This window comes from Pogona vitticeps, chromosome 2 (assembly GCF_051106095.1).
Source record: "Pogona vitticeps strain Pit_001003342236 chromosome 2, PviZW2.1, whole genome shotgun sequence".
Lineage (NCBI taxonomy): Eukaryota > Metazoa > Chordata > Lepidosauria > Squamata > Agamidae > Pogona > Pogona vitticeps.
The window spans coordinates 193,317,605-193,388,790 of NC_135784.1; the positions used below are offsets into that span (position 1 = coordinate 193,317,605).

Consider the following 71,186-nt stretch of genomic DNA (forward strand, 5'->3'; position numbering starts at 1 on the left):
ATTCCAAGATATTCCAAGCAAGCATTCACTTACAGGAGTCATTCCAGACCCTATGATCTGAAGACAAAAGGTTATTTTGACACTGAAGCTGAACTCAACCCAAAATAATATCCACATAAATATACAACTTTAAACACAACCACTTTCAAACTAGTTTTGCAATGATCTTTTCTGTTTTCACAAAGATGATCCCACTTAAGCTGGACTCCACACACACAAAATGTGTAAAAGAAAAACAATAAAAGGACTGAGCACTTCTGAACTCACACAAAGTCACACTTATACCTTTTCTTTTCTTTTTTAAAAAGGTCTTGCATCTTCTAGAGATGGGAAGGCCTGGGGAAAAAAAAACCCAGACAATTGGGGGGAAAGTTTTTCCCCCTATTTTTTTCCAAAGCTGGTTTGAATACTATGTCACAGACATATTATTTATCATTTTAAAATAACACATTCCATGCTCCGTTTCCCCTCCCCCATTTTCCAAAATTGGCGGGTGGGGGGGAACGGAGCATGGAATATGTTCTTTTAAAATGATGAATAATATGTCTGTGACGTAGTATTCAAATTATAGAACATGAAGACCTTAATGAAAGACTTCTGAGACTTTATGTTCTTTCTAGAGATATAACATTTTTATTTTCCAAAGGCAAAGAAGTGTTTTCCCTGTTTTTTTCCCCTGGGAAAAAAATGGAAATTTTCGGAGATTTCGCGTCTCTGTCTTCTACAAGTCAGGGGAATGAGAAACCCTCGGATGGCCTTTTGTTTCGCCCTCCATCTCACACCACCACCACCACCCCCGTGCCACAAAAAAAAGGTCTCCCTCCCGGGCAGCCAGAAAACGAGCTGGAAAGCCGCGCGACGGCGCCTCGGCCGGCCGCAAGTAGGAAGTGGCTCTAATTAAGGGCGGAAGTGATGCCGGAATGGGGGAGGGGGGTAGGTGGGAAAGAATCGGTGCGTTTGGCTGAAACCCAAGATGGCGGCGGGGATGTACCTGGAACACTACCTAGATAGTAAGACCGGGCGCGGGATTTGGGCGGGGTGAGGCTTGAGGAAGCGAGGGCTGCCGGATTTCAGAAGAGAAACGCTGGAAGCCAAGTTTCGCCTCTGTCTGGTGTCGGCGTGGGGCGGTTGAGGAGAGGAGAAGGCGTATTTTCATGCTTAGGCCGTTTCACACGTTCTCCAGCATCAAACCCGAGTTTGACACGGTTGTTCGCATAGCAGAGTCAAACCTGTGCGTTACATCCCCACCTTCCATTTTTTTTAATGTGTGTCCTTCAGACAGAAATATTTATTTCTTTAAAAAACCCTTAAGAGTGTTAAACGAGACATTTCTCCATTAATGGCCATCTAGTTTATCAGACACACACCCTGCATGTCCTTGGAACCAGTATTCTGTGATGAAAATAGAGGTGACTGATAGGAAATTGCTGGATATTGTCTTTAATAAAACTTATTTCTTAAAATGGTAAAACTTTCCGGAGATGCTAAAATGCTTGCAGAACTTTCTGCCTCCTTCATACCTGCAGTTTGGCTTGCGTCTAATTAAAATGTTGCAAAACAATGCAGTGCTGGTGGGCATATGTGGTGGGTTATTTGCCTTTAAAAACAAAATCTTGTGTTTTATTGATGACAGAGGTTGTGTGTGCATTCAAGATAGTAGCAACTGAAACAGGCAGTTTGGGTGAATGCAAGCAATGCTTCAGATGTCACTGTAAAATATAATCAAAGGAAATTCAGATGTATGTCTAGATTAGCCTTTTGGAGGCTATGTTTGATGGAGAACCCAGTTTTTCTGTCATAAAATGTGTGGAGTGGCCCTACCTGTCTTTCATCACACAGCCATTTGAATTTAAATGATGTAAAATTATCACTGCCCTGTTTCTCCAAAAGACCTAACCTGAAAATAGACCCTAGTATGATTTTTCAGGATGCTTATAATATAAACCCTACCCCAAAAATAAGCTCCAGTTAAGTGAAACCCCACCCTCCACCATTGTGGAGCATTGTGCGGCAACCAGAATATGACATGAATGTAAAATAAAACATCCCTTGAAAAATAAGCCCTAATGCATTTTTGGAGAAAAAATTAATATAAGACCCTGTCTTTTTTGGGGGGGAAACATGGTAATTGTTCACAATTCACATTGATTATATAGGAAAATAGTATGAATTAAATTCCTGAAAAGAAAATAGCACAGGTAGGATCCCAGCTTGCCAGTCATTTCTCTCTTGTGGTCTACCTTTTTTCCCCTAGGTATTGAGAATTTGCCATTTGAGCTACAGAGAAATTTTCAGCTTATGCGAGATCTCGACCAGCGAACAGAAGGTGAATTGGAGGAAGTACCAAAAGCAGTGATTTGGTTTATTTGATTGACTGTGTTTTCTTCTTTACATGCTGTGTAAAATAACGTGTCTGGTCTTCATGTTGCTTTCTAATTAGGCTCTGGTGTTGTGGCCTTGAAGTCTGGACCTAACACTTTGCTCTATCTTTTATTTCAGATCTTAAATCAGAAATTGATAAATTAGCCACCGAGTATATCAGCAATGCACGGACACTGTCTTCAGAGGAGAAGCTGGGTCTCCTTAAGCAAATCCAGGAGGCCTATGGAAAATGCAAGGAGTTTGGGGATGACAAAGTGCAGCTGGCTATGCAGACATATGAAATGGTATGAGTGCAAGGAGGGGTCTTTCGGGATGATGAGGTGGTTTCTTATGGGCTGTATTTTCCATTTGCGAAAGAATCTTTAAGTGACATGAAACTCTTACCCTTGGCCTAGCTGTAGTCTTCCTGCTCTGGCAGGCTTTTAAAAATTTATTTATTTCAGTCACTGTGCCTTTGTAGAAACCGTGGGTCCCCCCCCCCCAGCTTGTTGCCTTCAACATCATTGAGGCATCTTAACTCAAATAATTATTTTATTCTCTGTTGTGTTTGTAGGTGGATAAGCACATACGGCGGCTGGATACAGATCTTGCCAGGTTTGAAGCTGACTTAAAAGAGAAACAGATTGAATCAAGTGATTATGACAGCTCGTCTAGTAAAGGCAAAAAGAGTGAGTTCTCATTTCTGTAGCAATGGGAGAGGCTGAAATGGACTAGTGAGGGTTTGAGAGGGCCACCATTTGTCACAATAGGATTTCAGTCTTTAGTGTAGATCAAAAAGAGTTCTTTGGCAAGTTTGTCATCCTGATGAGTGACTGAGCAAATGTTATCAATTGGAGCTCCAGAAGGGAAATGTGGTGTGTGGTTGAAAGAACGCTATAGAGTCTGGATTCAAATTTCTATGTTTGTTTGTTTGTTTGTTTGTTTAATTTATATGCCGCCCACACTACCCAAAGGTCTCTGGGCGGCTTACAACATTTAAAATACAATAAAATTTAGAGCAATTAAAATACAATAAATATATATATATATATCTATATTGCCATCGGGCCTACTTTTTTTTTAACTACTTGGGGGAGAAATTACCCAAGTGTTTAAAAAAATATAGATCACAATTGGTTTTTTAAAAACAGACATTCTTATTTACATTACAAAAATGTCTCTTTTAAGTTGACACCTTCTACAATACCCATGCAGAGCCAGACTTTGCTGTTGACAAGTTGGATACTCAGGCCATGTCTTAAGCCGAGGACCAGCGGTGACTCTGGGTTAGATATCCTGCACACAAGACACTCATTTGGAGTACACACACACACACTCTCACACACACATTTTCCAGTTGTTTAATTTAACTGTTGTGTGGTAAAAGGTGTGGGGGACCTACTGTGCTGTACTGAGGTCAGTCCATGAAAGGTGAAATATACTCTGCATAAGGGTGGTACAGAGTTTTGTGTTCTCTGAATGCTATGGTATCACCATTATTAACTATCTCTAAGTTTCCTATCTATGTATCCAAAAATATTTCACTGTACCTGAAGCCCATTAGAAAGATTCCACAGCAAATATAAAATTTGGTTTTGAAGTAAAGATTTAATAGAAGCATGAAAGTATGTGGTTTGGAATAAATGTGTAATATTTCACATTATCAATTATAGACGTTGAAATTGGCAAGAGAAAAAAATACGTTATAGCTGTTTAAAGAGACCATACAAATAAAATTGCATCTGTGGTAGTGCATACCTATAAATCCCAGTTAATGGGACCAAAACTGATGTATTTGGCACTGGGAAAGCAAAAGAACAGATGGGAAACCTGATAAAGTAATAATAATTAGTGACATATGCATATCCCTGTATTACTAGTATTGTAATACTAGTAATCGTGTTGATATAACTTAAGGACTGGGGAAGCAATTTAAGTAAATAAAACAGAGTAGTAACCTGTAAGATGAAAAGGAATGGAACAGAGACTAATGCAAGATAAAAGAAAGATTAAAAAATAGAGCTTATTTTTAAAAGATATGGTTATGATATATTTTCATTTAATGTAAAAGATTTTAGGAACGCAAGTCAATCAAAGCCAAAATGTAGTTAGAAGATAGTATATAGGACTGTTATAATGGATAGACAGAAAAACAGATAATTTATTATCGGGGGAAAGGGGTTATTACTTCTCCAGACAGTTTTAAATCAACAGTAATTCTAATTGTTTGAGTAAAAAAAAAAATTGACTTTGAGATCAAATAAAGCTTTAATGACCCCAAAGGAATATATATTTTTCTTAAAGAACAGATAAGAAGGAAAGTCGCTCTGGAGGTTGATCTAAACTCACAACAGATTGCTTTTCTGGAAAAAACACTTCCCATATTAGGAAAAAAAAACTGAGCGGAGTATTAATATTTAACTATGTTATGTAATCTTTTTCATGTGGAGTAGTGTATCAATTGTAGAAAAAATAATGAGGCAATAAATATAATAATTAGAACTAACTTAGTAGAACATATGTAAAGAAAAAAGATGGTCCACCTTTAACACAATATTTAATAGAACACAGACATATAGTGAATACTAATCCTATAGAATGAGACTCTGTGTGCTGGTCACATAAATTTGATACCTGTACAGAGGTTGAGTTTATGTTGTCATCAAAGCAAATGGGAACAGGCAATTTTTAAAAATTCGAAAAGTCTTTTTAAAGTCTTGTACCACAGCTGCATAGCTACTGTAACTTAGTGGGAAAAACAATAGACTTCAGTTATATGTCCTTGGAATTTGACTGTTTTATAAGGGTGACCACCCATGGATATATGCAAAGAAACAAAATATATTTTAAAAAACTAATACGGTACCATGTCAGATCTCTCTCTAGATGTGCAACTATTCATTTATTTACAATATTTTTAGCCGCACCATTACCAGTGGCTTCTGGGCAGCGTACAACAATATTAAAACTTAAAAACATTAAAATAGACAATATAAAATATCCTATATTAAAACAATTCTTAAAACATTAATATTAATAAGTCCTGCTGCTCATGTGGCTAACTAGAGCAGTGGTTCTTAACCTTTGTTACTCGGATGCTTTTGAACTGCAACTCCCAGAAACCCCAGTCAGGACAGCTGGTGGTGAAGGCTTCTGGGAGTTGCAGTCCAAAACTCCTGAGTAACCCAAGGTTAAGAACCAGTGAACTAGAGAATACTGTTTAATTAAAATCCTGGCTAAACAGAAAGGTCTTTGCCTGGCGCCAAAAGTTCAAAAGTGTTGGAGCCAGGTGGATCTCTATAGGGAGGGCATTCCAAAGCTGGGGGGCAACAGCCGAGAAGGTCCTATTTCCCCCTCACCTCTTTTAGGGATGGCGCCTTCAGAAGGGCCTCCTGCCCTCATCTTAGAGTATGGGCAGGCTCATATGGAAGAAGGTGGTCCTTTAGGTAACCAGGTCCTAAGCCATTTAGGGCTTTATATGTCAAAGTAAGCACTTTGAATTGGGCCCGAGCAGCAACTGGCAGCCAGTGTAAATTTTTCAGAACCAGCGTAATATGAGTCCGTGCAGCGGTACCACTTACCAGCCGCGCAGCCCGTTTCTGCTGGACCGTCTTCAAAGGCTGCCCCACGTATCGCGCATTGCAGTAGTCCAGTCTGGTTGTTACCAGTGCATGAGTGACTGTTCCAAACTTGAGGCCTCAGACCTTATTGGAGTATAACTCCCCGAAGCCCTGGATATGCTAGCTAGAGCTTCTGGGATTTGTAGTCTGAAAACATCAGGGGCAGTAGCTTGGGAAGCACTGTTGCACCAGTAGTAGTGAGAGCAGAAGCAAGAAGATTCGGATAAGATAAGCAATCCAAATTAAAGAGAATAATGTAGCAAGCCTGTAGAGGGGGATGACCAGTTGATACTATGATATTCAGAAGACATTTGCAACAATGTCTCACTAAAGGTACTTGAGAAAACAGCAACCAGGAGATAGCACAATAGTTACTGCATTGTCTTTTGCCAAGTAACTGAATATAGAAGAGGGTAGGAATAAATGGAAAGTGTCAAGAAGGGACAAAGTACACAACGTGTTCCCTGCATTGGGACCACTGGCAATGTCAGTTGTTCATAAATTATCTTGATTTAGTAAGAGGGAACTGGTAAGATAGGTGAGTAGATAACATTGAAGGCTGGTAGTCTTCTTGAACTCTACATTCTGAGATCTCTTTATAATCTATCAGTGAATGGCTTGTGAAATTTAGTGTAAAGTGATGCATACGAGGGACAAAAAATCCTAAGTATACAGTATATACTTCCCCCCTCTTTTATTATTAATTATTACTATCAAAGCACATAACATCCAGTTCATGAAAAAAAAACATCTCACAGGATGAATTAAAGAATTGCAGAGAAGGTCAATTCATTGTGACTGGTTGAGTAAGTCTTTCCATATTGCATATGGAGCACAAGTGTCATCATCTTTTGAGTTTGCAAAGTTTAGAAATGAGGACCCGGTGTTGTAAAACAGTTTGCCATTGCTGTGTCCTCGTACAGCCTGGACATGAACAGTTAGATTTCCCATAAGTCCTTTATGCTAGATTTTGGCATACCAGTGGGAGAGCGAAATACCTTTCATGCCCTTCCAGTGGGTTGCAAGAACTAATTTTCTGTCACCTAAGCAGAAAATTAATGTCAGCTGTTTATGCAAAACATTTGTGTTTTCCCCTTGAAACTGTGTCAGCAAACTAAGAAAGGGGCCTAACTGGATGTTTTGATTTGTAATTTTCCCCCATCTCGGGGGAAAAAATTGAGTTCAGAAAATTTTGAACTTTGGAACATAATCACCACATGACCCAGACACCCTCTCCAGTACTTGAGATTATTATATTAATTTGATTTAATCTCCTAGGTATCAGATGCCACCTGAGTATTAGTTTGAAACAACATTCCCTTAGCTTGATTGATATAAGTATTGATTTCTTCCATATTGATTCAGAGATGTCATTATGGTTTCCAGATCACTTTCTCAAGTCATTTTAACCCCTCTTTGTATCAAAATACGAACATTTCAGTTGCAATGCTAAACTTACCTTCTTCTCAAGTGCTGGGTTTTATGCAAACTTTAAAGGGAAGAATGTGTCTACACACCTGTCTCTGGATGGTTGGTAGCGCTGTAAACTATGTCACCTGAGCTGTTTGGAACCAAGAATGTTTCACCCCTTCTAGATGGTTCATTATTTGTTCATTGTTTTTGGAGTTTTATTAATAAAAAGATTATGCAACCAATAAAGACCTTTACCTTTCCATTCTTTAAATTGAACACATTTGTCCTTGTCCAAAAAGAGAGAGCAGGTGAGAAGGGATCAACAGAAAGGGGACGGGAATTACCGTATTTTTCGCACCATAAGACACACTTTCCCCCCACAAAACAGGGGGGTGGAAAGTCTGTGCGTCTTATGGAGCGAAGAAAACAGATTATATTTTCCTGTTTTCTTCTCCTAAAAAATTGGTGCGTCTTATGGAAAGGTGCGTCTTATGGAGCGAAAAATACGGTAACCATTTAATCCATTTTAGCCATATTACAAATGTGTTTCTTAAAGAGGGTTGGGAATTTTGGAAACAATTTTTTGATTGGTCTCACGAAACAGGAGTGCCCCCCCCATACTTCATCAACGTTTAAGATGGATTTCTCAGGAGGTAATCAGGTATATATTGTTCCAGCTCCCAAAATGATTCAGATCAGTTGTTTTAGTTGAAATACACTGTGGTAAGTTTTAATACAAGGACTCCCAAAGCCTCTTAATATCATTGATCTGTACTTAGCTGCCTTAGAAGTGCTCAAACATTTGCCCCAGTTGAATCAAATTGTTTAAGTATTCTTTGCCATTGTAAAAATATTTTGTCCTATATATAAATTGGTATAGTTTCCAATGCTTAGTTTTTGGTAGTATAATATGCTTATTTGCTACTGTCCATCCAAACGATGATATTCTTAATTTAGACCAGCTATTGAGGACTTCTTTGACCCCAGTTAGGAGAGGGTGAAAGTTGAGATGGTATTCTACTTGTGTGTACACTTAAGGGGCATCAGAAAAAAGTAGACCTTGGGACCATAGTGTTTTTGTTAACTGTTATGTAGTTTTTTTGTTATCCACTGTGGCCCCAAGATTTGCTTCTTTCTGACCCCATTTAGTGTATTCACAGATAGCAAACCTCCAAGTTATGAGTTGTTAACAATTGAAATAAAATTACTGATATTATGCCTGTATGAATCCATATTAAAATGGCCAATGTTATAATGTTTGAAGGAATTGATGGTGCCATGATCCTATATAGATATCCACCTGCCTTTCCCAAAGATGATATTCTGTATCTAGAAAGTGTACAGAAAAGAGGAAAAGAGTAATCAGGATAATTGGGAGTTAAAGTAACTTCTCTGTGGAGTATTTCAGTGAGTCAAAACACCACCTGCAGATAGAAACATACTACAGGTTTATGAAAATTATGATTTGTAAAAATGAGCATTTTCCCCCGTGTTGTAATTTTTGACTTGCCAAAGCCCAGTGAAACTTTAGAAGTAAGTTCTGAATGGACAAAAAAAGAAGTACCAGACAAAACACAGTATTAATGTTGTGATAGAAGTAGCATGGCATTTAGTATTAGCTGCTGAACAGTAATGTTAGCAAAGAGGAGAGAAACAGGGATGCTGGACTTAGAGCCATAAACAAGCCCAGCAGGCTTCTTTGTCCCAGACCATGTGTAAAACAAACTGTCAGATCAAGGTTCTCTTGCCTGAATTTCTACAGGTTGCAAAAGTCTGGAACACAGATGTGAACTGTTTCTGGCATATTTGGCAGGGGTAGGAAGGATAAATACCTATAGAGCCCCTGATTATTTCCTCTATAGAGGGTTAAAGGGGCTGTACAGTATAATGTACAGGTGTGCTAGTCATCCACACAAGCTCCATAAATCCTGTAGAGAGGTAGTTTACTTGCTACCCTCTTTCTTTCTGTGTTCTGCACGCAGAAGGTCGGGCCCAGAAAGAGAAGAAAGCTGCCCGTGCTCGCTCCAAGGGGAAAAACTCTGACGAGGAAGCACCAAAGACAGCCCAGAAAAAGCTGAAATTGGTCCGCACGTGAGTAATTGGGAAGAAATGGTCACACCCCTAATCTTTGTTGATAGGTATAATCTGATTTTGGCCAAGGTGACATCTTGTTCACCCTCATCTAGTTCCATCCAGCTTATGGTCATTGCTGTGCCAAGAAGATCTGGCAGATTTGGGAGGTCAAGATCCTGGTAGGGAACCTTGCGCCAGGCCGGCAAGGTCGTTCTGTCAAGACAAGATCAAAGTTGGAGGGAAGTGTTTTCAACTGGGATTAGGGATCGCTCTTTGTTGGTGACCCTACTAACTATATTTTCCCCCTTGAAGTAGCACAGAGTACGGGATGCCTTCAGTTACCTTTGGAAATGTGCACCCTTCGGATGTGCTGGATATGCCTGTGGATCCGAATGAGCCCACCTACTGCCTCTGCCACCAGGTCTCCTATGGAGAGATGATTGGTTGCGACAACCCAGATGTAAGAGCCTCTCTCTTTGGAATAACGGGTGGGAATTAGGGAGCTGTGCAAATCATATTGGCCAGGGATTTTTCCTCTTTCTTTCTTTAGACAGCACAAACAGTTGCAGATATGGGAAGGTAGAATGCCTTGTTGAATGCTTGCAGAAATCAGGATGGTAGAACATGAAATTTGGCACTGCTGCCATCCTAGGAAGCAGCAGATGGACACTGTATCAAGCAGCATTCATTAATTGTAGCTCCTATGGCCACTCATCGCATGTTCAAAACTTATTAATCCTTCCTTTGGATTTTACAGCTGCAGGTGTCTTCCCTGAAACACTGAGGCATGTGTTACCTAAAGTGTATGCATAGTTTGTGAATGCAAATGCTATAATGTCTGAAGCTGCTCTAATGCATGCTTGACTGTGAGTTTTAAAGTCTTGTTTCTAGCCCATAATCCTCTGTAACAATATCCCTGCATTGCATCTGTCGGTGAACCTTCAAATTTTGTATCATCCTTAGAACAGGAGCCTAGGGTCTCAGGACTCGATCCTCTTTGTGGCTGCTGCTGTTCTAAGAGTGAAAAGTTAACAGGAAGCATCTGGATCTATTTTCATTGATGTTTCATACTTCTCACAGCCCTCTGCTTCCATCCATCCAAATATTTCCCCATTATTCAAAATTTTAGGCCAGTATTGTGGTCCATACTCATATACACAGAGCTCCAAATGTGGAGGCTGCAGCAATGACTAGACAATATGGTGGTTGTGTTGTTGATTGCATGACCCAGTCACAGGCCCAGCACCTCATTCAATTGTTATAGCAGATATTTCAGAAGGTAAAAAATACGGAGTCAAGGAGGTCTTATAAGGGAGTAAATGTCAGAACTATATTACAAGACTAATAATGATAAACGGCCAATGAAATACTAACTTGATTTTCTCTGCTCTTTTAACCCTTCCCTAGTGTTCCATTGAATGGTTCCATTTTGCTTGTGTGGGATTGACAACAAAGCCAAGAGGGAAATGGTGAGTCACTCTTCAAAGTTCTTGTATATTTCTGTGCCCAGTCCACTGTTCTCTGAAGAACATGAGACACACAATTTTTGATCTTTGTAGAGGAAATTCCTGCTTTGAAGCAGGCATTATTGAGTCATTAGGAAGGAATTGCAAAATGCATAGCTGAAAGACCTCATGTTGTAAGATTTTCTGGCGTAGTGAGGAGCAAGCTGCCCAGTGTCTTGACTGGAGACTGTGTTTTGCCATCACATCAGTAATTGCCAGAAGTGTTGCATTGTACGTTCTCCCCCCCCCCCCCCAGACTTAGTGAAATCCATTTACATACAGAAGAAACCAATGGTGGTGCATTTGGTGATATGAAACAGGTGATACCCTTTCATCCATATAGTTCTATTCTCCACACCTGCTTCTTGGTCAGCTGGAGGTTTGCCGTATTTGAGTTATCAGCTTTTGGCTGTAATAAGCCAGACTTCTTGTATGTACGTGCAGCTGCTTTACTTTTCTCTTTGCATGAGCTCAGGAACCATTTGGGAAGCTACACTAAGCCCTGGCTTGCCATTTATCTCCAAACTGGCAAATCCTGGTTAATGCTTTCTAAATTCTTTAACCCAGGGATAGTAAACTTCCTGAAACCTTGAAGCCACATCGTGGGTGTGATTGACCATTTAGAGCCATTTTTAGTGAAAGGCACACTGATTTAGTTTCATGGGGCCTCCGGTAAGAAGTGCTCAACTGGTCATTCTTGCATTAACAAAAAAAACCTTCTGTGAGAGAACAATCATAGCCCGAACTGTTAATCATTTCAGACTAAATCATCCTCATCATTAGGGAAATGTGAACACATTGAGGGATGCCAGGGCAGTATTTTGCCTTTTGCTCATTCCTATGTTAATTGCGGTTTCCTGCTTCCGATATGCCATTTCCAAGACATTGTATATTTGTCCTGTGGCAGTCTCACTATGATTTGTAATCTCACTTTCTGTTGACATTTAGACTGTGAAAGAAAAAGCATATATATTGGGTCCTTCTAGTCACTCAGAATACTTTAAAACAAAGATGACGAGCCTGTGGTATTCAGATTTTGTCCTGCAACTCATAATCCTTCCCTCCTTTCTGTGCTGGCCAGGCATGATAGAGTTGCAATCCTCTGAAAGGCCATACCCACCCTGGTTTGAAATGTGGCTGAATTCAGCATCTTGCAAAGACTTTGATTCAGAGACATTGTTTTGTTATGTAGAGGCCTCAACCTCTAGTTACCACTTACTGTAATCTGAATTCTTTGTATAAAAGGGTCAGAAATTTCTAAGAACATAGTTTAGGGCAATGTCTGTATGGGGCCATTCTAAGAAATTCCATTCACTAAGGTGGAAAATCTGAATATAGCCCCTATTTCTACTGCATAATATAAGGCACGCACACACAAGGGAGAGCATGGTGGGTTTGCCTAAAATGCCTGCTACGACTGTCTCCCACTACACTCTCCTTTCCTGTCTTGTAGTCTTTCATGGCAATGCCATTCGTGTATATAAATACACAAATGTAATATAATTTGCATAGCGTACACAAGTTATATGGCTTGACCTTCTGCTCGCATATCAAAATTTTCTTAAGACACATTTTCAAGCATCCTTATTTATCCTTGTCTCCCGATTACTGCTGTCCTTTGTATTTCTTCTGCAGGTTTTGTCCTCGCTGTTCCCAAGAGAGGAAGAAGAAATAAAATTGATTTCTTCTTAGGTCCTGACAGTTGTTGCCAGAACACCCAACCCTGCCCCCGGACTTCAGTGCTCTTCTCCCAGTTTGTGGGGCCTCATACTTAGGGGGTCTTACCCTGTGAATGGTTTGTATTCATATGATGGTTCCTGTGTGTACTGAAATACTCACTTTTTGCTCTTGAGGGGGAGATGGAGTGAGCCCTCTTCTTTCCTGCAGCCCTTTACCCAGCACAGGTTTCAAAGCCTGTATGAGCTAAAGGAACCAAGACTTGTTGGTGGGAGAAGGAATGATACCTGAATAGCTAATAGAAGAAGCAAAGTCTTCCTTCCGACTTTGTTAAGCCCTGTCCCAGAAGAGGGGCAACCAGGCCAGTCCTTTATCCAGTCAGTGAATTTAGAAGACAGGCCTCTTATTCTTTCGCTCCCTCCACAACATTCCATTTTTTTCCAAGGGAGAGGAACCATTTAGAGCCAGCTGGAGTGTGTCTCATTTTCTTCATGGGGAAAGTCTTCTGTAAGGTGAGAGTTCCCTGCTGCCTGCTAAATGAAGTGTTTGTGGATTTGTAACAGAGGCCAGCCATTCTCCACTCCTCTCTTGGTGGTGCTTGTTTTTGGGGGAAAACCCCATGTTGTAAAATATAGCATTAAATAAATAAAGACAATTCAACAAACTTTGGAGTGATTCTCAGCTTTAGGTGGGATTAACTGAATCGCTGGTCAGCAGCCAGTTCCTGGTCTGAAAAGGTGTGCCATCAGGGACTTAAACATTTGACCTGTGATCATAGTTTCTGCAAACAATGACAAGTGGTCTGCCCACTTGTTTGTGGCCCTGGGGGGAAGCTATCAGGATAAGAGTCCAGGAGAAGATGAGGGCAAAAAGGAACATTAGATAAGGGGAAAGACAACTAGTTGAGTACAGAGCATTCACAGATTAGGCAAAGCAGAGTGCTTGACAACATGAAATTAGAAGGTAGTTATTTATACCAGGAGGCTTGTCTTGCATAGTTGTGGTTGATGAGAGGTTTCCCATTATTTTCCTTATAGAAATTAATGGAATGTAGTTTTGTCTTCTTTTTTAACAATGTTTTTGTTATGGCTGTTGTGCATTGATGTTGCTACACCTTTCCTGCCATTTTCTGAAACCAGGAGATCTCTACTTGTGCCTATTAGTCAAATGGGCAATTTAGAGTGGCAGTAACAGGGTGGACCTGTGGTTTTTCTAACTCTCCCCTTTTTTGGTAGAATTAATTTGTGAAAAATACCTCATTCTGTAATGTGTTTCCTTCATGTTAAAAACTGGCTTAAATCCTGTTATGCAGTTATGCAAAAGGTGTAACCTTTAGTGGCAAATTGCCATAGGTTAAGAAATGTCCATAGGCACCATCTGTTGCATGCTGAGTCACATGACTCAGATTATAATAGATAAAACTATGGACATTTCCTAACTTCTCCACACACCATTTGTGTCACTGCAACAAGATTTTGCCATTATTTTCTCCTAAAGGGGCTGGAGGGAGGAACTTAAGTTTAAAACAAAAAATTACAATGACAGCTATAAACCCAAAAATAAGGAATTTAAACCACAGATCAACTGCCCACCTCACTCCAAATATAGGCACATTGATGCATTCTTCCTATATCTTAACTTCTAACCCGAAGAAACGTTACAACATAATCCCACTAGCCATCTTCCCTCCTTATGGACTACATTTTTAGAGATATGGAAGAAATGAAGTGAAATGTGCTATGGTAGTGTAAACACAAGCAGCAGATCTGCAACACAGTCCTATTCACAGGTAAGTAATCTTCAGCATGTGTGTTATGTATTGCGTATCGTCAAGTCAGAGCTGACTTACAGCGAATCGTAATAAGGATTTCAAGGTAAATGAGATATTTGAGTGGATTTACCAGTGCCATCCCCCTTCTCATGAGTTTCCATGGTAGAACGGGGATTTGAACCCAGATTTCCAGAATTTCTAGTTTGTAACTCTAGCAACTACACCACTAGACTAGCCCAGTCTGTTTATTTTTATTTGGAGAATAGGTCTTGTTGTTTTTAAAGGCCTTTAGTGCTTAATAAGGAGTGATCTTTTCTCTTTAGAAAAGCAAAAATTGAAGCTCTCCTTTTGTATTTACTTGAAGTGAAAGTTTAGGTTCCCCTCCCCAGTCCTATGAATGTAAACAAGATCTAGTTATTACATATTTATTTTATACTGTCCATTATTGATTCCTTTGCAGGGTACCACATATTAAAGTACAGTACAACAAGCAGTGACATGCAAGAACAAAACAACATTAAATGCCATAATAATGAAAGAGCAAGGCAGACTTTGCAAAACTGTATAGAAGTCCAGGAAAAATATTAAAACCTTTGCTTGGTACCTGTCCATAAAAGATTGGGCAGGAAGGAGTCAAGCCTCATGTAAAAGAAATTCCATGGACAAGGTGACACTGCTGGAATAGTTGAGTCTTCTCTCTCTCTGCTCTCTCCCTTGCCTCTGAATGTCAGGGGTACTTAAAGAAGAGCATTGACCAATGACAACAGTTTCTAGAAGTAGCTGGGTCCAAGCCAAACTGGGCCTTCTTAATAAGCACCATCAGATTGAGTTGGGCTTAGCGTTGCACCCCCACCTCAAATTTAGATTTTTCCCCCAAACATGAGTGTAATGCATCTTATGTAGTTTGTAACTAGAACAATGGGAATTGAAGTTACACTTTAATGAAGAAGATGACAACATCTTGCTGTTCAATATCCCCCTTAACTCTGTAGGTTTTAAGAGTATAGAAGAACTGCATAACTGTACCATATCTTTCAAACAGTGCCAAGTCACAGTTACAGCTGGGGAGAGAGAGTAGAAATTATGGTATAAACTTTGTTACTTGCTACATAACATTTGGCCAAGAAGTTCTGGGAGTTATAGCCAGAACCAAAACAGACTGTGGATTACAAATTTGCTTTTTTTCTTGTTTATTTTGGTACTTTGGTACTTGGCTTGCTGCCATATTAAGTGGTAGATTACAAACATGGACTACAAATCTGATACATAACATCTGCTCTAGAAACAAGGGGAATTGAAGTGACACTTTCATGAAAAAGGTGACAAGATCTTGATGTTCAATATTCCCCTTAACTCTGTCAAACTGTTTTAACTCTGTAGGTTTTACTGTAAATGGATATAAAGTTTTTGGGTTGTCAGAAGTCAAATAGACATATCAGTGGGGTGAGGGCAAAAGGAAAGAGTTGAACATAATCACATGCCAAAGAACTTAAAATTAACAGATATGGAATATTACCGACTGTTGGTAGACTGGTCTCTCCTGGATGTCATTTTATGCTAAAATTACACTTTTTGAATTGGTAACCACCACCTCATTTTCAGTTTATATGCACGTAAGCTGATTCAACAAAAGGTGTCTGCAACCATTTATTAGGTTTCAATGAAAGAGAAATATACAGAACTTTAGAGGACGTCAGATCATACAAGGAAGGAATACTATACATGGAACCATCAAACAATAAAACATGGGAAAGATTTTTTTTCTTTGAATACAAATAAGAGTCTGACCATGCTAAAACTTATCTTCCCCCTACTCTCTGCTTTATTTACTTCCACTTCTTCCCTCTCTGCTGTGCTGTTAAATTCCTCCACTTCCTGTCTTTTGCCTCCAATGTTCTGCTCTCTGACCAAAGAAAATCTGATACTAGAAAAGCGAAAGCCAAAAAATGCCACATCCCATTAATTAACATGGGGCATGATCCACAAACTTCTATATAAGGTCTGATTCCTGCCTGGAAACCAGAGGTGAACGTGAGCCTGCCTTTACTCTTGAGCAGCTCTCCATTTCAGTGGTTTTGCAGAAGAGAGAACCTCCTTAGCCAGACCTGTCTACTGTCTTTAATGGCAATGGGAACCTATGGCTTGAGCTAGATCTTCGCTGCCTCCTTATATTGTATGAGCCTACACTAAACAACAACCATGTGGGATCCAGTTGCTCTCTTGTAAGGATGGCACCTCCAACTATGAGGTCACTGCATTCTAATTCCAACAGCAGCTGCCCTTGCTGGCCTTTGAAATGGGGTGGTATGTTGGTGGGAAGTGGGGTGGCCTGGAGTGAACCAGGCAGAATGGCAGGGCTAAGACTCACATCTCCAACATGGTCTCTTGTGGTGGGTAAGTGACTTCTTATCCTGAGTGGAAACCCAACTATCCTACTTTTCAATCAAGTTTCGTTACACAGTACATTACAATTGCCCTTATCCTTGACTGCATGGTTAAGTGCCTGTGCTTTACTCATGTCATAGCTCCTGTTAACACAGGGGTGGCAAACACAACTCAGATGAGGAGGGACCTCATGAGGCTTTTTAAATAGATCCTCATTATAGACCCCTGCCTTTAATATGTACCAGGGAAAGCAGGACAAATTGCCTATGGCTGTGCAGCAGTGCATATCAGAAGCTGAACTTCCATTTTGGCATCAAAAAGATGGCCATTAGTTATTTTATTTATCTTATTTCCATTTTATACCACACATCTGGCTGAGGCCACTCTGGGCAGTTTACAGCATATAGATACCACCAAGTTCCATTTAACATAACAAAAAATAGAAATAATAAAAGTGTAAATAATAAATTACTCCTAAGTAAGGTCTATATGGGGAGATTTCCTTCCAATCTGACATCTCAGTACTGTATTGATGTTACCAACAGAACTCCTGCTGTGTGCCTTTTAAAAAAGCAACCTTACATTTTTAGTCAAAAGAATGGGTTCCTCCCTTCCAAGCTATAGGATTTCCATCTGACAGAACCTGTCTGTCTCTAACCTTTACATGACAGGCAGTGATTCCACAGGTGCAGCTCCCACCAATTCCCGCATTTAATAAAAAATGCTCTTTTTTTATTTATGGGGAGGGAAGAAATGTAGAGAAATGAACAAAACTGCCCCTTTTGAAATATTTTTTCCTTCATACCCAGCAGTGAAATTATGACAATCCTCTAGCAAAAATAGTCATTGCTGCATAAACATGTGTGATAAATCAGTATATTATCGATGTAACAGTTTCTGAGTTCTTTTCAGAAGCTCTAGAAAAATGTATGTCTCTTATTAGACAATAGGTGGCCCTCTTCTACCATACATCTAGGAAAATGTTAGGGCAGAGTAGAGGAAAGGAACAACATTTCCCCAATGTAAGCAAAGGAGTTTCAGCTTTTTAAAAAATTATACTGGCAGTAGAGCCTTGTGTATGTTTAGTCAGAAGAAAGACCCATTGCGTTCAGTGGGGCTTATTCCCAGGAAAGCGTGCAAGAGATTATGACCTGAAAGTGAGAAAGACTGGGTGACGGGGAGATCCACTTGTGTCCCCTCTTTCCCACAAACACTTCTGCGTAAGGAAGGGCATTAGAAGATGTGCACTTGGCAGTTTATACCAATGTGTTTTGTTTTGTTTTTTCAAAAGAGGCAAAGGTACTATGAGTTCACCTGGCAGGGGCCATCAGAGGTTTTTATTGAATAGAGCCCTTACATGTTTTTGTCTAACTAATATTTATGTCTACTTGGGCTCCTGGTGTTTTTTTTCCAGGTTTCTCAGTTTTTCTGGCCCAGCTGATTCCAAAAACATTGTCCGTAACTCCAGGCAGCCCCCTCTCAGAGGAGGAATACGACGCCTTTTTCTCTTCCCTGAAACCCGCATGGAAAGCGAGTCAAGTATGTCAGATCCGGCATAACAAAGGTTGCTCTGATCCTAAAATAGTGAAGCTGGATCTACTTGAGAATCATGGCCAGATCCCAGAAGGTATGTGCAGATAGATCATTGGCATGTGCTTCCAGTTCCTTGCAGCCCCTATATATGTAGATACATTTTCACAATCGTTCTGTGATTTAACAATGCCCTAAGTGCCTTTATGGTCTATAAGGGAGTGGTGGGCATAGAGCCAACCTTTAAGTGAACTTTAGATACAGGATCCATTTTTTATTTATTCAGAGAACTTGTCAGGGTTCAGTAAGGAGAGGCACCAGGACCCAGTCCAGGGCAGGACTACAGGAACAAGGTAGAGCCATCCTCACAACCCAAGCAGAGACCAACCAACTGGGGTTTTGAGTCCAAACAGTAGCTGGATGATGAAGGATGATGCAAATCATGTTCAGACAGTCCGGTGGTCAAATCTGGGAGGAACCATATCAAGGCAGCAGGGTCTAGGGATGCAGGAGAGACAAGGCAGGAACAAGGAGGTTGGCAGACGAGGCAAAAGTATCAGTACAGCCAAAGGCCTTCATTGCTGAGGCAAAGGTCTGTGGGGAAGGCCTGTTCTCATATAGCCCAGTCCTCAGCTTCCCCCCGTGGCACTCCTGAAGAGCTGGGCAACAGCTGCAGGGAAAGGGCCCAGCCCTGCCATCCTTAGAGCAGTTCTCCACAGAGAGATGAGGCCGATCCTGCCTGCACTAAGCTTGCCCGGGTTCCAGCAAGGCCCCAGTCCTGACAGAATTATACAGGCCTCCTCTGCCCTATCTCTTCCTTTTTCACTCCCTCCTCAACCTGCAAGGTATATCTATACAGCAGACATTTCCCTTTATAGTAGTTCTTGTCTCTGGTGACTCTAGGAACTGCAGATGTGTTTCCAGGAACTTGTCTTCAGTATCTTTCCCAGATCTCTTCAAGAGAACATGGCACCAGGAAATTGAACAATTTATGGTTCCTGAGGAAATTAGTTTCTCTCCCAGCTACTATGAGGGATGGCAGCTAAGCTGAGATGGAAGCTCACTGGTTGATCTCACAGTTTTGGCCATACGAGGGCTTTGACTCGGTGAAGCTCGCTTTCACTATAGAAGTCCATCCCCCTATCCCATAACTTGTTAGTTTAGGAATAGGCTCAGACCTTTTGCAAACATACCTTCCAAGAAGCCATAATCTGTGAGGTAGGTGATTATACTGTCATGTGACAACCTTCCTTCTGTGTTTAAGGGAATTTCTTTTTGGAAGTTAATGCTTCAAATATTATCTGGTTGTGCACATGCTCAGCCCTCATGGAAGCTGATGAATGTAAGAAATCGGTTATTTCTTAACCTTACTATGGTTTCTGATTTGCCCTGGTTCAGTGTAGGATACGGTATGATGTACTGTTTGCTCTTTCTTATAGTTGTAATACTATTCCATCCTCTGCTTTCAGGTCCCATTTGTACTGGCCTTCCTGAGAACATATATTTTGATACCTTCTGTTTATTTGCACAATTTCGGTGTTTAACTCAGACATTCTACACCAAGGTGAGGGGCAAAAGATTTCGCAAGTCATCAGGCTACTGCACAAATTGAGGCTGGGAACATTTTGCTACTTTCTTGAGAAAGCTGGGAGAACATGACCTAGATAAAACTAGAGGGAGTGAAAAATTGATTCCCCCTTCTTAATTATATGCAGTTATGATATAGTTATGGGCCCCTCAGAATTCCCCACTTCCTGCCAAAATTCCTACACTGCAGGAAGGTCCATTCAAATTAACAACTACAGCCAGGACATTATCTGAGCTGAACACTTGTCTAGAACTGAAACACCATTGGAACAAGAATGCAAGCAAGGAGTAGTGGAAGGGAAGGCAGGCACAGATGCCGGGAACAAACGAAGGCCCCATTCCTACCAGAACAAACCCTGGGTGTTGCCTAGATAAGAAGGGCTCTCAGTGGGCAGCTTGAGGGGCAGAGTCAAGCTGAGTCTGAAAGAACAATGCCATCTTATTCTTTCTCCATTTTGAGGTCATTGAGTGGCTCACCACGAGGGGCACCAGTGCATAGACTGGGAGAGTTCTCAACTAACAAGGCATTCAGGAATCATGGTGCTACCAAAATTATGGGCGGAATAACGGATTGCTCCTGTAGTAGTTCTGGACTGATGGTCCGCTGATTCCATAAATAGTAGCAGTGCAGTAAGAGAATGGCTGGGTTGACCGCCTTTTTTGGGGGGAATAACCTGATTATTCAAACTCTTGACAGTGTTTGTTTTTTTAAAGCATGAGATGAGGAAAAGAGTCAGGAAAGGAAATGGAATTCTTTACACAAAACAGTTTAGTCATATTCCCTCAATTTCCCCCCTTTTCCTCTTGGATAGCGAGTCGTATGCCCTAACCCGCTGCCTGTGGAAGAGATCATAATCTCCTCTCCTGCTCCAAGTACGAAGCCCGGCCCGGCCCCAACTGAGATTTCCCTGTCTCCCGAGATCCGTCTCCGCTCCAACGTGGATGCCATTTTGAAATATGCCTTTGCAGTCTCAGGCGAGGAACCTATCCCCAGGATCCATTTTCCATCTCCAGACAGTAACTGGGGGACACTCCAGAGCCCCACAGAGGATGAGCATGCCGAGCACTTACACGTTGTGGTCTCTACTGAAGAACCCACTACAGACATCAAAGCTACAGAGGGGCTCACAGACCAAAAGCTGCACCAAAGCATCCACCGTCTGATTAGCAAGGCATTTTCACTGGAGCAGGCCCTCAATTCAAAGGACTTGCCTGATACCAAGGACATCAAAATAGATCTGAATTACCAGGAAACAACTGCAGAGAACAGTCCCAATGGCAGGTAAGGACAAAGCTCAGCTGGGAGTCCAGCAGAATAACTGACACCGTCTTCCCTGATATATGTCTCTCTCACAGCTAGTGTGCAGTTTCCTGACCTACACAGACAGTCTCGTTCCTAGGTTGGTGAGTGCTGGCAGCAGAAAGAGAGGTTTAATTGGTATCAACTCTCCAGATTAAAATGATTATTGGCTGAATAAACATAATAATGATTGTGCAATTGTGATTGGCTGAATAAAGGTGATGGCAAGCCATTTGTAAAAAAAATCCCTCACAGAGGGGAGGAGTGCGATGTTCCAGCCTTTGCACTAATTTTCACACTAGCTGGGTTACACACTCCTCAGAAGATTGCAGGCATAACTCAGACACCTTTTAATAAATAAATTCCTAGACGTCGCTCCTTAGTGCCATGTGAATGATCAACATTAAAACAATAGTAAGATCTAAATATATTTCCTTTGTGTTCAAAATAATCATGTTATGCACTCTCAGCCATTCTGACATTCACTTTTAAACCACTATTGACAGACTTTGCTTCATAAATTCTATCACAGGCTACCACTAACTTTCAGACTTCTAAATCCCTTCAACTCTAACTTTTCTATCTCCCTCTCTCACCTGCCATCTCTCAACTTAACTCTCACCAGACCCTCCCAGACAGCAACATTTCAACCATTCTACCAAATCAACATTCATTTCTGCCTAGGATCATCCACAACCTAAACACCCAAATGTGTTTCTATAGATATCTAATATAATTTGTTTGTATATAAATGTACACAGAGAGGCTTGAAATGGACAGAATTGCCACAAGGAGCACAGTGCTGAGGAAATTATGGTCCTCTAGATACTGATGGACTCCAATCTCCATTAGCTCTAGCCAACCTGGTTAACAGTGAGAAGTCATGGGTTTACTGGTTCATTCACATCTGGAGGATGTTTACCTCATGTTTGATCAACATCATGTTTCCCAGCCCTTCTTTTGATCTTGGAGTATGAGATCTCATGCTACCATTATTCTCCACTCTCACTTGATCCTCCAGATTGAAATGACAAAATCAAAATGGACCTCCTTATCAGCCTCCTATAATTTGCTCCTTTTCTTGTCTTCCTTGTTTTAGTAGCATCTTTGCTCTTGACAACGATGGAGCTCTGGTGGTTCTGTGTTATTCGGTGCTGCAAGACATTTGCATATCCTCAGCTGTTAGCAAAGCCTGGAAGCAAATGGAGGACAAAACTCTTGGCTTTGGTGATTTGGTAAGCCTCAGCGAATGCCATCAGCAGTCCAGCCCTTGATATCTCCAGAACCTTCCCCGATTGATACCTGTGCCACTTTGTATAATATTCACTAAGGACAGAAAAGGAACCGTTGGGGAAAGTCTACTTTGGGGTCCAATCCTGGAACAGGAAACATCAATAACATTGACAAATACAGTAGTATGTTGGGAAAAACCAGTGCCCATTTCAGACCTAACAATGTCTTGCTGGAAACCTTAGGGTGGCCAGAAGCACATTGTTCCAGAAACTGGAGCTGGCCCTTCTCACCACTTCATCACTTTCCAGGTATGTGATAACTTTGGACGCCACCATGAAGATCTTTGCTCTCAGTGTGCTTTCTGCTCTTTGAAGACTGAGCAGTGTGCAGGGGCCGTCAACCTGAAACGGGTCCACTGTGATAACGGCACGTTCACAGACTACCTCAATCCTGGGATCTTGGCCCAACACCAGGCGATGGTCACCAAGGTAGGGTAAAGTTTAAGTTATTGAATTACTGGAGAAATATCCATTTGTGGACGAAGTCCCCTTTTGTCACATCCTCCCTGCGTTTTTTTTTTATCACTAGGTCTCCCCAGACTTAACAGAGTTTTATGGGCTTGAGATGTATGAAGGCTTACAGGCCAAGTATTGGTGTGATCGCCTGGCTACTCATGGTTGTGATGACTTTCGTGTAGCTCTCTGGTTGCAGTCAGAATATTCTTTATTTCATAGAGGAGACTTTCCAGACAAGGTGAGGACTGAGAAAGTCCCTGCCCTTTGTTCTATGTTCAATTGTTCTTTTCATTCCCCTCCTCAACTTCTGCACATTACTTCATTCCTTCCAGATCTGTGACTCAGAAAAAGTTCAGCATCCTACTTATTGTTCATTCAAGAGCAGCCAGTGTCGGGAGTACAGCCTCAATAAAAAGAAGGTGAGGAATAGATCCTTTTTTCCCCAGGAGCCCCATAGCTTTTCAATAGGGATGTACCGTATTTTTCCGTTTATAAGATGAACTGATGTATAAGACAACCACCACTTTTCTAACTCCTAATTAGAAAATTTGATCGCTGCTTTCCTCGCCACTTCCTAAACCCGGGGCTTAGCAAAGGGAAGGGAAAGGCAGGGATCAAAAGGCTGCACAGACACTGAGCCCGCAACCAGGGGCGGAGGCAGGAGGCGGAGACTGAGGCAAAGAAGCAGCCGGACTCAGCCACCTCTCGCTGCTGCCCATTGGCTGCTGCTGCCACTGCCACCCAATCACAAGGAGACAATGGTTGGAGGGGGTGATCGGGAGGCGGCGGCAGCAGTCAATGGGCAGCCGTGAGAGGCGGCTGACTCCAGCTGCTTCTTTGCCTCAGTCTCCGCCTTCTCCTGCTGCCTTCTGTGTATAAAACGACCCTCAATTCTCCCTCTAATTGTTTTAGGAAAAAGTGCCGTTTTATACATGGAAAAAATACAGTAAGTCCTTGCTTGTTCCATCCTCACAGGCCAGGATGAACAACTGCAAAATTATCCTCACACCACCACAAGAGCAAGGTATTTAGTAGTAGTAGTAGTAGTAGTAGTAGTAGTAGTAGTAGTAGTAGTAGTAGTAGTAGTAGAAGAAGAAGAAGAAGAAGAAGAAGAAGAAGAAGAAGAAGAAGAAGAAGAAGAAGAAGAAGAAGAAGAAGAACAACAACAACAACAACAACAACAACAACAACAACAACAACAACAACAACAACAACAACAACAACAACAACAACAACAACTGCAGAACTGGAAGGGACCGTATGGATCATTGAGACCAGCCCCTGTCAGGGAGGCACCATGGGGAATCAAACCCACAACTCCTGGTTCTGTAGCCAGATGCCTAAACCACTGAGCTATCCATTTCATTGCATTATCATGAAGAAAATGAGAACAGGAATGAAAAGGATGAGAATGAAAAGGATTTGCTGCAGAAACTGAGCAAAATTGCACAAAATAATACCTTAAACAATGCTTTCATGCAAATAATACAACTTGGGCAAAATGATATTCATTGCTGCCTTCCTTATTGCATGGAATCAGAAGCATCAAAGGAGTTCTTTGCTATTTTTTAAACTACTGTATTAGAACCATTCTTCTGTGCTTGCTGGTTGTGTGTGTGTGTGTATGCATGTGTGCTTTACTTCTTTAAAAAGAAAGGATGTTGGTTTTGCGTACTTTGCACAAATCATGGAGACCTTGATGAGAAATGCTGGTGTTCTTTGTCTCATACTCACCTGGAATATGTCATAGGTCTTGGAGTTTCCTTGTTGAGGGGTCTTGTCAAGGCAAGACCGCCTCAACTGAATGATGAAATGAACTGAGAAATGTTATCCAGCATTATTTGCCTATCTACTCTTTGGTAACCCTTTCATAAGCAAGAGGCCATCTGCCTGACCATGGAAATGGAATTCACTAATTCCATTCGTCACTATTTCATTCTGGGCTCCTCTTCAAAATTCAAACAGAAAATGGTGGGGGGAAATCTGACAATACCCATTCCCACTCAGAAGTCCCCACTTTACTCAAAAATAAATCCTATCCAGCAAGCAATAAATACTGCTTCTGTCTGTGCAACACTCCCTTTAAGACAGAGGCGGGAATTAGGTTGTCCTTGAGTAGTCTATCGGTGTGGATCCTGGCCCTCTCAGACTTTTTAAAAGGGGGGGGGGCTTCAGAAATGATAAACTGGCCAAAATCCCATTGCTTCATGTAACAAGTCACAACTGGTAGGTCCATTGACTCATTGCAGATTTAGTGAATCAACTCTTCCGTAAATTCCATTGATTCAAATGGGCCTAGTATAACTGTGACTTACTATAGCATAGTAAGTCACAGTTGGGGTTGGTCCATTTGAATCAGTAGAACCTATAGAGGAAGTTGACTGACCAAATCTCCATTGATTCAATAGACCTACTCTAGTGCAATTTACTGTGCTAAAGAACAGGATTTTGGCCACTGTCTCCCTGAAACCAATGAGCATTACAATTCTAGATTAGAACAAAAAACATTCCCCACATTGTTTGGGTTCCAAACATACAGTTTTTGAAAAACTGGAAGGTCATTTTTAGCTTCTACAGACGAGGCTGGTGTGGCCTTACAGAGTTGTGTGCATTCCCCAAATATATGATTGCTCCCCATCCATGCTCTGAGTAATAGCTTTAAAAAAAGAGATTGATTGGTTACTTTGTGTTAATTCATGATGATCCTACGGCTAAACTGACCTGTGATCCATTGCTTTTCTAGGGTTGGCGACTTTAATAATTGATTTTTGCTTTGTAGCCAAAATATTTACCCCTGCATTTTTTATTAATTAATCTACCAATTCATTTATTTTACAGTCATTTATCCTATTTTAAGAATATATTCCTCCACTGTGTCTCACCAAAGGAGAGAGTCAAACAGCAATAAAACAACAGCTAGACACAGTATCAAACAGATTAAAAAGATATTAGCCAAAATCTAATGTAAGAGCCAGCCGGAAGAATAAAATCAATCATTAAAGGCCTGAACGAACAAAAGGCACCTTTATGAACACGGGAAGCATTTCGTTTGCCACTTTGACAGACAGGGCAAGAAAGCCGCTGCTCAGTAAAGTCATATTAGCCTTGAAATCTAAATAACTGCCTGGTGCAGCCACTTCATTTCTAGACATTATGATGACTACAAATCAAGACTGAACAACAGAAGAATGCCACCAAATTTTAAAAAATCTAGAATGCTGTGGACATAATCTCATTGTTCCATAAAAACTGAGTAGGCAGTGTATGTCTTTTCCAGAGTTAAATAGGTATTCTGAAAATCTGGAGTATATCCACATTTCAGTTCAGGAAAGCCAACAGAAGTGGTCAGCTTTTCTCTTGTCTGGTTTAAAGTACACCAGGATCAGGTCCTGTTAAAGTTGGTTCTAATACTTTTCCTATTGAAAAAAGTGAGTGTCCTTGCTGTTTTGCATCTGCTTGTGCAGCCGTTAGAAGCTTCAGAAGAATAGTATGTGAGATAGATGGTGCTGCTGTAACGCTCTTGTTTCTGAACTTCTTTTTGAAACTGTATTTTACTTGGTAGCTGTGTGCTCCCTCAGTATAGAAAGGCAAAACATTAATTGAAACAGAAAACAAGAAGCAGGAAAACGTAGCACAGCAACCCTTCCTTTGCCAGATCATGGTTGTAATTCCGTCTTTCATAATCCAGTTCTGATTAGTAATAATCTCTAATCCTCCACCCCTAAGTATTTCCTCAGGTCCTTTTTACCTGAGCGTTCAAAATTCTGCCGCATAGCCATCCGTGCCTCCAAGATTCTTGTCAGAGGGGCCTCTAAAGGATGCTAAGTGGCTCTGGATGGGACCTGGCTAACCGGCCTTTCATACCTGTGCCACCTCCTCCTGAGGGGACCCACCACATCCTCAGCGCTGTTCCTGCTGCATATTCACTTTAGGGCTGCCCACCCTGCGATTTATCCCCCTTTTTATCTCATGTTGAGACAGTCAAGTTTGCTCCATTTTGTGGCGATTGTAGGAAGCACAGCTAATTATGAACCAATCCGGCCTTTCCCCATCTCCATTCAGAACTTTCTGGATCTCTGACAAGGGCTCCAGGTTTTCTGGTGCCAGTGAGATCCCTCCCTTTTTTAGTTTGGTGCGTGTCCACACCATTCTCACTCCAAAGTGGCAGTGGAGCCTGAGGTGACCTGAGGGTGATAGCTGGAACAGGGTGCGGCACCGCATTGTACAGCAGGAAAAAAAAACCCTCCTCTTTTGTTGTCGCTGCTCTGAATTTATTTTTTTAAAATAATTCATTCATTCACCACTATGGCAGATAAATGTTGAATTAGGACTTGGAAAGTACGGAGGAGAAGGAGGCTGCCAGAAGGGGAGAAGGTGGTGACAATCAAATGCAGTAGGGGTGATGGAGCTGGGGGGGGGGGACAGGGAAAAATGGCTACTCCCATCAGCTGCTAGCAGTTTGTCAGCTAGCCAGACACTCTTTCTAGGGTCTCCTCTCCTCTCTCTCTCTCTGTTCCCCACCCACCCCCAACATCTCCTCCTCCTCCTGACAGGAGAGGAGACTTGAGCCTAAGGAGAGACAGCACAGTTCTGAACACCACACTTTAAGAAGGAGGCCATCAAACTGGAGCAAGTTGAGAGGAGGGCAACAAGGATGATCATGGGGCTGGAAACCAAACCCTAGGAGGAAAGACTGAAAGGGCATGTTTAATCTTGAGAAAATAGGACTGAGGGGAGATATGATAAGACTTTACACATACTTGAAAGGTAGTCATATGGAGGAGGGGCAGGATCTGTTCTTGATCATCCCAGAGTGCAGGACACGTACTAGTGGGCTCAAGCTGCAAGAAGCCAGATTTGTACTGAATATCAGGCAAAACCTCTTAACTGTTAGAGCAGTACAACAACGGAACCAATTACTTTGGGAGGTGAGGAGTGCTCCAACACTGGAGGCATTCAAGAGAAAATTGGACTACTGTACCATCTGGCAGATCTGCTTTGATTTGCATTCCTGCACTGAGCAAGAGGTTGGACTCAATAGCCTTTTAGGCCCCTTCCAGCTCAGTTATTCTATGGTACTACATGGCTAGCTGTCAAGCTGCTGTCAGCCAAGGGACTACCAGTGGTGGTGGTGGTGGTAACAGTAGACTCAACCACCCCTTCCCACAGGGGTGGAGGTGTGAGGAAACACAAGTGGCACAGCAACAGCGAGTGCGCACACACCAAAGCCCAGGAGGAGCAAGCAGCTCTGCTGCTTATTTTGTGACCCTTTTCTCTTGCGCAGCTTCCCACTGTAGCCAATCAGCTTTGGCTTTTCCTCCTCCCCCTCCTCTTCCATTTTCTCAAATCTTAATTTTTAAAGAAATAGTTTCTCAGTGCTTTGTCAAATAAATGTTACACTTCTTCATTCTTATATCTAAACAGCGTTGTGCCTCTTCCAAAAAAAGGGATGGGGTGGGGGGATGAGAAAGAAGTACTGTAACAGACACAAGGATATGAATCTTGTACCTTGGAGAACTGGAGAGATTTGAGGTGCAGTGTGGTTTCTTGTCCTGAAAATACCTGAGAAAAGGCACATTTGTGTCTGAAGGGAAGGATCGATTTGAATGACCCCTTGGAGCTTTATTTAGACCAGTACAAGCCAGAATATGTGTGTGTGTGTGTGTGTGTGTGTGTGTGTGTGTGTGTGTGTGTGTGTGTGTGACACACCCTTTCTCTTTCCCTCTGGAACCTAGTCTATGGCTGCTCAAGGGAGAGTGCAAGGCAAAGGGATGCTACTCTGTCTCCGCACTCTTCCCCTTGTTTGGGTACTCAGAGATGGCAGGATAACGGGGGGGGGGGGAGGCGCAGGGCCCAGAGTCTCCAGGCTTTTGGCCCTGAGCTCCCTGCAGAGGTGAGGGCCTTGGCGGATGCGTGCCTTCCACTGTGGGCCTGATGCCATGCTTCAGTGAGACAGTTGTGGGGCAAAACTGGTTCATCAGCAGTGAAGGAAGCCCCTGCAACTCCCTGCTGTCCTAATTCTTTCACATTTTGTCCTCAGGTGATGCGAATTGGCTGTCTAAAAACGGGCGCTTACCATGTGCTAAGCAAGGAGGAAGGGAAAGACGAAGTGATGCTCTGGAAAGAAAAATTCTTGAGCTTTTCTGAAGGGTGAAGGTGCCATGGGGAAGCTTGGACTTAAGACTGGGAGAGAGGAAAGTGGAAAACTCACCCTCCCTTCTGAAAGATACTCCATATTGCATGGACCATGCTGTTTAAGTACTTCACACTGTTTTGCATTTTGCTTCCTATGAAGTGTGAATTCACCATGGATATTTCTGCTATTACATCTGCCTCCTAAGGACTGCACTCTAAAGTAAACCATCTGAATAGCCCCTGTGTTTACCAAATCTGTTGGGGTCTTGCAGCTCGGTACCAAATCCAGAAGACGATCACAGTGGGTGAGGAATCCTGGCTACTTCTTGGGCAATACTTAATATCTCTCATCCTCAATAGGAAATTCATTCAGAGGACGTTGCTTTGTGTTCTTGTTGATAACAAACCTTTTCTGTGCAGAGTTAGGACCTTATTCTGTTGAGATGTACAATTTTCCAACAATCAAATGCTGTGGAATTGCACTCACTGTGTTGTTTGAGAATTCAGTGCCCTGACCAACTTTAATCTCAAGGTAAAACCAGTTCTTCCAGTTTGCAGATGAAACTGGCTGTGCACACAGCACTGACTGGCTGATGGCTGCAACCTTGGAACCACTTCTACTCACTCATCATATCAGTAGTTCTGGTGCTTTTTAATAAGTGGTTTCCCTTTCATAAGCAAGCAAAACAAAAATAAAGCAATAAACTCATATTAAAATGATAAACAGGCATCTTGACCTAGTTTTTGAAATTGTGGGAGGGATCAAGGTAGATAACTGTGATTTGTATTCAGCTCCATGACAAATACATCTGGTGAATGTTTTGCAAAAAATGGGAGAAAACTGAGCAGGAAAAATGGTGATCAGTCCTGCTTAGAGCTACACCTGGAGATGTAGCTGCCCAGATTTCTCATTGTAGTGCTCATATGCATGCATACGTCTACTCACTCACATCACTTTCACAAAGTTATTTTATTCCTACCTTAACTGATGATATGCCCATTGTATAAAATAAAAGGCCCAACAAAACAGCCAAGTTTTACCAGTTGGATCAAAGCCACCATTTCTTGCAGAGAGATGGTGCTGCAGGTATTCTTATGAGCTGTATGGCTCCCAGTAGCTCAGCCCCATCTCTGGACTCCAGCAAAGGAGTTTCCCACCCCACCTTCCGGTGTCTCATTCAGCTCTTGTGTGCTGGCTGGTGGTCACCCACAACTTCCGCTTCCTTGGCAAGCTGTTCGTGCCTCCAGCTCACCCTCCTATCGGCAACGGTGCACTTCCACTAGGTGCCGGCATTGCCTGCACTGGACCAAGCAGCACCGATGGAACGTACAGCTGCACCTCTCCACTACTTCTGCCTGAGCCATTCGGAAGCCATGGCCACAGCAGAGCAGCTCACCGCCACTGAGGTACCAAATATTCCTCCACACGGGTCGCAGAAATTTGGGCTTGTCATCAAGTACACCAAGTCATGAGTGGTATAAGGCTTGAAGTGGGAACTCTTAGGCACCAGAAGCTTTCAGGAGCCCACACGCTTCAGGTGCACTTCTGTAGCCCCTTCAAATTTTTCTTTCAGTACAGCACCCACTTTATGAAAGGGAGGCATGACCTTCCAGCATGTGCATACCTCACAGGACCCTGACACCCCATGACACTTGCATTCCACCTTCATATGGGACAGGATGGCCTAGAGCAAAAAGCAACATTTCAAAAGTGACTATGAGAATGCAGGCCTCTATAATATCAGGACCAAACCAGCTATTAAAAGGAGTGCCTGTACCTCACATATGTGCTTCTGCTATCAGATTAGTAAATAAAACTCTGGCTTACCTCCCAGTGACCACTTTTTGAAACAAAACACGCTAAATGCAAGATACATGGCAAAAGAAAAGCACATATTGTGACAAATATCTTTCACCATTGCAAAGAAGAGCTCTTTTCAAATTGTGTGAAACAGATTTACTGAAATCCAGTAGGAAGTTGCAACTAGAGTATTGAATCCATGGAACTTCCATAGGTATTGACTCATCAAATCCCCACTGACTCTAGTTGCGAGTTACTAGTGGATTTTAGCCATTGTCTAGTTTAACAATAAAGCAATTTTTTACAATGGTTAATACTCTACTGGATCACACTTAACCAAAATATTTCAGCAGAAATTTATCAGAAAGACATATCATTCACCAACATGAACAGTAGCACAGAAATTTGTCTTAGCAAAGCCCATGAGTGTTTGTTTCACTCCAGAAATTGTCTCTTTTTACAGAAATAGATAAGGTAGTTGTTCTTTAAAAAGTCAATTAAGATGATTAAATTATCATTAAAAGATAGATAATTGATCACCAGTAGTTGTCAGATGGAGAAGGTGCCACATGCATTCTGGTGGGATATTATGTTCCCTTGTGCCTTGCAGAAGAACGTGACATGCTGATCTTTTATCTGCCCTGAGAACTCATAGCAAAGGGAAAACACATTTTGGCCTCCAACACTGGCTGGGGACTAAAGGCTACTGAGATGCCATACTTGCATGCCCAGCCTTTCATCACCAATAAGGCTGTTCAGGCAGCAGTCTGCACTGGGCAGTGGGCTTCACTACTATCACAAGATCACTTGACTGCCCTTCCTTCTGCTGACTCACCTCTGAGATTTAAAAAAAGTCAGTGAGGAAGGCCTGTGTAATCCTTCCAGCAGCTCCATTACTGTGCCTTGTGGTTTATCATGGCAAGGTAGCATTGTGTTGGTTGGTATCTGTGGGAGTGCCACTACAGCAATAAAAAATATAGAAAAGAGAAATAGCAGCATGTAACATGGAACCGGATATTTGGGGCATCAAACAAACAGGTAGTGGGTAGACAGCATGGGCTAATCCACCTTATTGTTGCTATTGTTATGAGTCATCAAGTCGTCTCCAACTTATGGTGACCCATCAATGAGGGATCTCCAGAAGGTTCCATCCTCAAAAGCTCTGCTCAGCTTTTGCAGGCTGTGGTTTTCTTTATGGTGTCGATCTGTCTCATATTGGATCTTCCTCTTTTCTTGATTACTTCAATTTTCCCCAGCATTTGTGGGTGATCACGGAACAAAGGAAGGCTAATTGCCTTAGAGAAAGAACAAAGAAGTTGACGCCCTAAGAGCTCTTTTATTTACTTAGCATGATTTATGTAGTATGTTGTGAGAGAGACAGATTGTTGTTGTTAAGTCATGTCTGACTCTTTGTGACCCCATGGGCCAGAGCACGCCAGGCTAGGGTTGCCAGATACATTGGTACCAAAAGGAGGACATAGAAAGACAAAAAGGAGGACAAAGGAGGACATATTGAATGTTTCATTTGAATCCACATTAAACCTGCAATCAATACAATTTTATTACATTTCCTGCCAATAAACGTCTCTTAGTGAACTGACCAAGAAACAATCATGTTAAAAAAATAAAAATACTGTAAATTCAATGGAGGCTTTTTTCAAAATACCAAAGAACATGATTTAAACAGCTAATTGTACAATTACTACCTTTTAATTTTATTAATTACATGGCATATTTCTCAGAGGAGCCAACTTTTCACAGAAGATCTTCATTAGCAATCACAGATATGCATAAAACTGTTCACAAGTAATATTCTTCAAATTGTACTTTGTGAAAATGATTCCTTTTACAGAGTCAGTGAAGAGTCTGTTCCTTTCCTTTGTCCATTGAGCATTAATCAAGGAGAACACTCTTTCCACATTGCCATTGTGTCCAGGAATACAGAAGAATAATTCACAAATTTTAAGTAACTCTGAAAAGCAACTTGCATTTGGGCAACTTTGGAAAAATAAACTCCACTGTTCATGCAAGAGTCTTTCAAAAAAACTGTTCATTCTAGTCCCAGGTGTGTCAGTTGTCTTTTACTAGGTGTCTGCTAAATATTCCAGTTCTACCCAGTTCAATTTAGAGTCTAAATAGAATCTTGAAATACTTGCTGTTCTCAGCAGAGCTAAATGCGATGGAGATTAAATTTTGCAATGTTCCTTTTTTCATGGTTTTATGGAAAAGTCAAGTTTCTCTCTGTGTGTGTGTCTCTTTCCCTCTTGTTCACTTGTTCATCTTTCTGGCAGTCTAGGATATCTGCAAAGCTCTCCTCCAGCACCTCATTTCAAATGAAATTTTCTTTTAGTGTCCAACTTTCTCACCCATATATGGTGACCAGGAATACAACTGTACGGATGATCTTGGTCTCGATCTTCAATGGCACATCCTTACACTTGATGATCTTTTCAGATTCCTTCATTGCTGCCCTTCCAAGTCTCAGCCTTCTTCTGATGTCTTGGCTGCAGTCTCCATTTGGATTGATGATTGAATCACTATTTCAATGTTTTCATTGTCAGCATTAAAGATGTGTAGTTCTTCTGTAGTCATGATTTTGGTCTTCTTAATGTTCAACTGCAGTCCTGCTTTGGCACTTTCTTCTTTCACATGGACTAAAAGCCATTTCAAGTCATTACTGCTTTCTGCCAGTAAGATGGTGTCATCCACATATATTAAATTATTGATGTTTCTTCCACCAATTCTCACTCCTCCTTCATTTGATTCTAGTCTGGCTTTTTGTATCACATGTTCTGCATACAGATTGAACAGATAAGATAAAATGCTCTCTTGTCTGACACCTCTGCCTATACGAAACCATTCTGTCTCTCCATATTCTGTTCTAATGGTAGCTTCTTTCCCACAATACAGGACACACATTGGGACAGTCAAGTGCTATGGCTCTCTCATTTCTTTTAGAACAACCCATCGTTTTTCATGATCAACAAAGTCAAAGGCTTTCCTGTAGTTAATAAAGCACAGATTGATTTTCTTCTGAAATTTTTGGTTCACTCCAGTAGCCTGCATAGTTTTCAAGGAGCTTGCAGAGTGACATAATGCTGTCAACAGAAAAATAATTCAATCTGACCCTCCCAATCCCAGAGCATTTCCTGTGTTGTTTATTTATCAATGTAGTGGCCCCTGAGATGGAAACAGATAGTCTCACCTCCCCCTCTTCTCTTGGCATTCTATTTGAGGTTGGTCTCTGAAATCTCAAGAGAAAGCTCCTGCTCGTGTAACCCTTGAGCTAAAGACGGCTCATGAGCACTGCTGTAAGGTGGCCATCAATCTCTACATGGAGAACTTTAGCATATTGCAAAGGGGTACCCTACAAACCAAACATTTTCTTGAAAGCAGAACTCGTTTTTTTTAAGTACTTCAAAGGGGATAGATTGTTTAGTGGAATTGTGACTATCAGAATTTAACTGCCTTATTTATTGTGAGGCTGTTTATGTTGACTATCCCTTTCAAAGTTTATGACCAATGTTAATACTGTATACAGTTGCCGTTTTCATTTCACTGTGATCCTTCTCCCACATCCATGTACACCCTCTCTTTGTATATTTGTATACACAGACACTCCTGAGGATTGAATATTGTACTCCAGGCATTCCAGGAAGTGTGTTGTAATCTTTGACAGCTAGTGCTAAAATCAATCTGTTGAAGTTTTCACAAGATTCTCTTTCCTTCATTCTCCCTCTCTCCTTCCCTCCCTTTCTCTCTCACAATCTCTATCTCTCTCTTTCTCTTTTCTGTTATAGATTTATGTGACTCTAGAGTTCTGTCATATGTTGCTGTTTTTATTTTGTTTAGATTTCATATCAGGTGAAGCCCAGTTCAGGGTTATCGTTTTAGCTTGGATGGAAAGCCCCGGAGACAGATTTTTTAAAAATAATAAATCTGGCCCCACCTCTAACTGGCTTCTTCTCACCAACTGACTTTGTGGAATAACTTTCCCAAAAACCTGCAAACCCTGCAGGGTAGAACAATTCCAGCGATGATTGTGAAATTGGTGCTGGCACTCTTCGAGAGCTACCTCAGCTCCCCGCTTCAGAGTCCATGGCTTCCGCTTGCTGGTGGCACATCCTCAAGTGGTTGAAAGCGGTCCTAAACAAATTGCAAGTTATGGGCTTCTCTCCACAAGCAATACTGAGTATGCAGTGGGATGAAGCAAAATCAGCCCTTAAACAGAGAATAATGGACATGGAAAGACAGATAGATCTCAGTAGATGCCCCAACTTTAGAGCGATAGACACACACAAATATCGCTTGGTCCCCATGGCCTATTTATCACAGCTTGAGACATATAAGTTTAGGAAAGCCTTTACTCTGGCTAGATGTGAGGCCTTTCCCTCAGCAGTCCTGGAAGGCAGGTTTAAGATCCCGAGGGAACAGAGACTCTGCCCTTGTGGATCTGGTGAGACAGAATCCATTGAGCATATGATGCTCAGATGTAACAGGCATAACAAGATTCAAGGAAAATATATTACACCTCTCTTAAAAGACATGACAAGCCAGTCAGACTCGGACTACTGTAACCAATTGTTAATTGATCAAAATCGGATTACTACAGAACTGGTAGCGAAATTTTGGGCAGCATGCCATAGTAGCCAGAATAGATAGCCAAACTTAGACATTGGTCTTACATTGTCATATTTGTAGCTTTATTGTCTTTTGCTTATTTGACTTGGCTTTTTGTAGTATATGTCAGTACTTGAAGCTCTGCATTTAATTTTGTTTTATTTATATGGCTCGATGCTGTAACAATAAAAGTGTGTGTGATCTTACATCCTCACCTGGTCCTCTGACAAACCCTTAAAGCTTTTGCAGGCACGAGGATCCCTCAGGAGCCCTCGAAGGGATGGCTGTTTGGCAAGATGCCTACACAAGGCCGAGAAACAGTCCAGGGTCAGTATTATGTGAATGAAAATGCTGTTGCTGTCTTCACATTTATACCCTACCTCTCAATGAGCTGAAGGTGGCGTTCTTGGCTCTCCTCCTTCCCACTCTGTCCTCACAATAATCCTGTGAAGTAGGCCAGTCTGAGAAAGCTTGACTGCCCAAAGGTCAGCCCCTGAGTTTCATAGTCAAGCGGGGATTTGGATCCCAGGTCCCCCGAGGGTTAATCTTCCGAGTGCTAGCCAATTAAACACTCTTGTTGTTCTAGAGAAGTTATTAATGGACTCTGCCCATGTTACTGAGCGGGAGGCGGGTGCCATTTGAATATTACATCAAAATGTGAGGTGGGACAGCCCTTCCTTGAGAGACTCATTATGGAGTAAATTCCTTCCACAGTCTTGGGAAATACATACATAGACAGTGCAGTCCTTCCTCCCTAAAGAAAGTTCATGAGATTCTGTCAATCAGAGGAAAAGGTATACTTACAGCCAGGTCACAGCGAGGACATGTGGCGCCAAAACCAGAATGGAGCACAGGTGGAGCTTTTCCATCTTTGTCACTTGTCAAACCCGGACTCCCTCAGGTTTCCCTTGAAGGGGCACTCTCTGATCGATTCGGCTGAGAGGAAGGCAGGTGCCCCTAATAACTTGGAAACCATGAGGTATCTTTAGGTGATCTTATGCCTACAGGGAAAATGCCATCCTGGATTGGCATCACCAAAGGATCAATGCTGACAACTTCCGTGCATCTGACAGGGAGCCAACAGCTCTTGTCAGGTCACCCGCAAAAAGGAGAATTCACACATCTGGAGCTGAATGCCAACAGCACCTGGGCCAGCAATCTGTTGAGCAGCTTCCACTCTTGGGACAGATGTTTTCTGCTTTGTTTTGATTCATCGCCCTCCTCCCCCTTTCTTCAGCCCTTCTGAAGGTTTGATGGCAGAGGCCTCAGCATCGGTAACATGCAGGGAGCCCACCTGGGGCAGCAGCTGGGCTCCTCAGGCTGCTTACTGACACAGACAGGGAGAGGCGTCTTCCTTTTTTGCTTCTCTCTGCTTCTGCTCCAGGTCTGCCCACTTGCAAGACGCCCGTCTGATTAATCCTTCCATGCCCCTTTCAGGTAGGGAGCCTAGGCTGTTGTGGGGACTGCTTGTCCTGCTTAGCCCATTCATGCATTCTCTCTTGTGTGGCTTGCTCTGCCTGGGAGATGCCTCCACCCGCCTATCCCCGGCTGTCCTCCAGCCCTCGCGGTGGGTGACAGCAAACATACTTGGTTCGGCCCACTCTTCTCTGGGGCCCTTTGCCTTTTCCCAGCCCCTCCTGAAATGCTGGATTTGGGCACAGGCAGCTGAGGGAGACAACAGGGGACTTCTCCATGATGCCAGAGATGGCCTCTTTTTTTAGCTGAATTAACCTGCTTTCCTCTCGGTCAAAGATGGAGGAAAATATTTGTGACATTATAAATTCTTGAGTGGAGAGAGGTGGAATCAGGACAGAAACGATTCCATTGAGAAAGATGTATCTTCTTTCAGAAGTACTTGGGAAAATGTTAACCTTTTTACTGGTCAGATATAGCTGCGATTAGACTTTCTTCAGAGGCAATGTGGATAAAACTCCCCCTACCCTTCTGAGAAACTGAATCCACCCTTGCCTGCCCATTCTTTTCCCTAGCTAATTTTCATTTGTGTGCTGTATAACACACAGAGACGCGACTTTTGCCTCAGATGTGGGTTGGGCTGTCCAAAGTGGGGGCGGGAAAAGATGAAAGTGTATATTATGCCTCTTCATTCTATATACAGAAGCCTCCTAGGCTGACTGGATGCCTCTCAAAGATATTTTTTTCCATCTGAGGCAAACCCATTTCCACTACAGAACCAAGGTGAACCACCAAGTTGATTATTACTTTAACATTTGCCACAGAATAGCACCTCTACCGTCCCTAAGGGTGACATCTAACTTAGAGCAACCTGGTCAGCCTGAGTGATAGAAGAGAATGGCCTGGAGAACAGCAGATACTTTATATTGCCTAACGCTAGGGTTGGCCATGACTGGAAGTTTCACTTCAACATCAGCAGATGAGCAGTGTTCCCTCATGACATCTGGGAATAGCGGGCTATTGAAAGGAGCACAGAATGGCACACAGTGGCATGCACAATTCTGTCTTCAAATACCTCACTGTTGCTGGCTCTCTGCTCACTCAAATCAAGGGATGTGATGTACTGTGGGGGCCACTGCATCCCCAGGCCTCCCATCAGCAGAGCAATCAGTGGGGATGGGTCATTAGAGGAAATGAGGTTGCCGCCCCACTTTGGGCATGGGCTAACTCCTTTAATAAAGGACTCCACCTGTATTTTCCACCTGCTCATTTTCCAGCCTCAATATTTATTTATTTATTTATTTATTTATTTATTTATTTATTTATTTATTTATTCATTCATTCATTCATTCATTCATTCATTCATTCATTCATTCATTCATTTAAACTTCTGCACCATCCCATTCCATATGTGTGTGGAAGAGAGAGGAGGAGAGGGAAGCAAGAGGTGGTAATAGCAGCCTGCTATTCTTGACTTCACCCACCACTGCCTGTGATACCTCCTGCCCCACCAGCCACAATGGGCCCCATCCGCCACAAAGAACAGTGCACAAGTACTGAGAATACTGCCTGGAGCCCACAATCTGTCTGCCTTTTGGCCAGCATACCTGGCCAAGGGCTTTGCCTAATGGCATTGACTGTGACAAGTGAGTTTTCATTCTGTTGCAGCAACTTTCTAGCCATAACAACAAATTACAAAGATTATTGATATTGCCAGGAAACTATATATAGAAATAGTGGCTGAAATCCTGTTGAGCAGCTCTGCGTATACAGTGCAGATGTTGTCATCACTGGTAGCAAATCGTTGCCAATTAAAGGCAGATTGCTGCTGGTCAAGGGCAATTTTGGAATGCATGTGACTCGTACACAAAGCAGTAAAGTTGTATGCACCTCAGAATCCACAAAGGAAACTTTTAATCTGTGGTGATTTGCTGGAGATGATGATATCAGCAGCCTTGCACACACAGACCTACATAACAGGATTTCAGCCAGTATGTAATAGAAAGGTTTAAACTGTGTTGAATTATTCAGTCTTAAAAAGAACAAATGGGAACAACTGCTGTCTTATGTATGGACGTACAGTAATGTGGAGAGAGAGAGAGAGAGAGAGATTCATGTTGGCATGCTTCTTACTTCTTTTCTGTAAAAGCATGAACCTGTTTGCAAGTTCTATGTCAGTGAATGGAATGTATACAAATTCTTGATAAGAATGTATTAATATTAAAGAATTCTAGAATCTTATGTTTTGTTCCAAGTGCTGATACACTTCTTAATGTATTGAAGTAGGCTATTGCTTGAGGCCTATCACAGTGCTGTATCCGAGTCCTCATACATCATCTCCCTCCATTCTTCTTAGCATTTCTGCACCTCTTACCACCTCATAACATCTCAATCGCTCAGGGTTCATCCACACAAAGTATGGTGCGGCTTAGAAGAAGGGAGTTGGAAAAGGGGTTTTTGTTTTCCTGTAAGTCCAGAATCACTCACTCCAAGCTTCCATACCTGTTTTAATTTTTCCTTGAATGTATTCTGGATTATTCCTATTTGAATTTCCACACCATAGTAATCTTTTCCTCTTCCCATCTCTCCTCCTCCTCCTTCCCATGTCTTCCCTATTCTGCACCCTGTCTCCATCCCTTGCTTTTTCCCTGCCACAGGAGGAGGTAGGGCTTAGACACGCCCACAGATGACATCACAGCTGATGTCAGGGGAGTTCAAACTGTACACACCCCATAGTAACCGGATTTCTTCAGAGCAAAGAAAGAGACAGGACTGCCACATCAGGAATGAGCCAGGCTTACACACAAGCAAACAAACAATTCCCAAGCGAAAGAACACATTCCTGAAGTAAAATAGAAGTGGAAGGGATGGATCTGAGTCTCTCGTAATGTCATGTAGATCCATTAAACTAATCTGAATCAGTGGGTGACGGAAAGAGGAGTAAATAGTTTTCAGCCTCTTTCCATAGTTCCCACAATTTCCAGAAGTTAAACATCAGGACAGGGGAGGCTAGATAAATAAAAATAGCCTAAATCCAATTATTAGTCTGATGTGGAGCAGACAAATTGAATCAATGATTGAATTAAAAACTACAACTGGGTATTATCACACCAATTCTTTGCTAGTCCAGCTGCAGTTGTGACTAGCAATTCGGCTCAGGCCAATGGGTTCAAAAGGCCTTCAAACAAAAGGTGATAGCATGTCCATGAAATGAGGAAAAGAGACATAAGAACATAAAAACATAAGAAGAGCCATCTGCTGGATCAGGCCAAGGTCCCATTTAGTCCAGGTTCCTGTATCTCACAGTGGCCCCACTAGATGCCTCTGGGAACACACAAGACAACAAGATAGCTGTCTCCTGATCCCCTTTCCCTGCATCTGGCATTTTGAATTACCTTCCTTTTAAGCCTGGAGATTATACATCCCCATCATGGCTTGTAACCTGCAATGGACTTTTCCTCCAGGAATCTGTCCAATCCCCTCTTATAAAGATCTAGTCCAGATGCCATCACCACATCATGTGGCAAGGGGTTCCACAGACTAACAACACGCTGGGTAAAGAAATATTTTCTTTTGTCTGTTCTCCCTCTCCCAACACTCAATTTGTGTTGCATGATCTATATGGACAAGGCAGTTCTCTCTGTTCTCATCATTCAAATGTTGAGAAATTTGTTTCAGTGTGTTATTGCAGTTGCCTATTATTGTTATTATTAATATTATTATTATTACAAGATATTATGAATGCCTAGTCACAGAGACAAGTTGGAATTTGCAGGTCCCTCCACACCCAGCCGCACCTCAGTACGTAGTCTTGTTCTACCAGGTACTCGCACAGACAAGAGGGTTGAGGAAGCTGGGACACTCCTGCTGTTTTCCCCTAAGGAGTTTTAAGACCAAACTGTGAGGGCTCCTTGACATGCTGTGGAATTTGGTTTCAATGCCAGCAGCTGCACAGGTCGGGGCTGAAAGAACCTAAGAGGTGGGTAGATCTGTATTTTGAACTCAAGGCAGACAACCACAGCAATTTGGGGGATGGGGGTGGGGGAGCAGCATATTTAGCTCTCAGTTTTGAAGGAATTGGAGCACACGTAATATTTAATGGCTCATTTTGGGGGCAAATGGTTAACTTAACTTGCAACATGTTGCAAAACTTATTTTAACTGGCATTTTCCCCTTGAAAGGCTTACAACAGGAGTTTTATTAAGGTGCTGTCTTTGGCAAGTGGCATAATTTTGTGGCTGAGAGAGAGAGATCGATCCAGGAGATAGAAGGACATCTCAGGCACAGCCCTTTGCTTCAGCCACAAACTCAAAGGGTGGCCTTAGGCAAGGAGCTCCTGTCCTTTCCACTTTGCTCCTTTGCCCAGCAACGACACCAACCAACCTTGCAAAAGATCATGTAAGAGAGAGATGTAAGAGTTTATCAAATGATGAAGAAGTTGGAGATTTTTCTTCTCTTTCTCGAAAGACAAGAGGAAGATCGTTCAGCCAAGCGTATCATCAGTAATCTAGGTCCAGAACTCGCAAGGAGGAAGTGTGTTTTTTTCAAACAAACTTCAATTATTTTATCAAAGGCACCACTCCTGCCTATGGTGTTGGGCCAGTAGCTTAGATGCTTTTAAAAAAAGATTAGACATATTAATGTAGGATTGCCCTGACAAGGATTATTACTTGTAGTGATAAGAACATGGAGTACACCTGTGAACAGCTGGTACTGAGGAAAAATAGTAGGAGATGACTTGTGTCCTGCTTAGGGGCTGCCCAAAAGTATCTGTGATAGAAAGATAACCTCTTTTATACGTGAACTCAGTCTAGTCTAGTGAGGGTATTCTTACATTCTTAAGAATTATTGACCTTTGTGCTTTGGTTACCCAAGTGTGCTGTATTTGCTTACAGCTAATAGTGCTACTATCAAAAACAAGCCATTTCATGTCGCTGACTGTTTTGATCACTACAGTATTGGTTTTTTTGTGAGCGTTTGCGTGAGTGTTTTAAGCTACGTTTGTATCTACACCCCGGCAGCTTCTCTCCTTTAAGGATCTTTGAAAAGACACTGTGAGACAGAAGGACAAAGATCCCAGCAACCAGGCAACAAGAAAAAGGGCTTAACCTACAAAAGGAAGGCATTAAATAAAATAGGATGAGCTCTGTGGATGGGATATCTTTGTATCCTCCTGGGATTTATGGGTGGTGGGGACATATATATATATCCCTCGGGAGTGTCACCCTTTGAATGTGGTGATAACATTTCTCCAGTAAGGAAAACACACAGACAGTGAGAAAGACAAACAAGAGAGAAGGGCTCACAGGCAGAAGCTTGCAAAGGGAAAGAGGCCTGGGATGGAATCTGCCCCCCTTCATCCCAGTTCTGATACATTCAGTGATGGGATGTCCTAGAAGACCCTTCCTGGGGAACATTCCGTGCTGTAATGTAAAATTCCTTTTACTGTGCAAGGTGCGGCAAAATGAGCAGTAGAAAAGACTGTATAAGGGTGTGGTTACATGTCAAAATACTCCTGAGTTTGCATCAGGTTTAGTACACTTGAAATCCATTTTTAAATACCTGTTTACATGATGTACAGCTGAGTGTGTGTGCTTTTTTTCTATGGGAAACATGTATTTTTGTTCAGAAACCAAGGCATTAGAAAGAGCCTCAAGGTTTCTTTTTTAAATTTAACTCGGTTGTATATGTGATTTATTTTGAATCATTTTTGTTTGTGAGTTCGCTTATGTCAGAGTAAATTTTGCTGATAGAAAGAGAGAACAATCTAACATGAAATGTCGTTGGTTTGCAAGATCTGAGCAGAGCTGTTAATGATAGGGTGTTCTGGAAGTCAGTAACTCATATAGTCACTACACATCAGAAGTGACTTGATGGCACATAGTATCTTTGGAGTTTTTTTCTGAATTACCAACAATTGATTGGTGATAAGATGGGTGCAATAGGCACACAAGGTCTGCTAACATCGAGGTAGGTCATCCTCAGCCACAGCTTAAATGAGTGAGCTTCTGAGTATTCACTATTCTTCTTTTAAAATAACTTCTTAAATATTTTTGAACCAGAAACAGAATTCCTTTTATATATATTTTTGACCATGAAGGAGTTTAAAAGTTTTCTTCCATTTAATTTGATCAAAATTTAAGATCTCACTTCCAGGGTCTCAGTCTGAAACAATGTTTCTAACTGTTTGGAATTTTCACACTGGTAGCCAGTTTATAATAGTCAGAGTTCTTCTCCCTTTAAAATACTTTTTTTTTCAGAGTCAGTATTTCACCCGGTGAAGCCTGGGTTCTTTCCAAATTAAAAAAAAAAGTGGTTGGGACTAACCATTCTTTTTCAATATAAGCAAGTTTGGTCTTTTTAGTGTATTTGTTCTCATTTAAATATGCAGGGGGGGAAGATCACTGGTGTCTGCATGGGAGAGGAGGTTAGGCAGTTTTACTTAAAAAAAAATAACTTGAAAATTGTTTGTCCAAGCTTACACATATTTAGCACAGAGCAAGACCAGACTGTCTGCTACAGACATCTGTACCAAATTTAGTGCTGATCTTAAGTTCCATTTCAAAGTTAAAAGTTTTTGTTTGAGGTGCCCCCATTTTTAGAATTGCCTGGTGGAATGTTGATTTGTTCTGCTGCACAATATTTTCTTATACTATAGTCAACGGCTGAATTGCGTAAGGAGAAGACTCTTCCCTCATTTCTATTCAAATCAGAGTGGAGATGAGCTACTTTGGCAGGGCCAAGAGCCATTTTTTAAAATAATAGCTAGCTGCTCAGCAGCAAAGTCACAAAGGGATGACGCTCAAGTGGAAATGGGCATGGCAAAAATAGTTAATTAGATAATTACCCTTTTATTTTATTTTTTAAAATCAGTTACAGTATTTCACATCTTGAGAAATAAAAGATTATTTAAGATTTAAAAACTTTTTCCTCAAGAAAATATTATCCAATAAATAAAAATTATTCCATCAGAAATTAATTAAATACTAATTCATTAAATAGGTTTCATTCACCGTTTTCTATCTTTCTATAAATATTTATTCACATGTACTTTAATAAGGCAACAGTACCAGCAAATTGCAGGTCTACGATTCTTTGCCAGTTTTATATATAAGCTTCTTAATTAACACTTAAGCTATTAAATAACAAATAGCTTAAATTTCTACAACCACAAATCAAGGGAAGAGAGCGGTAACTTAAGGCTTCCAGCATACATTCACAAAGATGAAAAGGTTTGCTTCCAGTCTCATTGAGGTTCCTTTACAGATTCAGTAGTTTGTCACCAGCCACTATATTTTACATCTTCATGGACTGCTGCCTTGTCGTGGCGAAGGGGCTTGAGTAATTCAGAGAAGCTATGGGCTATGCCATGCAGGGACACCCAAGATGATCAGGTCATAGTGGAGAGTTCTGACTAAATGCGATCCATCTGGAGCAAGAACTGGCAAGCCACTCCAGTATCTTTGCCAAGAAAACTCCATGGACAGAAACAAAAGGCTAAAAGATATGACACTGGAAGATGACCCCCTCAGGTCGGAAGGCATCCAAGATGCTACTGAGGAAGAGCGGAGGACAGGTACAAGTAGCTCCAGAGCTTATGAAGTGGTTGGGCCAAACCCGAAAGGACGCTCAGTTGTGGATGCACCTGGAAGTGAAAGGAAAGAGGGCCTTCTTAAATTAACATTGCAAAGAAAGAGAGGAAAATAATAGAAAAGGAAAAACTAGGGATCTGTTCAAGAAAATTGGAGATATTAAAGGAACATTTTGCGCAAAGAAGGACATGATAAAGGACAAAAATGGTATGGACCTACCAGAAGGTGAAGACATCAAGAAAATATGGCAAGAATACACAGAGGAATTATAGCAGAAAGATCTGGGTGTCCTGGACAACCCAGATAGTGTGGTTGCTGGCAAATAGGAGGGGAAGATATGGAGGCATTGACAGATTTCATCTTTTTGGGCTCCATGATCACTGCAAATGGGGACAGCAGCCTGCTTCTTGGGAGGAAAGCGATGACATACCTAGACGGCATCTTAAAAAGCAGAGACATCACCTTGCCGACAAAAGTCCACATAGTCAAGGCTATGGTTTTTCCAGTAGTGATGTGTGGAAGTGAGAGCTGGACCATAAAGAAGGCTGACTGCTGAAGAATTGATGCTTTTGAATTGTGGTGCTGGAGGAGGCTCTTGAGAGTCCCCTGGATTGCAAGGAGAACAAACCTATCCATTCTAAAGGAAATCAACCCTGAGTGGTCACTGGAAGGACAGATCCTGAAGCTGAGGCTCCAATACTTTGGCCATCTCATGAGAAGAGAAGATCCTTGGAAAAGACCCTGATGTTGAAAAAGTGTGAAGGCAAGAGGAGAAGGGGACAACGGAGGATGAGATGGTTGCACAGTGTCATCAAATCTACCGACATGAATTTGACACAACTTCGGAAGGCAGTGGAAGATAGGAGGGCCTGGCGTGCTCTGGTCCATGGGGTCACAAAGAGTCAGACACGACTTAACAATTAAACAACAACAACAACAACAACAACAACAACTACAACAACTACAACAACAACTACAACAACAACAACAACATTTTAACTATTTTTCTGGGAAACACTGGGAGGCTGTGAAAAAGCTCAGGTGCTACATTTGTCCCGTTCCTGACAAGTTAATATTCAAGAGTCTTGAGAAGAAAACAAGCCATAGAGAGGCTTCAGGGTCTGTGAAGCAGATGCTAGTCAGAATATAATAAGGCCAATGACTACGCAGAAGTGTTCCACTGAGTAACTCAAGGCGTACAGGATGGTGTCTGAAAAGAACCATTTCTCTATCCCTGAAAATGAGGCCAACAGGAAAAAGTCAACTCTGCTTGCTCAGGAATGCAGGGCCAAAGCAAACTTCCATTTCTTATCCTGACAAGAAGGAACCCAGTCACTGCTGGTTCTGCCTTCCAGAGAGGAATAAGTTTGCATAGGCTGTTCCTAAGGACTCCTCCTCTGGTCACCTTTCCTTTCCCTACTCCCCATTTTTTATTCCTTTTTTCCTGTTTTCCCTCCTTTCCTTCTCAAGATTTAGGCCAGGGGTTCCCAACCTTGGGTCCCTTGGGGTTTAGGGAGAGAGTGACTGCCTGATTTCTGGTTTTCTTCTTCATCATTGTTTCTTCTTGAGGGACCGCTCTATTTGCCCTTTGACATTTACTTCCCTTTTGTTGTTTGTGTATTGTGACCCACCATGACTTTACTTTTGGAGTCTTTGGATCCATTTTGCTGCCAGTGAAATATACATTCCTGCCGCCTTGGAAGGAGCCCATGGAACATGATGCCTCTGGCCCATCATCCTTGCTTTGGAGCAGACCCAGATTTTCCACCCTTGGCTCCTTCCCCAGCCTCCGTGCCAACCAGAGGAAAGGTGCTTAGTGTGCTTCTGCCTTGGGCACACCTGCCATTTCTGCCTGCTTTGTAGCAAGCCTTATGGCTGGTTCCTGCTTGATATGGTGCATTAAGTCCTAGTGTTCTCCTAGGTCCCTGTGACAACCCCAGACCTACTGGAGTATACCACCCTTTAATTATGCTGCCACCAACCATTCCCTATAAGGAGTCACACAGACCAGGAATGGATTTTTAACAAACAAAAGAACAAGGTTTATTTAAATAACAAACAGGGTAAATAAAAAGATCAGGTAAATAAGATACTGTAACGTGGCTTAGTCTCAATCATACATACAACAGTTTGGTTCACACAGAACACTTTAAAGTAAAGCACAGACCCTGAACCTATCAGTTCTGGCTACCCAGATAGAAACCTGAACCTATCAGGTATGTACTAACTGACACACAGTTGTACTCAGTCTGACACACAGACTCCCACTCCTCACTCTCCACACAAGCTCCAAATATATATACAGTACAGCTCCTCCCCCTGATGTCCCGCCTTCCACTCCCCATAGGATGGAACTTTCCCTCCAAACCCATGACAGACAGGTACCATCAGTGCTGTATGTAACACCTCCCCTCTTTATAAGTTGTTTTGCAGGGGAAAAGCTAAAGTGCTTTTCTCCAAAAAAACAACCAGGATCAAAACACACAAAAACAGTTATACAATAACACAATCCCATACTTACACTCTAGGTTAAACATATCAATTAGGCATTTAAACATTAACATTTACAATACATTTAGTTACCTTTATTAATACAAACCAAGCTTGTTAAAAAAAAAACAGGTACATTTAACTTTTGGTCACCAAAATATACATAGTCCATGTTTCTTCGCCGTCTTCACTCTTCGGGTCTTCTTGACAATGCGTCAGCAACACAGTTCATTGACCCTCTGACCACCTTCACTTCAAAGTCATAATCTTGCAGGTTTAAAGCCCACCTCATAAGTTTACTATTGTGGGTTTTCATTGTCTTTAACCACTGCAGTGGTGAGTGGTCAGTGCACAGAACAAAATGTCTTCCCCAGATGTAAGGTTTGGCCTTCTGGATCGCGTATACTATGGCCAGGCACTCCTTTTCCACGGTTGCCAAATGTCTCTCACCTTTCTGGAGTTTCCTACTCAGGTAGGACACTGGATGCTGGTCACCATTTTCATCCTCCTGGCAAAGAACTGCTCCTACCCCGCTGTTAGACGCATCGGTGTAGATGATGAACTCCCGGTCGAAGTCGGGAGCACGCAGCACTGGATAATGGATGAGAGCCTCCTTCAACCTCCGGAACGCCTCCTCACAGTCGCTGGTCCACGGGATGCGGTCATCAGTCTTCTTCCGCGTCAGATCGGTCAGCGGAGCCGCAATCTCGCTAAACCTCGGGATGAACTTTCTGTAGTAGCCCACCAACCCAAGAAATGATTTGACTTTTTTCTTGGTGTTGGGTCTGGGCCAATCACGAACGGCTTCTATCTTGGCCTCTAGGGGTTTGATCACTCCTCCCCCTACTATGTGACCCAAGTATTTTATTTCTGGGCTACCCAGCTGCAGTTTGTTCTCTTTGCAGGGCCTAGGCCAAAGCACTTCCTCCCCTGGGTTAAAGTGCCTCTCCCTGGCTTTCTGGTCATACCAGGTTTTCTGTCTAACCTTCTGAGCTTGCAGGTTCTCTGCTGCTAGCTCTAAGTTTCTCTTTAGGTCATTCATTAAAGAGTCTATATATGTCACAACATCTTGTGGGTCATCCTGGGTGATCTGTTCCCAATTTTGTTTGATTAAATCTAGTGGACCTTTCACTTTTCTCCCAAACAAAAGTTCAAACGGACTGAACCCGGTACTGGCTTGGGGCACTGACCGATAAGCAAACAAAAGGGATTGCAGCTTCTGGTCCCAATTGTTTGGATTCTCTGCCAAGTAAGCCCTAATCATGCGCATCAGAGTCCCATTGAACTTCTCTGTTAACCCATTACTTTCAGGGTGATAGGCAGTGGTTTCCTTGTGTTTAATTCCACAGATTTGCCATAACCGTTTCATGAGCTTTGATGTAAACGATGTGCCCAAATCTGTGATTATTTCTGAGGCAAATCCCATCCTGGACATATACCCCACCAAGGCGTCTGCCACTGTGTTAGTTTCAATGTTAGTCAAGGGAATGGCTTCGGGGTACCTCGTGGCATGGTCCACAATGGTGAGAATGAACCGGTTCCCCCTCTTTGTGGCCTTGGGCAAAGGTCCCACAATATCCACTCCTATACATTTGAACGGGGTGTCAATCACAGGCAAAGGGCACAACTTCGCTTTGGTCCTGTCACGGTTATTCCCCAGCCTCTGACACACATCACATTGTTTACAGAACTCCTTGATCTGCTTCCCTATTTCAGGCCAGTAAAAATTCTGTGTGATTCTCTGCTGTGTTTTGTTCACCCCTAAGTGCGCAGCAAACATGTCAGAGTGCCCCCTTTGTAAGATCATGGGGCGATACTTTTCAGGTACCACTAGCTGACTTCTGATCCCATCTCCCCCTTTTGAGATATTCATCAGGGTCTCTCTATATAAAATTCCCTTTTTCTTGCGAAATCTCGCTGGGGTTTCAGGTGTTAACTGGGTGTCTGTCACCTTTTCAAAACACTTTTGGAGAGTGGCGTCTGCCTTTTGCTCTTGGCCAAATTTGCTGTCTGTGGTTAAGGTTTCTACCACAGCTTCGGAACTCCCCTCATCTGCTTCCGTCTCGGGCTCTTCAGTACCCCCCTGAACTGTCCCCGTGGTGGCTTGTGAGCGTGTAATCACTAGCACCCGTTTCACATGTTCAGCCAGGTCATTCCCCATGAGCACGGCTGCTGGCAGAGTCGATGAAATCGCTAGCCGCCAAACTCCCCTCCAGCCTTGAAAGCTCACAGGTACCTCAGCTACTGGCAGTGAGATCACCTGCCCCTCAATCCCTGCCACCTTCAGGCTCTCATTTGGGATTATATACTCCCTAGGAATAATGTCTGGATGGCACAGGGTCACCTGGGAACAAGTATCCCTTAGCCCCCTATACTGATGGTCAAGTATTCCTACGTCCACCCCTGCGGTCTCAAACAACTGCGAATCTGTCCTCACTAGTAAGCAGCGCTTGACCTCCACAAGAGGACCATTTTCCCCAGCCTGATCAGCAGATGTAACTGTTCCAGATTGAGTAGCCATGGCAACAGGCTCCCTCAGTGGCAAGGAGCTTTGCTCTTTCTGGACACAGAACACAGCTTTTGGCTTGGTTCCACTCAAATCATGAGGCAAATTTCCCTTTAGCTGCTTTAATTTCTCACACTCTGAGATTAGATGGCCCTTTCCTTGACAGAAATAACATTTTCTGCTGTACTTGGAGTCTTTCTCATCTGTTTTTGGTTTTCCCTCCAAAATCTGAGGTCTTTGTGGTTTCATGTCTGAGGGCTTCCCTTCAACATGGGCCCCTCCCCCTTGCTGGTTTTTCCCTGGTCCCTGAGAGTACTTGCTGTAGGTTTCTTTGGGTTTACCTACAGATTTCCCCTCAGCACCTAAGGGCTTTCTTATTTGGTAAATAAAATCTGCGATCTCTGCCGCCTCGGTCCCAGATTTCGGTTTCCTCTCCCTCACCTGGAACTTCAGTTCCCCATGCAGGACTGAATAAAACTGTTCCAGCGCTATCAGGTCTTTGAGCTGCTGGAAGGTCTCTGTCCCCTCCCGAGACAGCCATTTCTCTAGCAACCTCACCAGTTGGGCCCCCACTTGGGTAAAAGTCTGCTCTGGTTTCTTGGTGAGTGACCTGAATTTTTGCCTCAGCTGTTCAGCAGTTATCCCATGTCTGGCAAACACCAGTTTTTTAAACTCAGCGAAGTCTTTCAGCAATTCCACTGGCATCTCTGCATAGACTTCTGCCAGGCTGCCACTGATTAAAGATCGCATAATGGTCATCTTCTCAGTTTCCCTTACTGAGAAGTCCACAAACGCTCTTTCCACGAGGGAAAAGAACACCTCAGGGCAATCTCCCTTGTGGTACACAGGGAATTTCTTCAGGTCAGTTTTAGACAATTGGCCCACCTCAGAATCTCTATTGTTATTATTGTTCTGGTTCATCATTTCCAATTTTCTTAACTCAAACGCCATTTTTTCTACCTCCATCTGTCTCTGTTTCTCTTCCCTTTCAAACGCCATTCTCGCTCTCTCCAATTCAAATTGTCTTTGTTTCTCTCTTTCCCTTTCCTCCATCTCCCTCACCCTCAGTTCATGCTGTTGGGCTAGGCGCATTTTTCTGAGTTCTGAGGTCTGTTCTCCCGTGTTCTCCTCCTGCACTGAGCCAAATTCCTCCTCAGAACCTTGGTCTACCTGTGGATCTCTTACTTCCCCCATTTCTGCCATTTGGCTTCGAGTCAAGGGCATAATCCCCCCCAGAACAGGCTGCCTTCAAAAGTCAAGCCTCAAAATAAAGCGACGACTTTTTTTCTTTTGCCTCAGAAACAGCCTTCTATAGATTGCTGCTGTTCCTTCAGCACCAACTTGCAACTGTTGCCAGGCAGAATTCACCCCCCCCCCCCTCTGCTAGGCCTCTCAGCAGACAGGCTAAATCACTGTTATTTCACACAGCTTTGCCTCAGCCCTTTCCCGCCAAAACGGGTTGCCTCAGAGCTCCCTAATCTAGTCCCACCAATCCGAGTGTGCACGTTCTTCCACTAGCCTACCTCCCCATGAGGTAATATTTATATTTATTTATTTATTGGACTTATATACCGCCCCATAGCGCTACAAGCACTCTCCGGGCGGTTTACAATTTTAATTATAAAGGCTACACATTGCCCCCCCAGCAAGCTGGGTACTCATTTTACCGACCTCGGAAGGATGGAAGGCTGAGTCAACCTTGAGCCGGCTACCTGGGATTTGAACCCCAGGTCGTGAGCACAGTTTTAGCTGCAGTACAGCGTTTTAACCACTGCGCCTAGAAGATTACCTACGCTCCCTCAGATTGTCCCTGACTAGACCCCCCTTGCTCTGGGCACACTTGCCAAGGCTTTGCTGGACCACTGGACAACTGGACCAGTCGTATCCCACACGCTGGACACCAATCAATGTGACAACCCCAGACCTACTGGAGTATACCACCCTTTAATTATGCTGCCACCAACCATTCCCTATAAGGAGTCACACAGACCAGGAATGGATTTTTAACAAACAAAAGAACAAGGTTTATTTAAATAACAAACAGGGTAAATAAAAAGATCAGGTAAATAAGATACTGTAACGTGGCTTAGTCTCAATCATACATACAACAGTTTGGTTCACACAGAACACTTTAAAGTAAAGCACAGACCCTGAACCTATCAGTTCTGGCTACCCAGATAGAAACCTGAACCTATCAGGTATGTACTAACTGACACACAGTTGCACTCAGTCTGACACACAGACTCCCACTCCTCACTCTCCACACAAGCTCCAAATATATATACAGTACAGCTCCTCCCCCTGATGTCCCGCCTTCCACTCCCCATAGGATGGAACTTTCCCTCCAAACCCATGACAGACAGGTACCATCAGTGCTGTATGTAACAGTCCCCCTTGGCTTTTATGGTTGCTTTTGGTCCAGTAAAAGATGGAGAAATTCAGAAGGATCTTTTCTTGGGGGTCCTGGTTTTTTTTTTCTTTTCCTGCACTTAACCATTCAGTTGACAACAAGGCCTTCATGAGATTGCTTTTGGTGCCCATCCTGGACAGGCTTGAGTGTCCAATCATCCAAGAGGAGCTCCACTTTGCAAAGAGACAGACACAAGGGAGAACCTTCTGGTTATCTACAGCTAATGCCCTTGAACACAACAATGTTCTTCCCCTAAATATGGATAAATTGGACTAGACGAGTAAGGATGACTGAATTGTAGGCAGAATTGTGCTGCAGATCTGTTGTTTGTAGATATTGGTAGTGCCAATATTTACAAACCACCAATATCTTGGACTTCACTTTCATTTCAGCTGTTCCTCCCTGCTAATGATGCAGTATATACAGAGTGGGAAATGGCAAGCCACTCCAGTATCTTTGCCAAGAACGCCCCATGATCAGAAACAAAAGGCTAAAAGATATGACGCTGGAAGATGGGCCCCTCAGGTCGGAAGGCGTCCAACATGCTACTGAGGAAGAGGGGAGGACAAGTACAAGTAGCTCCAGAGCTAATGAAGTGGTTGGGCCAAAGCCGAAAGGACGCTCAGCTGTGGATGTGCCTGGAAGTGAAAGGAAAATCCAATGCTGCAAAGAAAAATACTGCATAGGAACCTGGAATGTAAGATCTATGAACCTTGGGAAGCTGGAGGTGGTCAAACAGGAGATGGCAAGAATAAACATCGACATCCTGGGCATCAGTGAACTAAAATGGACAGGAATGGGCGAATTCAGCTCAGATGATTATCATATCTACTATTGTGGACAAGAATCCCGTAGAAGGAATGGAGTAGCCGTCATAGTCAACAAAAGAGTGGGAAAAGCTGTAATGGGATACAATCTCAAAAATGATAGAATGATGTCAATACGAATCCAAGGCAGACCATTCAACATCACAATAATCCAAGTTTATGCACCAACCATCATTGCTGAGGAGACTGAAATTGAACAATTCTATGAAGATTTACAACACCTTCTAGAACTGACACCAAAGAAAGATGTTCTTCTCATTCTAGGGGACTGGAATGCTAAAGTAGGGAGCCAAGAGATAAAAGGAACAACAGGGAAGTTTGGCCTTGGAGTTCAGAATGAAGCAGGACAAAGGCTAATAGAGTTCTGTCAAGAGAATAAGCTGGTCATCACAAACACTCTTTTCCAACAACACAAGAGGCGACTCTATACATGGAAATCACCAGATGGGCAATATCGAAATCAGATTGATTATATTCTCTGCAGCCAAAGATGGAGAAGCTCTATACAGTCAGCAAAAACAAGACCTGGAGCTGACTGCGGTTCTGATCATCAGCTTCTCATAGCAAAATTCAAGCTTAGACTGAAGAGATTAGGAAAAACCACTGGGCCACTCAGGTATAATCTAAACCAAATCCCTTATGAATACACAGTGGAAGTAAAGAACAGATTTAAGGAACTAGATTTGGTGGACAGAGTGCCTGAAGAACTTTGGAGAGAGGCTCGTAACATTGTCCAGGAGGCAGCAACGAAAACCATCCCAAAGAAAAGGAAATGCAAGAAAGCAAAGTGGCTGTCCAACGAGGCCTTAGAAATAGCAGAGAGGAGAAGGGAAGCAAAATGCAAGGGAGATAGGGAAAGTTACAGAAACTTGAATGCAGACTTCCAAAGAATAGCAAGGAGAGACAAGAGGGCCTTCTTAAATGAACAATGCAAAGAAATAGAGGAAGATAACAGAAAAGGAAAGACCAGAGATCTGTTCAGGAAAATTGGACATATTAGCGGAACATTTTGCGCAAAGATGAACATGATAAAAGACAAAAATGGGAGGGACCTAACAGAAGCAGAAGACGTCAAGAAGAGGTGGCAAGAATACACAGAGGAATTATATCAGAAAGATTTGGATATCCCGGACAATGGAGACAATGTAGTTGCTGACCTTGAGCCAGACATCCTGGAGAGCGAAGTCAAGTGGGCCTTAGAAAGCCTGGCTAACAACAAGGCCAGTGGAGGTGATGGCATTCCAGTTGAACTATTTAAAATCTTGAAAGATGATGCTGTTAAGGTGCTACATTCAATATGCCAGCAAGTTTGGAAAACTCAACAGTGGCCAGAGGATTGGAAAAGATCAGTCTACATCCCAATCCCAAAGAAAGGCAGTGCCAAAGAATGCTCCAACTACCGTACAATTGCACTCATTTCGCATGCTAGCAAGGTTATGCTCAAAATCCTACAAGGTAGGCTTCAGCAGTATGTGGACCGAGAACTCCCAGAAGTACAAGCTGGATTCCGAAGAGGCAGAGGAACTCGAGACCAAATTGCTAACTTGCGCTGGATTATGGAGAAAGCCAGAGAGTTCCAGAAAAATATCTACTTCTGCTTCATTGACTATGCGAAAGCCTTTGACTGTGTGGACCACAGCAAACTATGGCAAGTTCTTAAAGAAATGGGAGTGCCTGACCACTTTATCTGTCTCCTGAGAAACCTATATGTGGGACAGGAAGCAACAGTCAGAACTGGTCATGGAACAACTGAGTGGTTCAAAATTGGGAAAGGAGTACGGCAAGGCTGTATATTGTCCCCCAGCTTATTTAACTTATATGCAGAATACATCATGCGGAAGGCTGGACTGGAAGAAACCCAAGCCGGAATTAAGATTGCCGGAAGAAATATCAACAACCTCCGATATGCAGATGATACCACTCTGATGGCAGAAAGTGAGGAGGAATTAAAGAACCTTGTAATGAGAGTGAAAGAGGAGAGTGCAAAAAACGGTCTGAAACTCAACATCAAAAAAACTAAGATCATGGCCACTGGTCCCATCACCTCCTGGGAAATAGAAGGGGAAGATATGGAGGCAGTGTCAAATTTTATCTTCCTGGGCTCCATGATCACTGCAGATGGAGACAGCAGCCCTGAAATTAAAAGGCGCCTTCTTCTTGGGAGGAAAGCGATGACAAATCTGGACAGCATCTTGAAAAGCAGAGACATCACCTTGCCAACAAAAGTCCGAATAGTCAAAGCTATGATTTTTCCTGTCGTGATGTATGGAAGTGAGAGCTGGACCATAAAGAAAGCAGACCGCCGAAGAATTGATGCCTTTGAATTGTGGTGCTGGAGGAGGCTCTTGAGAATCCCCTGGACTGCAAGGAGAACAAACCTATCAGTTCTAAAGGAAATCAACCCTGAGTGCTCACTGGAAGGACAGATCCTGAAGCTGAGGCTCCAGTACTTTGGCCATCTAATGAGAAGAAAAGACTCCCTGGAAAAGACCCTGATGTTGGGAAAGTGTGATGGCAAGAGGAGAAGGGGACGACCGAGGATGAGATGGCTGGACAGTATCTGCGAAGCAACCAACATGAATTTGACACAACTCCGGGAGGCAGTAGAAGACAGGAGGGCCTGGCGTGCTCTGGTCCATGGGGTCACGAAGAGTCGGACACGACTAAACGACTAAACACACACATACAGAGTGGGGTGCCTAGCAGGATTATTTATTTATTTATTTATTTATTTGATTTATACCCCGCCTATCTGGTCCAAATTTTCTCAGTGTTTGTTTATTTAGGGTGGAAGTTAAGGTTTGAGAAGGGTGCACCAACGTTCTGAGTGAAGACAGAGGGGTTGACCTCTGGTATGAATTTTCTTTCTTTTTATGGCTTCATTCACATCTTTTTGCTTTATATATATATAAAGGATCAGATACATGCCCTGAAGTCCTGGCACACTCTGCTTTTCTGTTGACCCATTCTGCACTGCCCTGAACTTCATCTCTTCTATGGCTAGGAATATTAGTGAGGCTTTACTCAGTAGCAGAAGATACAGACTGCCACTGTTCTGGTGAGGCAGGAACAGGATGGGAGGCACCTCTCGTGTTAATTTCTTACAGCGGGCAGCACTGTTACTTCCTCTAAGAAAACCACACAGGTCTTGGTGAGGAAAATATACTAAAGTCATAATTTACATTTCTTAAGTAACAGGCGAATCAGTACTGCTAACTTTGCAGTGGTTATTTATTTATTTAATTTATTTATTTATTGAGCTTATATGACACCCATTTAGACATAGTCTACTCTGGGTGGCTCACAAAATGCAGAATAAAAACAATTAGTATCCAATAACAATTTACAGCATTTACACAGAACAAAGTAGATAAAGACAGAGAAAAGAGGAAGGTTCCCAATCCTGGATCCCCAGATGTTGGACTGCAATTCTCAGAAGCCTTCGTTTTGCTGGCAAGGGTTTCCGGGAGTTGCAGTCCCAGAACATCTGGGGAAGCAAGGTTGGGAACTAGAAAATGGCACCAACCATTAGTTCAGTGGTCCGTGCCAGTTTGTCCTTTGAGCGAACAAGTGCTTGGTGGTTCCCAGCCCTGCCTCCTCCAATGGCCACTCACTCAGAGGCAGTGACACAGCTTCCATGCCCCGCCTCTTCTGGGCACTGCCTCTGAGTGATGGCCCACTGGAGAAAGCAGGACTGGGAATTGCCAAACACAGCACGTACAACCGAACCGGTGATTAGAGCCCATCTCTAATGGGATTCACTGCATTGGATTAGAGGCAGACACTGCAACTTCTAATCTTCTGTATTTCTCCTTGTGGCACGGATGAGGCTAAAATGAGTGAGTGAGATATACCTGCCGCTGGACAAAGCACTTCATCAGCTGTTGGTTTCTGATTAGTGAGTGACAAAATGTTGAACGACTAAACTATACTCTATAAATTACTTATCTTTAGAAGAGGAACTTCCTTTTGGTTCAAAACAAAACTGAGAGTAAGTGGTGGGGAGAATTTTAAAAAACACCTTTGTTAAATGTGCTCAGCACTTCATAAGTTTTGATTATTAAAAAGTACAGTTGCAGAATTAATGTACATTTTTCAGAAGAGAATCCTACAATTACAGGTAATGGTGTAGTTTTATAATTTGTGGAATGAATTGAATGAAAAGTGCCCAAGCTCAGGCATTTATCTTGAACCTGTATAAAATTAGCATCGAGAATATGAATTAAATTGGTTACCAACCTATCTTCACTGTTTCTGTCCCCCTGCATAATATGCCTCCTCACTTCCCAAATATCTTTCTGAGTGCCTTTATTTGAGTACAGGTGCTATGATCAAGTGCGGGTCTCTTGATCAAGCTAGCCCATGACCCGTTTTGTCATTTACATCCCCGTTCCAACAAAGAACTCAAGGCAGCCTACAGGGCCCCCACATGCGTCTCTGTGGTTCTCCTCATAACAATGCCCTGCAAGACATTATGCTCAATAACAGTGACCCAGAGTTGTAACGAAGGTGAGATAGCTGGAACTGTGAAATGCAGAGTGTGCAACTTTTTTGCATCTGAAGGATGGGAACCTGGCCATAGACATTTGTTGATAAAACGGTATGAACCTGCAAGCTCCAGGTAACTGCCTTCTGCCTCTTCTATCTGAGTAGAAGAAAACACAAAGGAGGCAGATTCAGCACAGAACCCATATGACCATTGCATGATGGCACTCAGGGAGCAACTAGATGGGTATTTTTCCCTGCGATTTGTGGCATGATTGTCACTGTTCCTTTTGATATTTATTCCATTGACTAAACAACATTAGCACTAATTGCAAGGAGATAAAAAGTTTTGGCATGAATACATGGTATATTTTGTTGGCCAGCAAGAGGGGTTGTTTTGTTGTTGTTGTTTGCTTGTTTGGGTTGTTTACTTGTTATTATTGTTGTTTCTAATGTTTCCACTTGCGTTATTTAATCTTTGTTTTTTGCTCGCGTGATCACCTGTACCGGTTCTTTAGGGCCTCTGTTGGATGTGTTCAGATGGCATTACTGATGATCCACAGAGTGGGGTGTGGGAGTAAACCCTACTCCTTCAGTGTGTGTACTGGTGAGGACTACAACTGCAATGCAATTTCAAAATTGTATTTTTTTAAAAAAGTTTTTTTTTCCCTCCTAGGATAACACTAATCCAAATATTTACCAAGTCTTCTCAGTTCAGCACTATTTTGCTTGCTAAGCATTAAACAAAAGGAGGGAGCTGAGCGGTAATAACAGCAGAGTAGAAAGAGAGAAATGTGGGCTGTGTGACATGTAGACACTTGAAATGTACTTTCTTGGGGATATTAAATATTTCTGTGCAAAGAGCAACACTGATTTGAATGCCTGGGTGTGGCATAAAGTTTGCTTAAATGTCTCTGTGGCCATGCCCTCTGACATTCCTGTGTCGCCCAACTGCATATACCAGTCTCATGTGCCCCTAGTCTAACCCAGTCTAGAATGGTCTTATATACCAGATGGGTGGGGTACAAATCAAATCAAATCAAATCAAATCAAATCAAATCAAATCAATCAATCAATCAATCAATCAATCAATCAATCAATCAATCAATCAATCAATCAAACTGCTAGGGCAGTGAAACCCAGATACCAAAACTGCTGCTGGTGGCTGTGGATTGGGCCTGAAACACCAAAGCTTTGTCATTGAGGGAGGTTTTGAATCTAACTAATACCACCTTTTACTGGCTGTTACTACCACCATTTGGATTTTCTGCCCTAGATGCCAACATATCTTGGGCTATGTGTCTCTGAGCTGACAGTGATTACACAATATAAAGAAGGTGATTTTTAAGTATTTCAGGCCCTTTTGCATTGGGCAGACACAGCACCTTTAATTGTATCTGGAACACCACACAGAGCTATAGTCTGTGTGACCCACACAACTAGCAATCGGTCAGATTTCTGTCACCTCTGTGACAAGAGCTCTGTGTCTCATCTCCAGTATGGTTGACCCTGGCTAATGATTAATTTCTCTGTCTTACTCCTCACTTTCCTTTCCTATGTAAGGCAGGGTGAATGTCTACGAAGGGGGGGGAGGGGAGAAATGCATGAGCTCAACCACTACTAGCCGACTTCCTTATTTGTCACACTACCTGCAACACACAACGACTGCGGCAAGTAAAGGAGGTTGCTGCTTCTTCAGTATTTTTTCTTTTATGACTGGTTCAGCACAGCTTATCTGTCCATGAAGCCAAAGTTCATATGCTGTTGTCAATACCAGGATGTATAAGGGGAAGAGGAAGGGACCAAAAGGGGTGGAAGAAAGTGTGTGCGCAATATTCTTGAAGGAACAAGGGAAGCCGTCTGACTCTATGATCGAAAGCAGTAGTCCTGGATGGTCCTGAGGAAGTCTATGAGACCTGGGGATTTCCTGTGCTACTTCGCAGAATGTGATCTCCTCTGAGTTTCTCTGGTGAGCCAAAGTTGCTTCAATTTCTATCAATATTCATCAGAAGACATTAAATAAAGAGCCTGCAACACACACACACACACACACACTCCAACAACCTACAAAGGAGGCAAGGTAGCATATGTAAAGGGAATGGACTTAGGAGAGGGGTGGAATTAGATGATGGTGAAGAGCAGCCGTAACCTTCTTTGACATGTGTTCATTGCCAGCAGACTGGCAGAGAAGGAAAGGGCGGCCTTCTCTTTTTTTAAAAAAAAAAAGTCAAGAAGAACAGGTAGCCTGGACTGTGCTAATTGCAAGATTACAGCCTGTGATCATTTTGAACTCCATGGTCTGAAGTGTTCCTGAGTTGATTTCTGCACATCAAACTGCTCTTTAAGGCAGAATCAACCAGGGCAATAAGAACAATTGACAGCATTAAAATGCAAGGAGGCGTGCCATGTGTGCCTAGGTTGGTTTGTAAGATAAGCCCTTTCAAGGCTGAGGGCTGTCTCAGAATTCCATTGTCGAGAACTCCAGTTCCAGACTAGTAGAGAGGAATTGCATTATATAGTGGTGAAAAATGTACTTTTCAGATATTCAGGGATTGGCCATACACTGAAAAGTGCATCTAATGTGGTCTGGCAAATGCTAGCAGAAATGCTTCCCTGAGCTAGGGTTTCTATCCTTTATGTTAACAAATCCGCACGTGTGCTTTGAAACGGGCATGGCAAGCAGAAATTCAGCAGGTGCAGTTTCTCTTCCACAGCATCTTGGTGTTAGGAAAGTTGCACCTGCTGATTGCTGCCTGCCACGGGCTGTTAAATGGGCGAGGGGGTCTGAACAGAACAAAGGTTGATACCTCCCTATTTTGAGGGAGCCAAAATCCTCAAGACTCAGAATTTGTTTGCTGCCCAGTTTATTTTTGTCCCATCTTTTAAGGCCAGGTGAAATCTAAAATAAGAATCAGGATAACTTGCCCTCAGATCCCTGTAATGAAAACACTCTATTAAAAAGGTGTGAGATTAAAACCCAGGGAACCTGCAAGAAAAATCAGCAAGAAGCTTGACAAAATAAAGAGGATGTTAGCAGCTGTGTTTATCGATGATCAAGTTTATTTCACTGCATTGTCATATTTATCAGTATACGGACCTGTCTTGCAGAATTGTTGTATGAAATACTGATGAAACATAAAGGGAAAACTAACCGGTGCCTGTGGCTGATCTTGGGTGGGGGTAGATTCCCCCTGAGACACTAATTGCATGACTTAGGAGTTCACCGGGATCAGGTGCTCTCTGTAGGAAGGCAACACAGGCGGCCTTGGTCACAGCCAGCTGCTTGTTATCACCTTTGACTGATTCAGCAATTGTGCCCTTCTCTGGATTGGGCAGATCTTGCCTTACTTATTCATGCCCTTATTACATTTAGGTTAGATATCTAGATAAAGGTTTCAATATGAATCTGCCTTTGAAGACGCCTTAGTGAGAAGGCCACTGGCTGGTTGCTTCTGGGCTCCAGTAGGTGATCAGTGCATATAAATAACACTGCACACCAGTGCGTATCACCCTGTTCATATAATCTGCCACTGCACTGGTTGCCAGTACATGAGCAGGTTCAGTTCCAAGTTCTAGGTTTTGCCTTTAATCCCCTAAATCAGTGATGGTGAACCTTTTTGAGCCGGAGTGCCCAAACTGCAACACAAAATCAACTTATTTATTTCAGAGTGCCAATACTGCAATTAAAACCCGAATGCTGAGGTTTTAGTTTGTTTGTTTTTTCCTATGAGTGGTATTAACAAATAAATACTTACTGGTCCTCCAATCCCCCACTGGGCTAGACCGGTGATGGTTGCCATTGCACTCCTCCACTGGACCACTGCACCAGCAGAGGGGAGTGCTAAAATCCGGGATCGGAGGACGGGTACGTATTTCTCTATGGCGACTTATGGCTCTGTGTGCCAGCTGTGGTTCGCCATCACTGCCCTAAATGATTTACGATTTGAAGGATCTTCTGTATCTATATGAACCTGCTTAGGCTTGATGATGGACCCAGTGCCATTCATTTACTCACTGGTGAGGTCTTTCAGATATATCTGTAGCAAAGGCAAACTCATTATCATCGGCTTGTCACTGTCATCTTTTAGGAAGTGTCCCTGGTTCCTTCTGTCCGTTTTTAAACAGGGTCTTATGATAAGGCAGCCTAATCTGGTTTTAACTGAAACCACTTATAAGTGACTGGCTTGCTGTAGATGAATGATAATGGTTTCTGCTACTCCTTATTGTTGAATGTTTTGTTTTTATTAATAATAATAATAGTTGTGCTGTCGGTTAATTCTGACATACGGTGACCCTTTCTCAGGATTTTCTTCTTGCGGCATTCAGGGGCTGTGCAGCTTGCCCAAGGCTACACAGGCTGGGTCTTGTCCAACACAGCACAGTGGGAATTCAAACTCTGTGCCTAATTCAGATACACTGGCAAGTAGAATCAGAAGAATTCAGCTTTGCTGAAGCTTGATTTGTAGCCTATGTTATGTTTCTGTTAGGTGATCGCACAAAGACTGCAAATTCTTTTGGTGCCAGTGTTTGCAGTATCTCCTCAATCTGGGGCTCTTTGATCTATTCTATGTCAATGGTCCCCAACTTTGGGCCTCCAGATGTTCTTGGACTTCAAGTCCCAGAAATCCTGGCCAGCAGAGGTGGTGGTGAAGGCTTCTAGGAGTTGTAGTTCAAGAATATCTGGAGGCCCAAGGTTGGGGACCACTGTTCTATGCCATGACCCACAGCCCTCCTTCTTTTGATCCTGACCTCTGCCAATCCCTGGCTCTCGTTTTATGGTCCATTGTAAAACCAATGAGCTGTTTTAGGTGTAGGGCACTGCTGAGGGAAAGGTGCCGTTCTCTAAAATCCAACATAATATACTAACACATACACAGGTTCCACAGACAGATAGTAGTCTGCTGTAGTTAGTGGGAGCTGTTTGTATTTCTGCGAAGGTTTGCTAGGGTCTTGAGGTGAACTGTCTCCAGGTTCCTTCTTTGGACTGAGTAATGACAACTTACTCACAGATCCCAAAACATCAACATTGATTTCTGGAAAAAAAAAACCCAAAAAAACTATTAACATTAACAGGAGCCACCAACTGATCCTCTTCATGCAACAGTGTGAGGAAGGGGTTAAAGTCTTGAATAACAAAGGGGTTGTCAGGAAGTCCATATCTAGGAACTGGGTGATAGTCTCTTGTTGATGGTCCTGGTGAAATTGTCAACATGGTCTCCTTGGGGTGCCTCATACCCAGGTGCTCCAGTTGCTGACTGGCCCTTCCTCATTTTTCCTTGGCTAACTTGGTTCTTTCTTCCCTTCATCTCTTTCCCCACTCCCTGGCCTCCTCCTCACCGAATAGGACGGTTTCTGGGGTCTCATTTCTTGTCTCCTCCTTTCAGTCTCCTCATGGGGAACCCTGAGTCTTTCCCACTTTCCCAAAGGTTTCCCAAACTTTCCCAAAGGTTTTCCATCCAGATCCCTTCCCGCCCAGGTGGAAGAATCTTATTCTCATTTCTCACTTCCACCTCGCCTGGCTCTGCTGCCCTTCTCTGAGACACCTCCTCCTCATATACCTCCATTTCCCCCTTTTCTCCCATTCCTGCCATTTCCAACTGTTCCAACATGTCCTCCATCCCCACGTCCTCTAATAACCCAGCTTTCTCCTTTACTAGGGTTCCCAACTTTACCCATGGGTCCATGTTGTCCCCATCTATCTTTCCTGCCTTTTTTTTCCAGCCAAACACTCTTCTCTTTCCCCCATAGATGCTGTCATTCTCTGGCCATTCGGGTCTTCCCTGTCTGACTGTCTCTGAGCTGTTCCCTTCTCTCAGCAAGAATGGGCGGCGCTTGAGCCCAGTTGGTATCAGACCGACCATCCATCATGCAATTTCATATCAATTTATTTGTTACCCCTGCAAAGGTGACTTTGTGGCAACTAGGGGCAAAGCTGCTGGTGTGTGTGTGTGTGTGTGTGTGTGTGTGTGTGTGTGTGTGTGTGTGTGTGTGTGTGTGTTTTCAGCTGTCCAAAGCATCCCACCCAGCTTAGTAAGTCACCAGAATACCACCTACAGTCATTCTTTTGGACAAGAAAATAACTGATCTCACCAGGAAAATACCATTCAAATTGCTCCAGCTTTACATATATATAAAATTAGGGAGGCCCCAGCAGTGAGGAAAAAAACACTCTGCTACAGAAGCAAAAAGGGCCAGATTGATTCTCATTGATTTTCATATTTTGTGGTCAGTGATAAGAAATTCAAATGCCTCTGTTTTACTTCCATAGCAAATCCTGTACTATTTACGTATGTACTTGCAACCTGACTGAGCTGTCCAGCCAGCTCCTTTTTATTCTGGATACTTTATTTTCACAATTTCCCCTTATGAATTCTGTAGACTGCCTTTAGTCAGCTTTTTGCTCAGACAGACCATTACACAAACACATATACAAATTATCATAATTGTTAACACATAGGATTGGGTTGCAACAAAGTCACATATATAAACAAAATAATAGTGTGTGTGTGTGTGTGTGTGTGTGTGTGTGTGTGTGTGTGTGTGTGTGTGTACACACACACACGCACACACATTATTATTTTGTTTATATATGTGACTTTGTTTCAACCCAATCCTATGTTTTAACAATTATGATAATTTGTACAGTATATATGTCTGTGTGAAGGGGTGATATCTGGAGATCAGTGGAGCAGAAACCACCTGAGCTGTAAACTAGGAAAAAGCCCTCTCCCGTATGATCTGTAATCTTGCGGGAATCCTGCCCTGCATCTTTCGACACCCTATCCCTTTGGGATATAACCAGGATAGCATTGACACAAAGGACATACTGTTGATGGGTAGAGGCATGGTCTTTGTTGGAAAGGGGCGGGGGAACCAAGACGCCACTTGTAGAGGAAAGTGGTGCCCGTTTCTTTTCTTTTCTTGAAGGAATTGATCAGTTTTACTTCTGCTGTCAAAGACCTGCAGAACTAAAGTGACAAGAGCTGGAACGACACGCTTCCTCCAAATCAGGGTCAGTGGAGAGCAACCTTCACCACTTCACATGATGTACGCCTTACTGTGTTGTAATATAGTCCATAAGGGGCACCATTTTAAAGTACAGCAAGGCTTGGGCTGAGCAGGGAGTCCCCTTCCTTTCCACAGGCCTTCTTTGTCTGACTTTTCCAGCTGGTGGCTAGATGGCAGCAGCGGCTGGGCAGCACAATGGCAGCCGCAGTGGCAGGGGAGGGGGGCATCTTCCAGGGCCGCAGAGATTCTTCCTGCCACGGCTGCTGCCAACCTGCGCTCCGCGGCTGCAGCTGTCCTGCAGAGGAGGAAGGGCAACCTGCTCCGCTGAAAACTGAGCCACTGAAGCAGACTCCCTGGGCAAAAACAACGTTGCCACTTGGACAATGCTGGCTAGCTCCTATTGTTCGTGCCTGGGGGAAGGAGGCAGCCAGTGGCTCCATTTTGCCAGATTAAAACATGTTTGCAACGGGAGTGTTTTCACTCCGGATTGCAGATAATCCTCAGCAAGGAACTTACTGTAGGTTACCTGCAACATCTAGTTCCAGCCCAGGAGAAGTTTTTTTTTCTTTTTTTGAATCATCATCTCTGCAGCCTTTCCTGCTGAAAACTCTAATTCAGACACCACCAGAAGAAGCTCTTTGGTTCAAGACTTTTAGCAGCAGAAGAGGAAGGAAGGAAGGAAGGAAGGAAGGAAGGAAGGAAGGAAGGAAGGAAGGAAGGAAGGAAGGAAGGAAGGAAGGAAGGAAGGAAGGAAGGAAGGAAGGAAGGAAGGAAGGAAGAAGGGGGGGAGAAAGAAAAACTAGGGAATCTCTTCCATTTGCCAGGAGACTTTGAGCATATCTAGGTAGAAAGCAGTACCAACATTTTCTTCCTTCTGACATCTTCTGCTTGCTTTTCATGATAGAAGCAAGATTGTTAACATAGTTCCTGTATATCATCTGATCTGGTTCTAAACTGAAAAGGGCTACAGTAGTGCAGCTCTTGGGCCTTTGAACTGTACCAGTCCTCAGGTAAACTATGCTGCAGTTTAGAGACCATTTTAACTACAGATCTCTACAGTGCAGCGCATGTCTTCTTGGCCTTGGCCACTCTGGGAGACAAACCCAATTTTATTTCATGCCAGAAGGGCCAGTTATGGCTGAGCTGGGCCTGGAAGACTTTGCTTAATCATTTTTGAATATAGCTTGAATGTCCAGTATTTCCCCAGGAAAAAGGAGTTACTATTTAATCAGTTTACGTCAAGGTAGAGATATTCACTTTTCTGAGTACAGAAAAGTTTGCAATGGTTAGGAAGATTTTCTGTTGATTATTCCATCCATCCATTCATATTTGAAGTGATTAATTTAAAAAATCACTGTCATTACTAACTACCGGAAAAAATACAACATTTTAATTAACCATGACAATATATTATGTGTCCCTAATTCAGATGTTATGGTGCTCACAGAAGTAGAACAGTGGATAATTTTAGATAATTTCAGACTCTGAGCTGGGTAATCTTATGATGCCTTCGCCCCACTTTGGAATATGATATCTATTTACAGTAGAAAAGGAAAAGCTACACACAAAGATCTGTCTTTTTAAATGGCCACAATATTATGTTCAAGTATAGAAACAAATAAACCCACGGCTTAAGGATAAAGATAGAGAATAGGAGGAACAATTACTAAAACAGCAACAACACACAAACCTATTGACTTCAGGTAGTTTCATTTGAAAACCAATAAACCAAAAGTTTCCCTTAAGAGGTACAGCAGTTGTGTTTCACAGAACTGTAAGTAAAACCTACGTCATCAGCTAACATCTGCATAACCATTACAGCAAAATCCTGTATATCTCTATTTTGAAACAAGTCCTGCGTGTTTCAGTGGAGCTCATTCTTAGGTGAGTAGCTATAGGATTATAACCTCTAAGATGAATTAGGATACCTCCTTTAAAAAAGGGGGGGGGGATTTTCAATACCAGGTACAGGGAAGCAATGACTGAAATTACCAGTGAAGTTACTTGTGCCAGTTTGACTGGCAGGATTGACGGCTATGCTATAATAACCCGTGGAGTCTTCTAGGTGAGGCGTTTGCTCTGCAAAACATTCCTGCAAGGTCTCCAGTGTACTGAGAAGTTTACCTGCTGTGGAGATGAATAAGGCTTGGCCCAATACGGTGATGCGAACTGTAACAAAATGTCTGGCAGTAATGTGAATGGGAGTGTAACCACACCCCAATTTGCCCTGTGGCTTGTACTAGAACTGGCGCAGTTAAATTTGATGTATTTTCCATCGACTACAGCTAGTACAGCTAGTTGCAAATGAGCCTCATCTTGTTTCCTGGGCATTCGTTGCTTTTTGCTTCAGCTGGCAAGGGCTAATGCTTCTTTGTAGTGATTCTGCTTGCATGGCTTTCTTCAGTTTCTGGCATGTGTGATCATCATTTATGTCAGTCCAAGGGGACAGTGGCAGCTCTGTCCTAGGAAAGTTTTGACAGTAATGTGTGTGTGTGTTTTAGAAAAAGATAAATAAAATAGTGTTGAACTCATGTAACAACATGTGAAACCACAGTGCTTGTTTGATATGGCACTGAAGTGGAAAAGCAGAATTTTAAAAACTGCTCGAAAGAGAGACAAGAGGGTGCTCACTTGAGAAGGACACTCTTACTGGGCTAGCATACCTTCAGTATGGTGCTGCACACCAGTACGGTGGGAACATGACCTTCAAGTAGGTGCCTAGGGTCTCTCCTCTGAACAATTGTTTAAATTATCCTTTTCCAATTTAGTGCTATGTCAGATAAGGACTGCGGTTTCACAAATGATATCAATTCAGCACTACATCACTTGCTAATTTTGTTTTTATAAAAAAAGAAAAACAGAAGTAAGGAAAGAGGGTGATGTTAATGACAGAGAAGGGTGGCCAGCCTGTGATCCTGATGAGAATTATAGTGGTTTGAGTTGTGGTATGGACATTTGTTCTAAAAATTGCCCAAGATAATTAAATATTCCATGTGAATGACAACAGTGATTTAACTGGCATAGGAAACTTTGAATCAATCCAAATCAGCCAGGAGCAGGGACTCTATCTAGTCACACCCTCTGTTTGCTCTTCTGGATCGTCCAAGAAATGATAGAGCACTGTGACACTTTTCAGTCCATTTCCAAGGTCAATCGTACTGTTTCACTTTTGTTTTGTTACTTTGATTTCTTTTTCTTGTTCCCTGTCCAATGGCAAATGTGAAATTGGCAAGGTGAACTAGAAAAGAGGAGCCATGCTGGTGATCAGGGAGAAAACCCCCCTTTCCCCAATTCCTCTCATTTAACTCTAGGATTTCTCTCTCTCTCTCTCTCTCTCTCTTTCTCTCTCTCTCTCTCTCTCTCTCTCTCTGTGTGTGTGTGTGTGTGTGTGTGTGTGTGTGTGTGTGTGTGTGTGTGTGTGTGTGTGTGTGTGTGTGTGTGTGTGTGTGTGGTTCAGAACATGTGTGTGAGATAACATTTGCCTGCCTGCATGCCTACCTCCGAAAAAGTAAGTGGTTTGGGTTGGAGCTGGGGGGAATGCACTCCCACATTCCCCGCTTCTTGTTCTATCTATCTATCTATCTATCTATCTATCTATCTATCTATCTATCTATCTATCTATCTATCTATCTATCTATCTATCTATCTATCTATCTATCTATCTATCTATCTATCTATCTATCTATCTATCTATCTATCTATCTGTCTGTCTGTCTGTCTGTCTGTCTGTCTGTTTATTTATTTATTTATTTATTTATTTATTTATTTATTTATTTATTTATTTATTTATTTATTTATTTATTTATTTATTTATATGCTGCCAACTCTACCCAAAGGTCTCTGGGCGATCCAGTTATGGACAGAGATACTGGTAAATGACACATCTGGATGGCATGCAGAATCTTGGAGGATGAGGAAGAAAACCCAGTCTTTTGTCCATCTAGAGAGCCTATTCAGACCAGTGGGAGGGGGAGTAAAACCAACATGGAGGATATATCAGGGTTCTCCTACCAGCTCTCCTCAGACTGAAGAAGGTACTTGGATGAGTAGTGAAACATTTCAATCTAACCAGTTGCCACGACTCAACTTCCAGAGACAAAGAAAGCAATAAGAGGGAGTGCAAATGGGCTCCTACCTGGAAGAACTCCCAGACTCAGTCCCTCCACCTTCGCTTGTGGGTGAGGCAGAAAGGGTGTACCCTGTGCTCAATTCACTCGCTGTTCTTGGGCATTAGATTTTTATATTTATCAAAGGAAGGCGTGCACTTATAACAATGTTTGAAAAGTACTGTACCCATCTCTTCTCCATTTAGAGATAGTAAGGGAAATTTGCAAACAGTATTCTATTTAGTTCCTTAGTAAGGAATGAAGAAGACCTCACCTTCTGGCATGAGTCTGTGAAGATTCTCAGTCACCCAGGTGAGGTTATCTGGAAGCTGAGTCATGGCAACTGGATTTATTTCTTATTAGGCTGAAATGTTTGGCCATGGGAACGGAGGGGGGGGGGCTTCTTGAAGAACAGCTTGCCCTGCTGGAGCAGGGATGTTCTCGGACTACAGCTTCCAGAATCCCTGACCATTGACCAAGCTGTCTTGGGCTTCTGGGGCATAAAGTCCAACAATACCTGGGCTCTGAGCTTGTGTGAGAAGGAGAAAAGCCATGTGGGATTCCACTATGCTACGAGAGATGGGCATGAACTGCCTAGAGGAGGCTGGTCAGGGAAGCCAGGCTGCTGCTTCTTGAGTGGGTGCCCACCAGAGGAGGCGGGGTTTGAAGCACTGCACACCTGTTTGGTTGCTCAATGAACCAGAATGAACCACTGAACTGGAAGTTTGTGCCCATCTATTTTACAACTATTTGGGTGATACTGGCCCTGTCCTTTGCATCTGGGAATTCTTGTGCTGCTACATGGACACACCCTTCCTTCCTTCCTTCCTTCCTTCCTTCCTTCCTTCCTTCCTTCCTTCCTTCCTTCCTTCCTTCCTTCCTTCCTTCCTTCCTTCCTTCCTTCCTTCCTTCCTTCCTTCCTTCCTTCACCAAGATGATAAAACCTTCCCCACCCACTCACCCAAAGTCAGCTGAGATAAATAGTGTAGAGGCTTAATGTGCGTTAGCCACAGACAATGGGTTCACAAGTCAGCAGACCCGCAGGTTCCTAATTTCCGAAATCTCATTCTCAGTTGCAGGAAATGTCTTAGTTCAGTGGAAGAACATATGTTCTGCATACACAGAATATTGCCTTGTCTCTGGCATCTGCAGGCAGGGCTGGGAACGATATCCTATGTGAAACCATGGGCAACCGTTGCCGCTCAGTTTTGACAGCACTGAGTTAGCTGGATCCAGGGTCTGATTCAGCATCAAGCCATTTCCTGTGCTTCTGGTTTTTTACACACACTCATATCTGCTTTTTTGACGTTGTGATTCCTAATAACTCTTTGCAAACGTGCAGAAAGTGTTCATAAGAGAGTGTTACATTCCATCAAGATGTTTCCAACACATGGTGACCCCGATGGGGTCTTGGAAGTATGTGAGATGTCCGAGTAGTGGTTTACCATTGCCACAGACCCCCCATGAATTTCCATGCCCAAGCAAGGATTTGAATCCAGATTTCCTGAGTCCGAGTCTGACACTCTGACACACCTCACTAGCTTTTTGTATTCTAGACTAATTTGATGTCCTCATTGCCTGCAGGCAGAGCCAGTTTAGACATTACGCAGAGGTTAACCCAGGTTTGCCCCTGTTGATTCAGCAAAAAGCTGCAGCCAATCAGAGTCCTTGAAGCAAATGAATGAATATACATGATTGCAACAAACATACTGCTTTTTTCAGCTATTCATCACTTTCCAAAAACCGTAGGGACACATTTAAAGAATGTAGTATGTAAAGCAGCAACAGTGAAGATAACAGAGTTCCTTAATCCTTACATGTTGACTGCCTTTCATTAAACCATTAAGGAACTGCACTATTTTTTTCCTTCATGTCCTTTAAAGAAAACATTTTTTTCACAGGTGATCAATCTCTTCAAACAAAGTTAAAAAACCAAATGACAACATACAGAAAATGGTACAAAGAAAAAGACAGAAGAATAATTCTTCCACAGTGCTTTTACCCCCCAGGACCCTAGAAGAAGTATCAACTCTTTTATTGTGTCGTGCTACACATCTGGAAAACCAAAAACTACTTCAGAAGTAAGTTGCATCCTTTTGGAAACTTAGTATATTTCTGTCAAAGAAATTTGTCCTGCCAAATCAATTTTTGGTGATAAATAATAAAACAATAATGAGGGAGATCTAATAATGTAACTGTGTATGCTAAAGGGAAACTGTTGTAGTGTCAGCCTACAAAGTGAAGCAAATCCAGGGTATTTCTTGACATCAGAACCATTATCAGTGCCAAATGGATATAAAACCACTTCTAAAACAGTAACTGTTTTTTCAGGTGTCTCAGAATTCCAATGGTAGTGCATCAGAATGGAAAAAGATGTTGTCTGGCATATTAATGGTTACTTGCTATATATTATATATTTAATTTCATCAGCCACAGCAATTTATTTATTTGTTTTTAAGAAAGTGCTTCTGATCCCCTCCCACATCCCACCACTGGGATGACTTGGAAATGTTTTATTTCCAAAAATTTTCTGCAGCTCATAATGTCACCAACCTTATGAGGTATAACTTACAAACCAGGATTTAAGCTGATATGTGAATTTTTAGGTGGCTAAACAATGTCCTACAGCCCTCCACAATCTGGTAAGGAAACATCAGAGCTCACCTGCCCTGATGAAGTTTAGAGTGCATACCTGCCTGTATACTGAATTCTGCTGGGCAACGAACAGTGGGGTCCCTTATGAGGGGCCTCCTAACGGAAAGAAAGATGGTTTATAAATGAAATATATATAAAAACAAGCACTTTAGGAGGTCCTTTGGGTCA

At 42.5% G+C, this 71,186-nt stretch overlaps 3 protein-coding genes across 14 annotated transcripts in view; all 3 read left to right on the top strand.

Annotated features, from left to right (window-relative positions):
- Positions 1 to 875: 875 nt before the first annotated feature.
- ING4 (inhibitor of growth family member 4) lies at positions 876 to 13,313 on the top strand. 9 transcript variants are annotated; one of them, XM_020804193.3, is made up of 8 exons: positions 876 to 1,010; positions 2,255 to 2,326; positions 2,500 to 2,666; positions 2,936 to 3,050; positions 9,377 to 9,485; positions 9,783 to 9,927; positions 10,875 to 10,936; positions 12,608 to 13,313. In XM_020804193.3, the coding sequence occupies exons 1-8, from the start codon at positions 974 to 976 to the stop codon at positions 12,645 to 12,647; spliced, it is 747 nt and encodes a 248-aa protein (XP_020659852.1). In that variant the 5' UTR covers positions 876 to 973; the 3' UTR covers positions 12,648 to 13,313. The 9 variants fall into 9 exon arrangements, with proteins under 9 accessions (XP_020659852.1, XP_020659853.1, XP_020659851.1 ...); XM_020804194.3 differs by having other exon boundaries at positions 879 to 1,010; positions 9,380 to 9,485; positions 9,780 to 9,927; XM_020804192.3 differs by having other exon boundaries at positions 890 to 1,010; positions 9,780 to 9,927.
- Positions 13,314 to 16,193: 2,880 nt separating this feature from the next.
- ACRBP (acrosin binding protein) lies at positions 16,194 to 29,829 on the top strand. Of its 3 annotated transcripts, XM_072991796.2 has the most exons (10): positions 16,194 to 16,814; positions 18,220 to 18,432; positions 19,805 to 19,899; positions 20,735 to 21,204; positions 22,322 to 22,457; positions 22,764 to 22,943; positions 23,044 to 23,208; positions 23,303 to 23,389; positions 23,946 to 23,994; positions 29,011 to 29,240. In XM_072991796.2, exons 1-10 carry the CDS (start codon positions 16,649 to 16,651, stop codon positions 29,115 to 29,117), a joined length of 1,668 nt encoding a protein of 555 aa, XP_072847897.2. In that variant the 5' UTR covers positions 16,194 to 16,648; the 3' UTR covers positions 29,118 to 29,240. The 3 variants fall into 3 exon arrangements, with proteins under 3 accessions (XP_072847897.2, XP_020659779.3, XP_072847898.2); XM_020804120.3 differs by lacking the exon at positions 23,946 to 23,994 and having other exon boundaries at positions 29,011 to 29,829; XM_072991797.2 differs by lacking the exons at positions 23,303 to 23,389; positions 23,946 to 23,994 and having other exon boundaries at positions 29,011 to 29,273.
- A 29,061-nt stretch (positions 29,830 to 58,890) lies between these two features.
- The window catches only part of LPAR5 (lysophosphatidic acid receptor 5), a 15,945-nt gene continuing 3,649 nt past the window's right edge, over positions 58,891 to 71,186 (top strand). Inside the window, exons 1-2 of one of the 2 annotated variants that reach the window (XM_020804124.3) lie at positions 58,891 to 59,218; positions 70,265 to 70,444. The gene's annotated coding sequence lies outside the window, so the exon portion shown is untranslated. Of the gene's footprint in view, positions 59,219 to 66,009; positions 66,142 to 70,264; positions 70,445 to 71,186 lie in introns of those variants that run through there. The other variant, XM_078384738.1, reaches the window with a different exon arrangement.

Bases quoted from the DNA above. Each gene is read 5' to 3' on its own strand.
- ING4 (XM_020804192.3), top strand. From the start codon at position 974: ATGGCGGCGGGGATGTACCTGGAACACTACCTAGATA. The intron at 3,051-9,376 runs GTGAGTTCTCAT...TTCTGCACGCAG, and splicing joins GTCTAGTAAAGGCAAAAAGA to AAGGTCGGGCCCAGAAAGAG. The intron at 9,486-9,779 runs GTGAGTAATTGG...TCCCCCTTGAAG, and splicing joins AAGCTGAAATTGGTCCGCAC to TAGCACAGAGTACGGGATGC.
- ACRBP (XM_072991796.2), top strand. From the start codon at position 16,649: ATGGCACCTCCAACTATGAGGTCACTGCATTCTAATTCCAACAGCAGC. The intron at 18,433-19,804 runs GTATGTGCAGAT...CTCTGCTTTCAG, and splicing joins TCATGGCCAGATCCCAGAAG to GTCCCATTTGTACTGGCCTT. The intron at 22,944-23,043 runs GTAGGGTAAAGT...TTTTATCACTAG, and splicing joins ACCAGGCGATGGTCACCAAG to GTCTCCCCAGACTTAACAGA.